The sequence below is a fragment of the Giraffa tippelskirchi genome, chromosome 11, assembly GCF_054371585.1.
Source record: "Giraffa tippelskirchi isolate mGirTip1 chromosome 11, T2T-mGirTip1v1.2.pri, whole genome shotgun sequence".
Lineage (NCBI taxonomy): Eukaryota > Metazoa > Chordata > Mammalia > Artiodactyla > Giraffidae > Giraffa > Giraffa tippelskirchi.
Window position 1 is genome coordinate 142,905,937 of NC_137285.1, and position 72,089 is coordinate 142,978,025.

The window sequence follows — 72,089 nt, forward strand, 5'->3', positions numbered from 1 at the left end:
CAGAACTACATCTTTCAGTCTGTGGTTTTCCACCTTGTTATGTTCAAGTCTTTTTCCACCCCTTAGCAATAACTTTTGCAGATTCTATATTTTCTTATTATTTCAAATCATTAAAATATAGTTCAACCAATTTAAAACTTCATTCAAAACTTCCCTTTCCCCTTCCCCAACAAAGCTACAGGGACCCTGGCTTCCCAGAATGGAGAAAGATCATGAGAATGAATGGCTGCACCCACCTCCCTCCTCTAGGCAGACACTGATGCTGGCTCAGGGAGGAAGGGTAGAGTATGGGGACTCCTTCAACTGCTGTCCATCTCTCTGTCACCGGTGAGGATTAAGTCCCTGGTCTCACTCTGGTTCAGTCAAAGTTGCCTAACGTTCATTGCCTCCTTTTCTGTGTTGGCCTTCACATCAGCACATGGTTTTCTGGCTCCTCTTCTCTCTGGCTCTCTGACCTATTCAACGGAGCAACTATTTCTTGCATAAACCTTGCCAGCTATATAAGGCCTCCCTGCCTTCTTCAGGTCGGCTGTCTGTTTCCCAGGCCTAGTGGACACCTAGGAAGCCCTCAGCTGCTGGTTCTTCTCTAGCATTTGAACTCACCTATGTGGAGCCCATAGAACTGTTAGGTTGGAAGCCACTGAGGGCAAAAATGAATGGGACATGGTAGAGTCACCTCATTCTTCTCAAACACATTTCATCACAGGCCTTTTGAGCCTGTGGATCTGTGTCACACCAATGGTCTCCCAACTCCTGATCCCCACAGCAAAATCAGATGAGTCTTTATGTTTATCAACATGCATGCCCCCCACCCAAGAACTGGCCCTGTGTGTTTTGGAGGCCACACCAGGGTGAGCCACCTGAACTTTTAGCTCAGCAAGTATTTCACCAAGGCATTGACGGTTCTTCTTTCAGGCATTCCTGATTCTTATGGGCTATTCTCTTGCTGCTTCACTTGGCTCCACTACACTCCAAGAGAACCATAAGGCCAGTCACTTGATGGTTCCAATCCTTACTTGAGTTCCATTCTCATTTAAATTCAAGGGGGTTAGGGGGAAGCAGTGAAAGAGGAACCATGTCTTCCAACTCTCAAAAACCTTCAGGGAGACCCAATGATAGGCAATTCCCTGTGGCTCCCCTTAGAAGCGGGGACCTGAAGACTTATGTCCTCAGCTTTTGCCTTAGTCCAATTCTGGTACAACAGCAAAAAAAAAAAAAAAAAAAACCTGATTCAAGATCCCATTAGCTTGAGGCTTCAATACTAAGTCACATGCAGCCTTTTTGAAGTCAGATTTCCAAGACAAGAAAAACATTTATCTCAAACACTTTACCATAATGATATGTTTTTAATTTGGGAGTTTTTTCTTGTCTCATGTGTATTCCTCTAAACTGAACTATGAGTTACTTAAAGGTAGAGGCCATATAGTCCCCAGAAATGAGTAAATGCTCAACACTCAGAAGCTACTCAATAAACCTTGAATAATGGAATTAATGAGTTTCCTGATTTGTTTACCTCTGCTTTAGCCCACGTCATCTAGAAAAGCAGAACCTGAGGCCAGGACTACGGAGCTTATACTTTGTTGAAAAGGTACAAGATCAGAGTGGTACAGGAAAGGACACCAAGGGGAAGTGAGATGAAGAAAGATGGGCAGTAAGAGAGAGCGTGCTACCACACCAGCCTCCCCTTCACAGCCAGCCATGCAGAGATGCTGCATTCTCTCAGCAGGTAGGACTTCTCCAGATGGTTGACAAGGAGAAAATGTACCTTGGAGCAGTCCATCTAAGAGGAGGAAAGATGGGTAATTTATCATCCCAGTTTCCATTTCCACCGGTGAAAATTTACTCCATGAGAGCTGGCTTTTCCACACATCTGAATTCTGTTATCTGACCCTTTGACAGTTGCCCGGGAAGGCTGGTTCTGTTCCTCAGGGTGTGACATTTTATCTAAGTTCCGAGTTGAGGGAGTTACTCAGTGTGGATTCACCTTGAAGGGTCAGGGCTTCGGGTCACACTCCTACCTCCGTGGGGTGCTTGGCAAGGATGCTATTGGAAGGGGCACCTGCAGCACAGCCCGGGAGGCAGTTGGCAGCTTTGGAAAGGATGTCAGAGAAAAGGGCACATGGTTTACATGTACTTACTACACTTCTCTTTGCACTCACTCAGAAGGAAACTAAGTGAACTTTGAGATTTGGAGATATTCAGACACTACGTGTGTGAGCGTGCTAAGTCGCTTCAGTCATATCCGACTTTGCGCAACCCTGAGGACTGTAGCCCGCCAGGTTCCTCTGTCCATGGGATCTTCCAGGCAAGAATACTAGAGTGGGTTCCATGTCCTCCTCTAGGCGATTCTTCCTGACCCAGGGATCGAACCTACATCTCCTGTGGCTCCTGCATTGCAGGCGGATTCTTTACCACTGAGCCACCAAGGAAGTGCTCAAAGAAAATACGTCTCTGCAATTTGAAGATAGAGAACATTGAATATGAGTAAGTGCTACATACCTGTGCACCATTTCACATTGCCTCTAACAGAAGGATAACATTTTGCCTTCTCCTGGCAGGAAATGAAGCTTTGCTAAATTTGTCCGTTCTGATTCTTCGAAGAAGTTCTCTCCACTCCGTGCTCAGAAATGGGAATGGAATCCTTTTGATGAACGAGAGCAGCAGTGAACCTCTACCCATTGCTGGGCAAGCCAGGGCACACTCTGTCACTCTTTGATTGCTGCAGAGACACCCAATCTTCCGAAGCCTTTGAGAAGATCCTCTTTTCCATGTTTCACGTATCATTCCAGGGGTGGGTGAGGCCAGGGGCCTTCTGCCCCCAGAGTTCACCCGGGAGGCAGCAAAGTACATAAACCAAAGCTGGTCAGGACAATAGAGAGAGGGTAATATCGAAAACCTGTAGAGCCTGGGTGATTTTCTCATTCAACTTTGACCAATGGAGGAAGGTCTGCTGCTCAGTGAAGGATGGGCCCCCAGTAATGAAGCTGTCTGCAGCGCTGAGAGCTGCTTGGCCGTGGCACATAGCTCAGAATTACTGCAACTGCCTGAGTGTCAGAAGCCATCAATTGTCCCAGACTCACCTGCTGGGCTCAGAGCCACAGACCGTGGGGGCTTAGACATCATCATTCTTTCAGATGAGACCCCCCACTTACCTCTTCATCATCGGGATCCCTCCCCTTCCCCCAAACACTCCCATTGATCAGGTCCCATTATTTCTCCCGATACAGAGTCACGGAACATAGAGTAGTGTCATCATTCTTCCTCACAGTTCATATCCACCGAGGAATTATTTCCTTCCCTCTCCCATGAGTTACTGTCAGACAGCCTAGTTCTTTGCCTTCTATGTGGCCTGCATACAGAGTGAGGGGTGAAAGAGGTCCAGGAACTTCTGTTCTGTGCTAAGCAGCTCTCACCATCATTTCCGCCATTTTGTCAAAAAGTCCTTCCGGTCCATTCACATCCACAGAGCACTCTCCAACTAAGCCACGGAGCATATGTGGAAAGACAGCCTTTTCCTTGAATTTGAGACCATCTTAAAACTCATCTGAACCCAATCACCTATGCATTTCAAGGATCCTACATTCTGATGGCCATCGTTTTCTCAGTTTAAACCCTTCCAGTGAGGTAAAGACTGTCCCAAAGATGTCACTTCATCGATGGAAATGCCTAATTGTATAGGATTGGCCTAGTCCCCATTCCTTCTCAATTCTCATAAAAGTGTAGTTTCCACAAGTATTTTCTCCTTAATTCTCCAGCATTATCCTTTTAAAATATTATATGTGAAACTTTACCCAATATTTCAGGCATGATTTCATCAGTGAGGCATACAGTAGGACTCTAGCCTTAGTACATCTCTACCTTTTATTTCTATAAATAATGCTCCAAATTCCATTAAATATATAATATACTCCATTAAAAGCGGGGCCTCCCCTGTGGCACAGAAGTAAAAAATCCTGCAGGAGCTGCAAGAGACAGGGGTTCAATCCTTGGGTTGGGAAGATCCCCTGGAGAAGGAAATGGCAACCCAATCCAATATTCTTACCTGGAGAATCCCATGGACAGAGAAGCCTGGAGGGCTATGGTCCATAGGGTCGCAAGAGTCAGACACGACTGAAGCGACTGAGCACACACACACAGTAAAAGCTGCATCATACTTTGATCTATATAAACTTATCAACTAACACTCTGGCAAGATCTTTAATAAATACTTTATTTTAAGGTATATATCCTCTTAGTTTGTAACTCAGTGTTTGTTTTTTAAACCTAACTGTAGTATTTTATATTTACTCCCAATTAAATTATATTTGGTTCACTGTTTCAATGATTCCTCTCTCTTTGGATTCTGACTTTCATCCAGTACATTATTAATAACTTTCCCTTCCAGCTTCCTATCACTCCAAAATGTAATCAGTGAGTTATAATCTAGTTCTTCTGATTAATAGGCAACTAGAGCTCTGAATCTAGAAACACTTCACAGAGAGTTAGTTCAAAGCCCACAATAATATATTAGCCAACATTCTTTGAAGTATATAATATTTTAGTACTTATGAACCTAGGTAATTCCACACATTTAATCATCTTCAATTCAACAGATTAAATGCTTGCTTAGTCTCTACTGTGTACCAGTAAGTACAAATATAGTAAAATCTATTCCCTGCCCTCGACAAGCTCACAATCAAATGAGGAAATGATCATGCAATCAATGCCCTATGATGGGTCATATGCTACAAGTGGAATTGAATTCCAAGAGGAGCTCAAGAAAGATCACTGGACTCTACCTGGGGTTGTAGTGGTTGTTCAGTTGCTAAGTCGTGTCCAACTCTTTGAGACCACATGGACTGCAGCATGCCAAGCTTCCCTGTCCTCCACTACCTCACAGAGTTTGCTCAAATTCATGTCCATTGAGTCAGTGATGCCATCTAATCATCTCATCATCTGCTACCCCCTTCCCCTTTAGCCCTCAATCTTTCCCAACATCAGGGTCTTTTCCAATGAGTCAGCTCTTTATCAAGTGGCCAAAGTAATAGAACTTCAGCATCAGTCCTTCCAATAAAAACTCAGGGTTGATTTCCTTTCAGTTCAGTTCAGTTGCTCAGTTGTGTCTGACTTTTTGCAACCCCATGGACTGCAGCACGTCAGGCTTCCCTGTCCATCACCAACTCCCAGAGCTTGCTCAGACTCATGTCCATCAAGTCAATGATGCCATCCAACCATCTCATCCTCTGTCGTCCCCTTCTTCTCCTGCCTTCAGTCTTTCCCAGCATCAGGGTCTTCTTCAATGAGTCAGTTCTTTGCATCAGGTGGCCAAAGTATTGGAGTTTCAGCTTCAGCATCAGTCCTTCCAATGAATACTCAGGACTGATTTCCTTTAAGATTTATTCATTTGATCTCCTTACAGTCCAAGAGTCTTGAACACCAAAATTCAAAAGCATCAATTCTTCAGTGCTCAGCCTTCTTTATCATCCTGCTCTCACATTCATACATGACTACTGGGAAAACTGTAGCTTTGACTACATGCATCTTTGTTGGCAAAGTGATGTCTCTGCTTTTTAATATACTGTGGAGTTGTTGAGGAAACCTCAAAAAAAGAATGTAAGGGTATCCATTCCCCTCAGTCCTCATTTTTTTTTGAGTTATGTCTCTAGAATATGAAAAGGTAAAGACTTTTACTGTAGTCTAACAGCAAGGATGGCAAAGGAAGGAAAAGACAGATTCTGCTAGGTCTACCCAAGGACAGGTCCATCCCACATAATTACCTCCCTTCTAGGCTACACTCTCCATCCTCCAGCTCTAGGCTTACAACTGTCATGGGCATTAAAAGGGAAGTTGTCCACAGAGGGTGAGACATACACGGAGCAGACAGCCATCATTCATGCCAGGCTATCAGTGGATAACATTCCTGTCAGAAAGGGAGGTGATAAAAGACAATGAGGAGGTCAAGCGGCAATGCCACGTGCCAGGTGCTCATTAGATCTAGCCCTCTCATCTCAGGTCTCCACTTTTCATTATCTAGTCTCCACCAGGAAAGGCTTTATTTTTATACATCAAAGTATTCTTCCACATCCTTTTTCTAGCCCAGAGTTTTTTTCTGTTTCCCTGAAGACTTAGATTTTTTAAATCCAAAGCCAACAACAGACTATTTTTTCCACAGTTTTTTTTGATGTGTCTTCACTTAACCAGTGAATGTTTTCAGACAACCTAATTGACTCAAGGAGGGCCAAGGTTGGAAGGGACTTTTTTAAATGTTGCTTAATATTCCAAACATATTATCCTGCCTCATACAAGTAGGCAATTATCAGCAGATAATGAGAGGATGAGCTTCCAAACAGAGAGTACAGCAGGTGTAAAATGCATGAGAAAGCACAATTTATGGGCAAATTTTCCAATATTTTACTAAAATATGGTTATTTTCCATCAAGTACATCCCTATAATAAAAAAATTCAGTGAATAAAACAAACAAGGGAAATAAGATAAGTGTAGGCAGACTTCAGCATTTGGAACTCATTATTCCCAATAATCTCATCTTCCTTTCCAAACCACTCACAATCCATCTCTAAATATTTTGGTCCTGAATTGACCAGGAATTGATGTCTGATTCACTGATATGTTCTTTTCAGATTTCATCTTATTTCCTTTTGTGAAAACTGGTAATTTTCCCATTTCAGTCATCCAGTACCTTTTTTAATTTCTGACAATTCTATTTTTTTAAAAAGGGAAATTTTAACACATGTGTTAAGTACTTATTATGCTGCAGGCACTGTCTTAGGTGTTTACAACTATTCAAATTCAAGTTGGGCCACACCTTCCTGCCCTTTCCAACGTGAAGGTCATTTCTTTCAGGGAGATGATGGAAGCAAAATAGACATAGAATCATCGTCCCTCCTTTCATCAGCTAACTATATACCATCTGCCCAACCAGTAAGCCCATCGCCTCCCAGTTCTTCTTTAAATATGGATAAACGAAACTCTGCATTTTTTGTAGTACACGTTCACTGAGCTGCACTGATACTTCATAGCTTTGTCAGTATTATCCTTGAAAGTTTATTCCACTCTTTTGTATCCATTCCACAAACACAAAGGGCCAACTGCTTATTTATTGAAAAAGATTCACATATAAGTGGACTTGTACAGTTCAAACCTGTATTGTTCAAGGGTCAGTTGTTCAAGGGTCAGTTGTTCATACTCTTTTTGTAACAAATTAAATTCAAGTTCAGAGATAGCCATAAAGTCACAACACCACTACTTTCTTTTTCAAAGGAATATGTGACCTCAATGCCAGGCACTTCTATTTTCTAAACTCTCTGGTTGCTCTTAATCATCTTTTATGTCAACTATTTGAAATATATCCCTCCTAGAGTCTAAGGTAAATACCTGACTATGATCAACATTTGCTTTCATCACTATGATGAATACTATTGCTAAACTATTTCTAAGATGTCCTTCACTACTACTTCAGTTCTTCCAGCCAGAAATGAGTCTAGAATTAGAAATCTTCCTTCATTGTTTTCTTTACCTTCCTAGAGTTGAGATCCTCAACAAGTCGAGAGTTCATTGGAAATTGGGGGAGATATTCTAATATCAAATATATTTTAAAAAACCACAAGGAGATCTATGGAAAATGTTAAATTCCTTATGATCTTAAAGAACGCTTCCAAAATCACAAGTAAGGCTCAAATGTGGAAAAAATTATCATCAAAAATACTAGTATATTCTACTAGTAAATTCTCTATAGAGCATTTTCTTTAATGATTGTGTGACCTAAAATAACTAACCTCTCTGGAACTCATATGCTTCATCTGAGAAATAGAGATTTTCATTATTTCTGAAACTTCAGAGTACTATTATAAAAATCTTATAACATCATATGAAAACACTTTGGAAAATAAATGCCATACTAATATAAGACATTGTCACCTACTGTATAGCACAGGGAACTCTACTCATTACTCTGTAATGACCTACATGGAAATAGAATCTATAAACGAGTGCATACATGTACATGTATAATGCATTCACTTTGCTGTACAGTAGAAACTAACACACCATTGTAAATAACTATATTCCAATAAAAATTAACGTAAAATATACATTATCATATTGTCTCTCTACTTCATCTCTTATCCTCCTTGATATCAAGATCCTGAGTCTTTGTCTCCCTTCTTTTTAAGCCAATAAACATGCTAATAAGTATTAATACATTCTTCTGAGTCTTTATTGTTTTCCCCCAAAGAGATCATCATTATTATATAAAATCACAATCTAGAAGAACAAGTCCTATTCTTCAGTATGAGCTATGTCACCAAGAGTCATGGACAGAATGTTTGTGTTCCTCTGAAACATATATGGTGAAACCCTACTTCCCAACGTGGTGATATTGGGAGGTGGGGCCATGGGAGTTAATAAGCACTAGATGAAGTCCTGAGAACAGAGTCCTCATGAATAGGATTCAGTTCAGTTCAGTCACTCAGTCGTGTCCGACTCTTTGTGACCCCATGAACTGCAGCACGCCAGGCCTCCCTGTCCATCACCAACTCCCTGAGTCCACCCAAACCCATGTCCATCAAGTCAGTGATGCCATCCAGCCATCTCATACTCTGTCGTCCCCTTCTCCTCTTGCCTCCAATCCTTCCCAGCATCAGGGTCTTTTCCAATGAGTCAACTCTTCGCATCAGGTGGCCAAAGTATTGGAGTTTCAGCTTCAACATCAGTCCTTCCAATGAACACCCAGGACTGATCTTCTTTAGGATGGACTGGTTGGATCTCCTTGCAGTCCAAGGGACTCTCAAGAGTCTTCTCCAACACCACAGTTCAAAAGCATCAATTCTGCAGCGCTCAGCTTTCTTTATTGTCCAACTCTCACATCCATACATGACCACTGGAAAAACCATAGCCTTGACTAGACGGACCTTTGTTGGCAAAGTAATGTCTCTGCTATTTAATATGCTGTCTAGGCTGGTCATAACTTTCCTTCCAAGGAGTAAGCGTCTTTCAATTTCATTGCTGCAATCATCATCTGCAGTGATTTTGGAGCCCAGAAAAATAAAGTCAGCCACTGTTTCCACTGTTTCCCCATCTATCTGTCATGAAGTGATAGGACTGGATGCCAGACACTGAATAGGATTAATGTCCTTAAAAGAGTCACAGGAAAAATGGTTTCATCTCTCTGATTTCCACCATGGGAGAATACAGCAAGAAGTTGGCCATCTACATCCTGGAATAGGGTCTTCATTGGAACCTACCATTCTGGCACCCTGATACCAGACTTTTATCCCCCAGAACTGTGAGAAATAAAAACTGCATGTATTTTGTCATAAAAGCACAAATGAACTAAGACCAGTATCCTTCCTTCTCTCCTCAAATTGTAACTTTCTACTAGAAGAGCTGAATCCAGCCAAGGTCTTTAGTTTTCTGTACAGATCTAACCCTTGAACAACATAGGGGTTAGGAGTACCGACCCCCATGCAGTTGAGAATCTGCATATAACTTCACAGTCAGATCTGTGGATCCACGGTTCCACCACTGGCAGATTCAACCAACTGCAGACCATGCAGTTCTACGGTACGTATTTGTCCAAAAAAAATCCATACATAAGTGGACCCACACGGTTCAAAACCTGTGTTGTTTAAGGATCAGCTGTATGGCTACACCAGTGTCTTCTGTCACTAGAAGTGACAGAGGTGTCACTAGTGACAGTATACCTTCCACCCCATGGATCAGAACCAAAAGGCTGTGAGCTTGATGTGCTTGACTATTCTTTGCAGGGTCTCCTCCGAATTCAATAGTTATATCCAGCCTATTTCTCTTTTTCTTTCTGTCTCTTCCTCCCTCCTTGCATAACATAATCCTTGACTAGACTTCTATACTATAATGTATAACCCATAATACATAGTACTTGGTATGTGATAAACCCATCTGAGTGAAAGTACTAACTCCTCAATCTGCTCATCAACCCATAAGATATGAACAGACTGAGTTAAAAAAGAGATAACTTAATATAGAAACAGCATCCCCTTCAAAAACTGGTCCAGCTTCCTTATCTAGGGTCAGCTCTTCCTGCTACTCCACATTATAGACACTATGGAAATGCCCTGAAGTGCCACGGTCTCTCACACCTCTGGGCCTTTACCCAGCCTGTTTCCTCCCTGGATACCTTCATCTACATTTTTATCCGGAAAAATCTAACTCACCTTTTAAGGTCAGGATAAACTGCTATTTCCTCTATAACTAAAAACTCTCTTCTCTGTTTCCACTGGTCTTTATAAATACATTTCTTGTAGGATTTATCATATAATGTTACTCAGACTTGATTATTCATTTCAGGCCTCTGGAGTCAATATCTATATTCATATTGGCAAACAGACAAAATCAAGGACAGTTCTGTCTGAATACTTCCCTTAAAAATCTTATAGACAAAGGCGTTGAAAAAGTGGCCAAATCTTTACACAAGATGTCTGGGAATTTAGCATCATTCATAGAAACTCTGAACCCCTCTCCCATGAAGAGAAAAAGAGAAGAGAGACTTTTTTAGCTACTGGACATGCTCAAGTATGAAGACAGGGTCTTATTCATTTTGCACACTCAGCACTGGGCCCGGGGCTTTGCATACACAAGGTGTTCAACAAATATGGGTTGAATGAACTTTTGGAGATGAAGTTAAGGGTCATGGTGTTCCTATGAGCTGTGCTTTCACTGTCTTCCCAAAAAACAAACATGGAAAAGATCAACTGCTGACGTGCCTTGTTTAATAACAAAATACTTTGCTGAAGTTTTATGGGACAGAGTATCATTTAGAAACCACATGTCATTTCCCATAGACCAGTTAGACTCGCTGGGAAGCGAACTTTCTAGACTCACTTTGGTAGAGGTAAGACTCCAGAGCTCTCAAAAGAAATACAGTCATTGTTCTCATAACTTTTTGAATAGAATTTGACCTATGAAAGCTGAACCAAAACAGTTGGCTTTGGAGTGAGTGGATATGTGTAATTCCCAGCAATGTCATTATGTTGTCCCTTGAAGTAGATGACCAAGACAGAGTCTGAGTTATTATGCAGGCAGCAGGAAACAGTGAAATTGACAGGTTTCTTTATATTCAGTGATAATAATAATGATGATCATGTCCTGCATTTCATCTCACAAAATGGCAAATGTATTTCTAGGGTCTTCTCTAAAGAATTAGAGGTTAAAGCAGAAAAATGAAATATGATGTTATCTGGATAATAGTCAGAGAAATATTGCTTAGGACAAAAGCATCAGTAAGGAGACCAGTTTCCGAGACTTGTTTTTTTCTTGCAGGTTGATCCTGCTTTCTGGTCTCAGGAAATCTTTTGAGTTTTATTGATGAGAATTCAAGCTTTACTATCCTCTGCCTTTAGGTTAGCCCATGACCATTCTCTTCTCCGAGGCTTCCCTGGTGGCTCAGATGGTTAAGAATCTGCCTCAATGCAGGAGACCAGCGTTTGATCCCTGGGTCTGGAAGATCCCCTGGAAAAGGGAATGGTAACCCATCCAGTATTCCTGCCTAAAGAATTATATGGACAGAGGAGCCTGGTGTGCTATAGTCCATGGGGTTGGAAAGAGCTGACACAACTGAGCAACTAACACACATTCTCTGCCTCACCTTCACTTGGGTGACAGAGCAGAAGCAAATCAGCTCTGCGCCTGGACTTGGGGAATGCCTCTGCTCAAAAGGAACCAACAGTTCAGTTGGTTACTTTACTCCCCCCTTGGAACATGTGGTTTCTATGCCCTTAACTATGACTTGAATAAAACTATATACTAAGATTTTTTTCATTGTCTTTTCAAGAAGGATACTATGGAGCTACCACTGACTGCCTTTTTTCTCCAAACATTAGTTGTCTTTTCTACAACCTACCTTTATTTAAAACTTTCTCCCAAGAGCTATGAAAAAAAGACCTGAATTAGCTCTCAGGAATCCTTAGTTCTACCCATTGCTACTAACTAGCTAGTAAACCACTTATTATTTTAATAGTACTTTCAAGTTCCATAAAGTCACCATTAATTTGTCCTTTCAATAGCCTTGAGGGTAGATATGACTGCCACCTAGAAAATGAAGAAATATCAGGTATGAGAAGTTATGTATGTGGGAAAGATTTACACTTCTGAGGATGTATGTAATTGGGGTGAGCAACAGTCACTGTTCCCCAGGCAGAGCAGAGGTCTGCACTAGCCTTGTGCCTCTTTTTTCTTTGCTCTCCAAGGTAATGTTATCACTTTAATATACTTCAGTTATTTCATATTACACTCCAATTTTTATAATGTCTGAGATAGATGGTCTAATCTAAATTTTATATTGTTATCCCTGCATTTGTTATGTAGGCCTATCTATTTATGCTAGGTGTGGTAGAGTGTTAGTCACTCAGTCATGTCTGACTCTTTGCGACCACCAGGCTCCTCTGTCCATGGAATTCTCCAGGCAAGAATACTGGAGCAGGTTGCCATTCCCTTCTCCAGGGGATCTTCCCAACCCAGGGACCGAACCTAGGTTTTCTGCATTATAGGCGGATTCTCTACCACCTGAGCCACCAAGGAAGCCCCATGTTAGGTGTGGAGGAAACGCTTTTTAAAAATATTTATTCTATTATCTGGTTGTACCTGTCCTTAGTTGCGACACTCAGGATGTTTAATCTCTGTTGCAGCATGGGGGATCTTTCAGTTGCAGCACGTGTACTCTTAGTTGTGGCATGTGGGACCTAGTTCCCCAACCAGGATCCCTTGCATTGGGAACGAGGAGTCTTAGCCACTGGAGCACTAGGAAAGTCCTGAAATCAGTTCAGCTCAGTTCAGTCACTCAGTCGTGTCCAACTCTTTGTGACCCCATGGACTGCAGCACGCCGGGCTTCCTAATCCACCACTAATACCTGGAGCTTGCTCAAACTCATATCCATTAAGTCAGTGATGCCATCCAACCATCTCATCCTCTGTCGTCCTCTTCTCCTCCTGCCTTCAGTCTTTCCCAGCATCAAGGTCTTTTCCAATGAATTAGTTCTTTGCATCAGGTGGCCAAAGTGTTGAAGTTTCAGCTTCAGCATCAGTCCTTCCAATGAATATTCAGGACTGATTTCCTTTAGGACTGATTGGCTGGATCTCCTTGCAGTCCAAGGGACTCTCAAGAGTCTTCTCCAACACCATAGTTCAAACGCATCAATTCTTCCGCACTCAGCTTTCTTTATAGTCCAATTCTCACATCCATACATGACTACTGGAAAAAAAACAGCTTTGACTAGGTGGACCTTTGTTGGCAAAGTAATGTCTCTGCTTTTTAATATGCTGTCTAGGTTGGTCATAACTTTTCTTCCAAGGAGCAAGTGTCTTTTAATTTCATGGCTGCAGTCACCATCTGTAGTGAGTTTGGAGCCCAAGAAAATAAAGTCTCTCACTGTTTTCATTGTTTCCCCATCTATTTGCCATGAAGTGATGGGACCGGAGTCCTGAAATACTTCCAATTTTAAAGCAAAGAACCCAGATGGAAGCTCTCAAATGTTCACTGACCTAAGCATATCAGCATTCATCAAATGAGAACTTCAAGAGAAATACTTCCAGAACAGGAATAAAGACTTAATTTGCCAGGCTCTCATGTTAACTGTGTGTTAAGACATGAGGAGGACCTGAGAGACTGAACTGCAAGGGATGTAGCAATACGCAAAGGGGGTCTAACCTCTATCTATACTTACATTCAAAATGCTAACAAATACCAGGAGCTTTATCAAAATTCTGGGAGTCACATTTGGCCTCTAAATTTTTTACATTGCCTCCAGAAGTCTAGGAGGGTCAGGTTACAGGGAAAAGGTGCTTATCCAAGCTAAGCTGGTACTTGAACTCTGATCCCTTGACTTCAGTTTTCCTTCTGCTCCATCAGTCTGCCTCTTAGCTTCTCTAAGTCTCTGTTTCCACATCTGCTAAATGAGAGGCTGGAGTAGACACTAAGGTCACTAACATTTCAAATTCTACGATCTCTTTGCCTTCTAGTAGCATCCTTGCCTGGCCCAGACCCCTCCCTTCTCAGGGCAAATGCTGCCATTCCTTTCTCCTATACCGTGCTCGTTCTTTTCCAACCCAAGAAAACGGCTTAAAAGGAACCCAAGCTTTCCTATTCGGGACTTGTATGCTTGCGTGCTCAGTCACTCAGTCATGTCCTACTCTTTGCAACCCCATAGACCATAGTCCTCCAGGCTCATCTGTCCATGGGATTCTCCAGGCAAGAATACTGAAGTGGGTTGCCATTTCCTTCTCCTACTCAGGACAATGACAGCTTAAAACAGAAAGTCTCAGTGAGAAATCACATGGACCAGTCTTATTGTGGACAAAGGATCATTATGTTTGTTTACTTGGGGCCAGACAAGCCTCTCTTTAAAGTTTAATTACTAAGGAATCAGACAACTTCTATATATTGAATGCCTGAGTGAACATGGCATTTGTTTTGCTGCCACTCAAATTCAATTTCTTTTCTTCCCTTCCCTTTCCTCTGCCACTCTGGTGACTTCCTCCACACTAGTGAAAAATCCATAGACTTCTCAAGCATGGTCAGAAAGCCTAGAGACTCCCGCTCACCCATGGGTCATGCATGTATTACCTCACAGAATCACTAATGGCATCTGGAAAAAGAGAGAAGAATAAGTAATAACCTGGCCATTGATTTCAGAAAAAAAAAAGAAAGTCAAACCAGAGTAATCAGGCACTAAAAGTGCATCACAAGCAGGCAGCCATTGTGAGGAACATTTTCAGCATGGAGGCTTTACTGGACTTGTAGGAGAGGCTCTCCCCACTGTGCTCCAGGACAGGTGATGGCTTCTGGGCAGAGGCGAAGGACATGTCATTACTCCTGATCCCCAACCCAGGTTGCTTTGTACTCTCCCATGGGCTCAATCCAGCTGAGACCCTAACACTCACTGGACCCTAATCCTATACCTATTTGCTTTACTCCTCAGACCTTAAGCATCCTGTGAGTGTGGCTGCAACACATCCGGGTGACCCCAGATGTTTTCCTTCCCCTCTTCTCTAGGGGTCTGTGTCTCTTTACCATCTCTGGGCCTCAGCTCCCATCACTGAACTTTCCAGCTCACTCACATCAGTCACAGTTTGCATTTGAGTTCATAGTTGGAATCTTCATCTTCCAGGATTCCAAACCACACACACACACACACACAACCAATCAATTAATAAAAGTTAATGGCCAAGAATTTTGTCTTGGTAATTAATGGCATTCCTCAAGATGGGAACAATAGGAAGAAAACTACTCCACAGTTCTTTTCTAAAGAGCTCATTAATTAATTTGGATAAGGAGCAGGGCCGTGGGGTAGCATTCTCAAGTGAAAATAACCCACAGAAGCTGGCAAGAGGGATGCTTGCCAAAGATGAGGCACAGGAGCCATGGAGATCTACCCACTTCTCAAGAGAAAAGTGTGAGGTGTGCAAAGAACTGACAGACCCCAGCACCAGGGCCTTTGAGTCAAGGACAGGTTCCATGTTCTTCCTGAGCACAGCTGTCCTAGGACCTTGAAACTTCTGCCCAGCACAGGTTTCCTCCAACAAATAATCATTCTCTGTAGCCTCCCCCTTCCCCTGGGCAAGATGAGACCTTCTCAGAATTGCACTGAGGTCTGAGGATCTTTCAGTCCAATCCACCTTTTTGCCCCTCTCCATTCACAGGGGTGAGACCAGCATCCTGGTCTAAAGACTTTTTCTTCCCACTCCTGTTCTCTCTCCTCTTCTATCTTTTGCAGGTTTGATTATTGCTAATTTTTTTACAGCTTATAACACAACTTTTATTAGAAAAGTTATACATAACATAGCATCAACTATTTTCAAGAACAATATTAAACCCAATAAGCAGCAAAAACCAGACTAACAAAATATGTAACGAGAAACTAATGACCATTCTATAATCAAACATTCAATCATCTACAATGTCTTTATACAAAGGGAGGAAAATCCATGGTTTACAGGCACATGATACTGAAATAAAGTGGCATAGCAATTTTGAGCATAGCAATTGCTATGATGCTATTCCAAAATGCATTTTGTGGTTGATTTTGTCTCTGTATCTGCTTCTTGTAGATCCCAAGTTGACATACAAGGAGATGTATGTATGTATGTTCTCTCTCAGGTGAGGAGAGATCGAGAAAGGCTGGAAGGGCATGACTCATCTACTCATCATTTATCCTCAGTACCCAGCAAAACAAATATGACTTTCATGGGCCACAGACTCCCAAGTGTAATAATGGGTGGATGCCACATTGATATCCACTGGGACACGAGTTTCCATCTAATCCCCGTGATCAAGCCACTCAGGTCACAGAGTCACCCATGCAGTGACCGCAAGGTCTCTCCAGATCCACCACTTACAACCAGGCCCTCTTTAGGGAGGTGTGAAATATTGTTGGCTCATTTCCCTCTACACCCTGGAGCCACAGAGAGGCTACTGGAGCTGTTTCAGGCCCTCCCTGCCTAGACACTGTGCCAACACCACCCACCGCCCTCTACCAATCCCCAGGTTGTTTTCTATAAGACTTGCCCCACTCGAGGCCTCATATGATTTTAAAAATCAATCAGTAAAACAAATGAAAATCCATGTATTATTCCTATCTGCTATCAGACTCTAAAACTATCTGATATTCATGTGGCTGACTCATTATCATTCAAGTTTCAGCTTAAATGGGACCTTCTCAGAAAAGGTTTTCATGGATATCTGATCTAATATTGTACCCCTCTGTCCCATTACCTTCTTTTATTTTTTCACAGAACTTATCACTATTTGAAATTTTCTTCATTATTGTTTCTTCTTTCTTATTCTAGAAAATACACTTCAGAAGAACCAAGATGTTAAGTGTCTTTTTTTTTTCCTGTGTCCACAGATTCTAAAACTCTGCCAGGCATGTACCTGAATGAATGACAGAAATGGCCCCTGTTTCCAGGGAGCATATAATCTAACTAGGTAGGCAAAAGCTGAGGAAGTAATTGCAGAATCTTTTACAATCTTATTTTGGGCCTCCAAGCTCCAACTCACAGAGCCAGACTTTTCCTATAGCCTCCTTGTTCTTCATTCACTATTCTGTTTGGCTAAGAAAAAGCCCATGTATAAACAACTATGCCACTTTCACCCTGGAGGAAATTGCTTTTGGTGCTAATCTGAGCCAGTACTCTAAAACCTTTTTTGGTCACTTATCTCTATCATTAATCAATTTTTAATAACCCTCCCAATATATGCTTGCATTAATAAGTTATTTGTAGTACCACAGTGCTAATGAATTGTGTGCATTTGAAAAACATTATCAAAAATTGAAATGCAAACAGATGAGATAAGAATAGACAGAAATATAAATTCTGTTGTTTTTTATTTCCTTTTATCCCCTTTTGATTATCTTGTATACTCCCCAGCATAGGTGTAGCATATTTTGAAGGCCACCAAACAAAGCGGTTTTTCCCTAGAGATAGGAAGGTGCCAGGAGTTAGAGGTGGGAGAGGTGCTAAGTACAAGGGCATGCTTTGGGGTACTGGAATTGTTCTATATCCTGTTTGTGGTAGTATTAGAACCTACCCAAGTGTTAAAACCCATAGAACCATACACACCAAAAACAGTGTATATGACCGCATATAAATTTTTTCAAGGTTGAAAAACCAAAAAAGGAATCCTAAGAATGTTAGACATTTAGCATTTTATTTTTCTGATGGGTAGAAAATCCTGTATAAACCCACCTTTCGCTCCATGTTCCCTCCAGAGACCAGAATCACGTCAACGCACAGGAAACAACGTACACTGAGAGCCACCTCATTGATCCCTGAACTCTACAGCCACCTGTGGCAGATGGCTGCAACAGTATCTCCCCCTCCACATGCTCTTCCGCAATGTGACCTGCCACCTTCTCAATAAGAGGTGCAGCCCCCTCCCCTTGAATCTGGCCTGGCCTTAACGACTCAGTTATGACTGATGACAGACATGAACGTACAGGCCATGTCAGAATAGGTCATACAGCTTCTGCCCAAACTTCTTAGAGCACTTTCTCCCAGAACACAGCCCCCATACTGAGAAAAGCCCAAAGCACACAGAGTGCCACAGAGACTGGCTTTAGGTCCAGTTGACCACCCCAGATGAGGCCAGTCATCCCACCCTACAAAGGCTAATGTGTCAACTGTACTGGATGACCGCATGCTCAGATATCTGGTTAACGATTATTTCTCAGTGTTTCTGGAAGAAATTCATCTTGGAACTGGTGGAGTGAGTAAAGCAGATGACCCTCCCCAGTGTGGGTGGGTATTATCCAATCCATAAGGACCTGAGTAGAATAAAAAGGGAGAGGAGGGTTGAATTCACCATCTGACTTCTGCTGAGCTGGGATACGGATCATCTCCTGCCCTCCATGTTCCTGGTTCTCAGGCCTTCAGATTCAGACTATAATCTACACCACTGGCTCCTCAGCTTTCAAGACTTCAAACTATGCCACCGGCTTTCCTGGGTCTCCAGCTTGCATATGGCAGGTTGTGGAACTTTTCAGCTTCCAAAACCACATGAGCCAGCTCCCTGTAATAAACCTTATTAGATAGATAGGTAGGTAGGTAGGTAGCAGATAGATCCTATTAGTTCTGTTTCTTTAGAGAACCATCCCAGGACACATCCCAAGCAGGAACTCCTGAAAGTTCCAGTTTCCTGCTTTTCGAGTCACCCCAGATATTTAAGTCTTCCCAGCTGAGGAAGATAGTACGGAGCCAAAGTGAGCCAGACCACTATGCCTCGTCTGAATTCCTAACCTACAGATTCCATGAGCATTATAACATAATTACTGTAGTACGCTCTAAGTTTGGGGTAGTTTGACAAGACAGATAGTACTTGTGTCCTACCTACCATCCATTCTGCTCTTCCTTCTTAACAATAGAACCTGCGTTTTGTTTTGAAAGCTCTGTTACACATACTAAATCTTCTAGCTTACCATGCAGCAAAATACGGCCAAGTAAGACAATCATGGCCAATGAGAAGTGAGCAGATATAGTTGGAGCTTCACAAAAATTAATTAATTAATTAATTAAAGCTCTTTTAGAAGACAGATGAGATGGCTAGCTTCTTCGACCTTCTCCCTTTCTTTACTTGCCCCCATCCTCCCTGTCAGGCATGCAGTTCTGATGTCTAGAAGGGCAGGAGCCATCTTGCCACCAAGAAGTTGAAAGCCACAATCTAGAAATAGTGGTGCCAAATGATACAAATACACAGATATCGTGATGATTTTGTAATGCCATTAGCCATACTGAACTGCCCCCCTTAGACTTCATTATGTCAGAGAAAGAGATTCCTTCATGAATAAGCGGTTTTAATGAGCATTCTCTGTTGTTCTGTGTGCTGTGCTTAGTCCCTCAGTCGTGTCCGACTCTTTGCGACCCCATGGACCGTACTCCGCCAGGCTCCTCCGTCCATGGGGATTCTCCAGGCAAGAATACTGGAGTGGGTAGCCATGCCCTCCTCCAGGGGATCTTCCCCACCTAAGGATGGAACCCAGGTCTCTTACATTGCTGGCAGATTCTTTATCATCTGAGCCACCAGGGAAGCCCGAGAATACTGGAGTGGGTAGCATTTCCCTTCTCTGGGGGATCTTCCCGACCCAGGAATTGAACTGGGGTCCTCCTACAATGCAGGCGGATTCTTTACCAGCTGAGCTACCAGGTTTCTGTGACAGACAGCCAAACACATTTGATACCAAAACAGATGATGCAGCAAGAAACAGAGCCTAAAATCCGGCTTTGCTGAGTTTGGTTAAGGAGCACAGGCTTCAAGGGGGCTCAGAAGTGCCAGGGGCTTGGCTGTATGTTCTGCTACCCTTGTCTTGAAACTGTTAGTAATTCTGTTTGAACTTAAGTTTTGTAAGTGAAGCCTGGTGAGACAATAAAGCATGCATAAACACAGAAGAGACAAAAATATATGTTTGTTTCTTGCCAACTATTCACATGAGCCTTCATGATGCCCCATGAGCACAAGATTCCAGTGGGGCCACAGTGCATCCAAGTTCAGGGAAAGATGTATAAGGAAAATGTGTTACAGCTAAGACTGAACAAGTAGGTTAAGAGGGAAGCACTGACAACCTCAAAAGGCTACTCTTTTTATTTGAACCAGAATTTGCTTTAAATATAGAGACAAAGAATTGGCATTCTAAGAAAAAATAAATGAGCGATGAACTCCATCATATTCTTTCTGACTCCTGTTACTTCCCAGTAACAGCTAAGGACATATGCTGAAAATGGTGACATAGAAATGCTATGAAGGGTGTCCCCTCCGCTCCTGCAAACTCATACACGGAAGCCCTAACCCCCGATGTAACTGTGTGTGGAGATAGGGTCTTTAGGAGCTATGGGTGGCACAAGAGGTAAAGAACCTGCCTGCCAATGCAGGAGACATAAGAGACACAGATTCTATCCATGGATTGGAAAGATACTCTGGAGGAGAGCATGGCAAGCCATTCCAGTATTCTTGCCTGAAGAACCCCTTGGACAGAGGATCCTGGTGGGCTAGAGTCCATAGGGTTACAAAGAGCTGAACACAGCTAGAGTGACTTAGCATGCACACATGAAACAATAATTAAATGAGGTCCTAAGGGTGACTCCAAGGTAGCCACTGGAAAAAGGAAGAAGAAGGAATTTATGGGCCTTTCTCCTTCCCCCGTCTCCTTTCTCACTGGACAAAAGCCACTCTATAGAAACTTAATCTGCTTATATTTCTGGGATACATCATATGGCCCTTTCAGCAGCACCCAAGAAGTTACATCCCACATCCTCTGGTGTAACATTTCAAGACAATATACAAGTGTCAGGAGGAGCCTGAGAAGTAGGCATGTGGCTGGTTTGTAATGGAGGCAGCTGAGGGTAACTGAGGCAGTGAAGGTGGCAGACTCGCTAAACTGAGATGTAGGATGAGATGTGGGATAGGCCATGGGCATCTGAAATGGCACATAAAAACGTGTCCAACAGAGTGACTCACACAGGGTCTTTCTTGCCACCTTCAGTGACGTTCAGAAAGAGACAGATGGAATTAGTTTGGAGTGAGTAAGACTGTAAGGAGAGAGAAATGGAAACATCAACTTTCTAAGGAGAAACTATGCCAGTAGCTTGTAATTTAAGTGGAAGTCTCATAATTTGAAACCATGCAGTTGAAAAAGCCAGGCTCTTCAACAATCCTAAAATAAAACGGATTTAAGAGGGCAGTGGTGAAGCTGCAGGCCTCCCCCAAACAGCTTCCATTAATAGTTCTCTGCAGGAAGAGGAGGCCAATCTGCCGGCACTGAGGAGATGAAGAGGTCGTCCGGCCACTGAAGCCCCTGTCTGATCGGCCTTGGAGCAGATGCCTTGAAGCTCAGAGGCAGGTGGTAGTCACAGCACAAAGAGCAAGAGGAGACCTGGAAGCATCCTTAGGCTTAAAATCATCTAAACAGGATGCCTGCTCTTATCACTCTCAAAGGCCATGAAGAGACCGCACACCTGCCAAGAATTCTGAAGGAACTTTTCACCAAAGAAACTCCAGGCCTGATCACCAATGGTCTGTGACAATTTAACCCCTAAAAGAATCCCCAGCCCTTAGCGTCCATCCGCAAGAAGTGGGCTGTAGAGGCACTGAATGACACCCTCACTGATGCCGTCCTAAATTCTAGCCTTGCAGGATAGTGGACAAATGCATCATTCCAGAGAGCAGAGTCAGAGGCTGCCAGTTGACACCCAAGGCACTCAGCCAGCTAAGTGTGCTGGGGCAAGAAGGCATCGCTCACGCCACCCAGAGGATCTCATCACCACGGTGGACTGGTGCGCCTCCAAGTCTTCTCTTTCCTGAATTGTAGCTTTATTGCTTTTTATTGTTTATTATTTTCTTCCCTCTCTGCAACTGTACATTGGTATGTGCAGGAGGCAGACACAACTTGTCATCAAGTTTATTCTTTATGGGAACTCAAGAACCTGATGAATATTTTGGGACTTTGAGTTGAAGGCTATAACTGAAACAGATTTCAGGGATGTTGACCTATGTTTGAAAAGAAGGATACTTATGGATGTTGCTGAACAAAGACAGATACCCGTCTGCATCAGTGGCAAGCACTGGTCATTACTATACAGCACCAACTGTTCATCCTTCCTTAGCAACAGAACTCTATTCCGTATAAGACCACAAGGCGCCAAATTCTATGGCATTTCCAAGTGGTCCTGTGTCATTCCCCTGGCCATTGATACACTGTTTTTTTAAAGAAAAGCAGTCATTTATATTGTTCCTATGGCTTTTTAAAAAGCTTTTTATTTTGTATTATGGTATACTGGCTCAGCAGTAAAGAATCGGCCTGCAATGCGGGACCCAACAGAGACAGGGGTTTGATCCCTGGGTCAGGGAGATTCTCTGGAGGAGAGCATGGCAACTCCCTCCAGTATTCTTGCCTGGAGAATTCCACAGACAAAGGAGCCTCGTAGGCTACAGTCCATAGGGTCGCACAGAGTCAGACATGACTGAAGCAACTTAGCGTGCACATAGCTGAGTAACCATGGTCTGGTAGTAAAGAGCAAAGGGACTTCAGGTGAATAGTGAAGGTCAGCCATACATATACATGTATCCATTCTCCCCAAATCTCCCCTCCCATCTATGACATTCCTTGTATGTGTAATCTAAAAAGATATGATACAAATGAACTTACTTACAAAACAGAGACTCACAGACTTAGAGAACAAACTATGGTTGCCTGTGCACACTGCTATATTTAAAATGAATAATAACAAGGAACGGGCTTCCCAGGTGACTCAAGGGTAAAAAAATCTGCCTGCCAAGCAGGAGACGTGGGTTCGACCCCTGGGTCAGGAAGATCCCCTGGAGAAGGAAATGGCAACCCACTTCCATACTCTTGCCTAGAGAATCCCATGGACGGAGGAGCCTGGTAGGCTACAGTCCACGGGGTCGCAAAGAGTGACTGAGCGACATCACTTTCACTTTCACTTCATGTGAGTGTGAGGCCTAGAAGATAAAGGAGCTATCGTGTGATCTTGAGAATGAAAATCACACCATGTATATGGCAGAGTGGAAAAGGAAAGGGGTCTTAGTCCTTGACGACTTCATGGAGTGAGTGACTAGATGGGCTCATGCATTTTGGTAAACAGGAGAAATATACGCCTATGTGATGAAACTACTGCTCTTTGGGGTTGTGATGACATGCAGATCCCCAGGTGGAAAAGCATAACCAATAGAACACTTTGGCCTACTGCTAAAAATCGCTCTGTGGTGAAGGAGAACACAACTGGAAATTCAGGAATAAAATTTTTTAAAGAATTCTTCAGAATAAGTTAGAAACCTCCCAGGGGTAACGAGATGGGCTGCACCCCTTGCCAAGCTGATACTTGGTGCTCTGAGTGCTAAAGTAGGCATCACGTCCACATATGTGCACAGAGACTCCTGAGCACCAAAAGCACTCGCAATACATTAACACAGCACATTTCACGCAAGCCCAGCGTCTCCACTGTAGGTGGGGGTTTGGTTTAAAAAAATTATAATACACCATGAAAGAGAAATAGATTTGAGTATTGCCAACATCATTTATGAACTATGTAATCTGGAAGAAACACAAGCTGGAATCAAGATTGCCGGGAGAAATATCAGTAACCTCAGATATGCGGATGACACCACCCTTATGGCAGAAAGTGAAGAAGAACTAAAGAGCCTCTTGATGAAAGTGAAAGAGGAGAGTGAAAAAGTTGGCTTAAAGCTCAACGTTCAGAAAACTAAGATCATGGCATCTGGTCCCATCACTCCATGGGAAATAGATGGGGAAACAGTGAAAACAGTGTCAGACTTTACTTTTTTGGGCTCCAGAATCACTGCTGATGGTGACTGCAGCCATGAAATTAAAAGATGCTTACTCCTTGGAAGGAAGGTTATGGCCAACCTAGATAGCATATTTAAAAGCAGAGACATTACTTTGCCAACAAAAGTCCGTCTAGTCAAGGCTATGGTTTTTCCAGTGGTTATGTATGGATGTGAGAGTTGGACGGTGAAGAAAGCTGAGCGCCGAAGAATTGATGCTTTTGAACTGTGGTGTTGGAGAAGACTCTTGAGAGTCCCCTGGACTGCAAGGAGATCCAATCAATCCATCCTAAAAGAGATCAATCCTGGGTGTTCATTGGAAGGTCTGATGTTGAGGCTGAAACTCCAATACTTTGGCCACCTCATGCAAAGGGTTGACTCATTGGAAAAGACCCTAATGCTGGGTAGGATTGGGGGCGGGAGGAGAAGGGGACGACAGAGGATGAGATGGTTGGATGGCATCACTGACTCGATGGACATGGGTTTGGGTAGACTCCAGGAATTGGTGATGGACAGAGAGGCCTGGCGTGCTGCAATTCATGGGGTCGCAAAGAGTCGGACACGACTGAGCGACTGAACTGAACTGAATCTCAATGACTCTTAACTTCTTTATTAAAAAGTTAGAATTAGATAAATGAACTCATGTCGATCCTTAAATGAATAATAATTTATAATATTAAAACAAACCTGGGGTATCCACAAGACACCACAGTTTCAGAGTAGCTGTCTCCCAAAAGGGACATAGTAACTACCTCTGTATTTTCTCAGTTGTAAATTAGTGTTCTTCCTTTCTTTCTTTCTTTCTCATTCATTCAATCAAACTTCACTAATCACTATTCTGTGCCAGGCACTAGGAACACATAAAAAAAGAAGGCCCGGAGCCTGTCTTTGAGGAGACAGCTCACTGTCTAATGAAACTGGAAGGAACATAGACCAAAAAGACCCATGAGATAAGACTGATGACAAAAGGAAGTCAGCCCCAGGTGAAGTGAGTACACAGGGAACCAAGGGGCAAATGTCGTGGGAGACTTCCAAATCTTAAAGCCACACGTACTCCAGGATCTCTCCCTTAACCCAAGAACAGCACAGAATTTAATCGCCAGATGACTCCAACTGAAGAGAAAAATACCATATTTGACATGCAATGAACAGTGAAATAATTTTCTGCTTCCCCACTGCTAGATTTGGACAGCAGGGAGATCAAACCAGTCAATTCTAAAGGAAATCAACTCTGAATACTCATTGGAAGGACTGACGCTGAAGCTGAAGCTCCAATACTTTGGCCACCTGATGCGAAGCGCTGACTCATTGGAAAAGACCCTATTGCTGGCTAAGATTGAAGGGGACGACAGAGGATGAGATGGTTGGATGGCATCACTGATTCAATGGACATGAGTTTGAGCAAACTCTGGGAGATGGTGATGGACAGGGAGGCCTGGCGTGCTGCAGTCCATGGGGTCATGAAGAGTCAGACATGACTGAGCGACTGAACAAGAACAACACTGCTAGACCTTTTTTCATTTCTCTCCTGAGCATTCTGTTTACCACAGACTGTCCAACAAAGGAATAGTGTGCTTGGCAGTGAGATGCAAGGAAGAAAGGATGTGGAATTTAAAACCTGGGAACGAGGAAAATATCAAATCTCCTAGCCCAAAGCAGTCAGTGATCCCAGCGGCTAGTCTGGCCAGGGGAACATCTTTTATGCAAAGTGCTCTCCCAAACTGCAGCATGAAAGCTACTTAACAACAGGAAAGAATCCAACGTTCTGAATGGCCTACATATGTCATTTTCTCTGCAACAGTATGGCCTTCCTAGGTGGCACTAGTGGTATAGAACCCACCTAACAATGCAGGAGATGTGAGAGACATGGGTTCAATCCCTGGGTGGGGAAGATACGCTGGAGGAAGGTATGGCAACCAACTCTAGTACTCTTGCCTGGAGAAGCCCATGGACAGAGGAACGAGGCTACAGCCCATAGGGTGGCAAGAAGTTGGACACGACTGAAGCGACTTAGCACACAAGCACTGGAAGAGTATATACACAAATCCTAGATGATCACAGCTACAGATTATCTACCAAACATGCCTATTTTAAAAATGGAGCATACAGTCATTCTAATCAAGCTTCTTCAGTCCTCAGCTTCTGGGAATGAGAAGAGATAATTAGAACTCAGCTGCTCTTCTCTGGACACTGACAGCAGTTTCATCACGACTTCTCTCCGCAGTTGAGTCCTTGTTGGTTGCAATGATTGAGTCTGGCTATCTTCAGGCCTCTAAGAGCAGAAACCAAGGTCCTGACACGATGTGGTCATTAATGAGCTCACGGTCCTGGTAATCACAAGAGGATTACTTCGTGACCTGGTTTCAGAAGGGTGCTGCTGTTCTGTCTCCTCAAGAGATTATTCATGTCATTTCAATGACACAATTTACTCTTGGTTTTCCATTCTAGACTAATCCAAAATGGAAGGCAATGAAAGTCAAAACACTCACCAGATGAGCAACAGTGATAAGAGTCACTAATATTGATCATGCCATTCCCTGGTGGCTCAGAGGGTAAAGCGTCTGCCTACAATGCAGGAGACCCGGGTTCGGTCCCTGGCTGGGGAAGATCCTCTGGAGAAGGAAATGGCAACCCACTCTAGTACTCTTGCTTGGAAAATCCCATGGGAGGAGCCTGGTAGGCTACAGTCCAGGGGGTCGCAAAGAGTTGGACACCACTTCACTTCACTTATAAATATTGATCATAACCTAGATGACAAAAAAACACAGACTAGACCAATTAGAAGCATTTGAAGATAAGAACGTGAGAAATGTCTGGGAATCACGTGTCAACTGTCTGAATTCCTGGATGGTGGTGCCATTTCCTGTTATGGGAAAAAGTGGATGGAGGGGGCAAGAATTGATATTCCGATTTTGGCCATATTTTGAGGATTTATTAGATATCAAGTCAAGATTTCAGGACAGTTGCAGGATCTATAAATCTGAATTCCACCACTCTCCTTTGCTTAAAAAAAAAAAAAAAAAAAAAAACTTGGGCTTTAGGGGTCATCAGTAGATGAATGGTACTTAGAGTTATCAGCCAGGGTAAAGGTGTCAATAAAAAAGAGAAGAACTTCTCCCACATTCTCTGGGTAAAGAGTGGATCAGTCAGTAAACCAGGCTGATGAGGAGTGACCAGTTTGTGAGACAGATATTTTGCATTACAATAGCCTGGAAAAGACAGGGTCAAATCAAGAAAGGAGTGGTCAAAGGCTGTTGGGATCCTATAAGATGAAGAAAGAAGTCATCCTTGGCTTGGGCAAAATGTGGGTCACAGGGGACCTGGATAAGAATCATTTCAATGGAGTGAACATAAAGTTCTTTAGAAGGAGTTAGGAAAAGAATGAAAAGTGGAAAAGAAGAGAGGGTGACTTTAACAACTAATTCAACAAGTTTTTCTATGAGAGAGAACAGATAAGTAAGATAGTACTTGTGAAATTTAGAAATGAGCATCAAGGGAACATGTTTTAGAGCCATACTAAGACATGCTTTGCAGGACAGGAATAGAGATACAGACGTAAAGAAGGGACTTGTGGACACGGGGCAGTTGGGGGAAAGACGGTAGAATCAATTGAGAGGAACACTGACATATATACTACCTGCGTAAACCAGACAGCCAGTGGGAAGCTGCTGTGTAGCACAGGGAGCTTGGCTCAGTGCTCTGTGATGACCCAAAAGGGTGGATAGAGTTGGGGGGAGCTCAAGAGGGAGGAGATAATGTGTACATACAGCTGTTTCACGTTGTTGTATAGTAGAAACAAACCAGCATCGTAAAGCAATTATACTCCAATTTTTTTAAAAAGACATGCTTGAATGCCAATGGAAATAATCCAGTAAATTGGGGAGAAAGGGAGTGTTGTTTCTGAACAAGATGGAGATGGTTGCAGGAGAAAACTCATTAAGTAAATGAGAGGAGGATAAACCAAAACATAAGTGGAAGGATTGGCCTTGGACAAGAGCAGAGACACTGCATCTCAGGAGGAAAGGCAAAATGTATGGAGATAGATGCAGGAGGTTAACAGAGTTGGTGTCAGATAGGTAAATTAATTTTTTTTTAATTGCAGTTTTTCTCGATAAAAGTCTAAAGTAAAGGTGTCAATGATGGAGGAGAGGTGCTAGAGATTTGAAGACAGAAGAAGAGTTAGGAAATATCCCTGGTGACTAGAAAAAAGAGTTTGTTAGGAAATTATATTAGGATTAACTGGTAGTGTTGAATGTCCTTTTAAGATTTGTGGTCATTGATTTAAAGTGAATAAAAAAAGCATTTTGCATAATTTTTTACAAAAACTTTCTCAGGCTGCGAAAATTGGGAATGAGAAATAGTTTTCTTTGCATACCCGGCAAGTTCTAACTTCCTCATACTTTTCTCTAAATTCTGTTTGAAAACTAAAAAGTTCTTTCTTTAGCTCATCTTGATCTTCCTTCCAACCAGTCCATCCTAAAGGAAATTAGTCCTGAATGTTCATCGGAAGGACTGATGTTGAAGCTGAAACTCCAATACTTTGGCCACCTGATGCGAAGAACTGACTCACTGGAAAAGACCCTGATGCTGGGAAAGACTGAAGGCGGGAGGAGAAGGGGACGACAGAGGATGAGATGGTTGGATGGTATCACCGACTCACTGGACATGAGGCTGAGTAAGCTCCGGGAGCTGGCGATGGACAGGGAGGCCTGGCGTGCTGCTGTCCATGAGGTCGCAAAGAGTCGGACATGACTGAGCCACTGAACTGACTGAACTGATCTTCCTTTTACTGTATGACAGGCAGCTAAAAGAAGCCAGCTGGCACTTTCCACATTCTTCTTGGATATCTTTTATCAAATCCATAAACAGATTACACGTTCTGACTTCCATGTGACCAGGGCAACAGTTTGGCTAATTGTCCTGCCGATATATATACTATCAGTCTCATATTCTCCAGCAGCAGTTTTCACCACTCATCCAGTCCCCACTTCAGTCCGGTGTTAGGGCTTTTTGGTCCCTGTCACCACCCCTTTGCAAACCCAGTGCTCCATGTCCTACACTTTTCACTATAACAGCAGACTACATTTGGGTACCATTTTTTTGTTTCAATTATTTATTGCTGTAAAACAAACTATCCCCAAACTTAGTGACTTCAAACAACTCTCATTATCTTTCACTAATCTGTGAGCCAGGAACTCAGAGAAGGCACAACAGGGCTTGCTCATCTCTGCTCCACCTGATAGATGCCAGGGTTGGAATATTCTACACGGTCTCTTGACATATCTAGCACCTCAGCTATGATGGTTCAAACATCTGAGGACTGGCTGCAACCCCTTGCCTAGGGTGATATATCTGGGTCACAGTTCTCACTATTGTTTGGTCTCCTCTGCTCTCCTCCAAGATTCTCAGACTCTCTTTGTGGTCTTTCAAGTTCATCTCTCCAGAAGGTCATCTTCTGTCACTCAAGGCCCTCAACTGTGCAAAAGTAAAGCTACATGGACTTGTTTAGGCTTGGGCTTGAACTAAAACAATATCACTTCTGCCATACTTTACTGAGTAAAGCAGGTCATGGGGTCATCCCGATTCCAAGGGAGGGATCTACATAAGTGCAAGAATGCATAGTTTATTAGCCACAGAACTCAAAGTTAACCCCACATACTGACTTATCCTCATAAAGAAAGTGGATGGAGCTTATTTCAACTTGTAGTAGAACTTGTTCCTTCAACTTGAATAATTTCATCTTCAACAGTACTTGGTCAAGTAACTCTCCTATACCACTTATCTTTCTCTACATTACCGTGTAGCTACTTGCATTCTTGTTGTATCCCATTCACTAGATTACAAGCATCTCAAGAAGAGGACAGACTCATATTTAATTCTTTAATCCTCTGCCCCTACTTTCTATATAAGTAGCAGTGGCTCTATTAGTGTCCCTAGAATTGGTCTTAAACAGAAGCATGAAATTTATGAATGGCATAAAGATCTGTTGAAGGAAGGGGCACCAGAAAACAATGATGACAGTCATTAAAGAGCTTCTGCTTTTTAACTCATGTGCCCAACCATCACCATAGCCAGTATATACTGAACACCTCTTCCCTGCAAGGCACTGTATGAAGAAGCATTATTAATCCACATCTCCATCGAAGATCACTGGGAGGTTATGTGACTTGCCACTGGCCACTACATTATTAAATTGCAGATAGTTATGATTAAAACCCAGGTTTGCCCTTGCAAGGTCCCTAGTCTGTTCACCTCTTTGCACTGACTACATCTATTACAAGTTGCTATAAAAAGCAACTGTGCTTAGGGCCAACTTCGTGGCCCAGTGACCTATACATGGACCCACTCACAGGAGGTCCTGGGCTTGGTCTAAAGCTCCACTGTCAGTGTTTGAAATTCTGAAAAATTTATAAACAGAATACTTTGTGTTTTCATTTTGCACTGGGCCTCTCACAAACTATGTCACTGGTCCTGAATGTGCTCACATGTAAAACATTTTGCAAGTTTGACTTAACCTTTTGTACAACTAGGTTTCTGTTTCACAAATATGGGGGCTGCTATATAGGCATGGTGTGGGTCCTTTGAGCTAAAAATCTACTTCATATTTTCCCCCAAAATGCTACCACAAGACATTCATTCCTTTAGATTAACAAAAGACCCCACCACCACAAACAGTTTTATACAGCCGATTATCTCACTTCACTCACCTTAATTACCCTTTTTATCTCTCTCCCCTTAGCCAAATAGTTTCTAAAAACACTCTTCTAATTCCCCTTAATACTGCTACAAGGACATTCTTTAATAAAAACTCCAAATCTCTATTTGTAAGGAGATAAATTATTGGGTGATTATTCACAACACAAAGGATTACTCACCGTGGCCTCCTTTAAATGTACACTGAAAGCTCATTCCTTGTTTATGAGCCATTAACCACTTGAACATTAGGTGCAGAGGAAACAAACTAGAGGACTGGCTGCTCCAAGGCCGAAGACAAGGAGCTGTGGGCCCTAAGGCGCTGATGCAGGGCAGTGACAGCAGGGAAAGTGGGCCAGAGTGAGGCCACAGGGAGGAGAGAAGCCACCACATCTGTACAACCTGCAGTATAATCTTAAATGTAGCCTTGGGACCAAGTTAAAGGAGAATGCTAAGGCTTACATGGGCTTCCCTGGTGGCTCAGATGGTAAAGAATCCGCCTGCAGTGCAGGAGACATGGGTTCAACCCCCGGGTTGGGAAGATCCCCTGGAGAAAGGAATGGCAACCCACTCCAGCATTCTTGCCTGGAGAATCCCATGGACAGAGGAGCCTGGTGGGCTGCAGTCCACGGGGCTGCGAAGAGTCGGACACGACTGAGTGACTAACACATAAGGCTTACATAGGTGAAGAAGTAGAAAGAAAATTTAGAATGTTTAGTGGATTATCTAGTGATTTGAACGCTTAGCTCAACTGACTAAACAATGGAAACTTCAGCCTGAGACAACTGTGATGCAAACAAACAGACCTCTATACCTCTGCACCTGAGGCTTCCCGCTCAGGTACAATTCACCGTCTCCGGTGACAGGCGCCGGAGCCCCCCGATGATGGGAGAAGCTTTGGGTTCTAGGACAACAGCCCTTGTCTTCGGTGTACTCTGGGTGCGTTTTGAGGTTGGCTCCTGATTCAAACGCATAAGAGACAAAGAGGTCCAAGGCCGCTGGTTTTGAATGCCATGAGCAACGGTAGAGTTCTAACAAGCCCACGGTCACGACACAGGGCACGTGGAGACCAGTACCTATGCCAGAGACAAGTGCGCTAGGAAAAGAATGACCTAGAGTAAGACAGCCCCCAGAACCCATGCAGAAACCAAACTAGAACCTTCCCACCTCCAAGACCTACCACACCAGAGCACGAGGGAACAGGAATATCATCTATAGACTGCAAATACCATAATGCCTGCTTTAAACCTTCCATGGGCTTCCCACTGTGCTTAGAGCAAAATCACCCTCCTCACCGTGTCTTGCCTGGCCAAGCCTCTCCGGCCTCATCTCTTCCCTCTCTGCCCTCCCCCATGCTCGTCCAGCCACAGTAATCTGACTGCGGTTTCTCCAACGCCCACCATGTGGCATTTGCACTTGCTGCTCCAGCTTCTAGATCCCCTCTCGGGCCCCAGATGTTGGCCCGACTATTTCCTGTCATTTGGAGTTCAGATCAAATTCGTCTCTTAAAGGGGGTGTTCTCTGAAAAGATGTTACTTATTTGTGCAACCATTTATTGTTTGTCTCCAGCATCTAAAATGGAAGCTCCATGGAAACAGGAAACCTGACTGCCTTGTTCACCATGTCCTAGAACAGTGCCCTGGTACAAAGGATAAAATTAATAAATATTTGTTAAATGAATAAGTACATGAATGTACTATTTAGGTGCAACCTGTAATCCAGGTGATGGAAATTGGTGGGCAAAGTGAGGCCAGTCGAAGGGAAAGGCTTATCCCCGGGAGTCTCACTGGAATGTGTCAGGACCCACCACAGAGCTCCCTGCAGCAGGTCGAGGCACTGGACTAGATGCACAGAGAGCCGCACGAACGAATGTTACAGCAAAACGCAGACTGTATTAAATAGGCAGGAACAGAGAGCATACCATATAATATCATTTATATAAATTAATAATACACAAACGGAAAGCAAGGAAACACTCTTCACAAGATCTCATACAAAACTACGTACGTTAAAAACATTTGAATGTTGGTCTATGAGGGGGAAAAGGAAATGAGAGTTTGGGGGAAAGATAAAAGTAAATTAATAATTTTTTTTTTAAAAAAATGAGAAAGCCTTTGTATGGCCAGTGATGACAATGTATGTTAGCACACTTTAGCACTGTAGTGCTGAAGAAGAGTCCCACGAAGTGAGGGCCATGCTCAATTCAACCCTCCACACTCAAAGTATAAAGAAAATAGAGGTTTCTATCTTTGACTCAAGTTCTTTTTGCAGGGTGCTAAAATTCAGACAAGGAGTTTGAACTTGTCAAAATACATAAGTGCATCTGAACCCTTCCTGATTAAGAGCTACTTTAGATTTCTTGAGTCTAAACCTAAAAATAGGCTACATATTAAAGCTACTGATTTGGAGGGCAGGAGAAATGGGACCCAAGAGGGTACTCAGTGGCTGAGAGAGTCACAGCCTATTCCCACAGAGAATGCTAATAAGCCACAGGAAAGAAAATGGGGTACTGAAAAATTGGGGGCCCCATCATAGTCAAAAGGGAATCATTTCAGCCACAAGGGAGACCATGGGGATGAGAGAAATTAACATGCATTAAAAGCCTATAATTTACCAAGTTCAGATCTGATATTAGATTCACAACATTCATTCATTCATTTGATCAATATTTATTGAATGCATCTTAAGTGCCAGGCTTTTTTCAAGTGACTGGAGATACAGAAGTGAACAAAACTGTCTACCTCATTTTCATGGCCACATAAATAATAAAACACATAATAAACAAATGAAGAAGTTAGATAAGAAAAGAGATAATTGCTGTCAAAGAATTTAAACTGGGTAAAGTGAGAGAAGGTGACCGAATGGCTTCTTAAATTTGAGTGGCTAAAGACTTAATGATTAAATACTAGCTTCCTGTATTTTAGATCCATATCCTAGTTCTGTCCTAGCTGTGTGACTTTGAACAAGTCACTGGACCTTCCAGTGCCTCTGTTTCCTCATTTGTAAAGTGAAGATAATGATTTAACCTACCTCATAAACTTGATGTGAAGATTAAATGAGTCAGGACATATACAATGCTATAGAATTGTTCTGAGCACACAGTAGGTACTTAATACATGTTAATGATGATGATGGTGGTGACAGGGCTGGTGGTGATGCTAATGACGGTAATGATGCTGGTGGAGGGGGTAAGCTGTGCTGAAACATGTTTGATGAGAACGTGGCATGCAAAAATTGGGGGCACAAGCACTCCAGGCAGAGGGAACAGCAGGTGCAAAGGCCCTGATAAACTGGAAGAAGTTTGGCATGTTGGAGGAAGGAAAAAGAGACTAGTGTTCAGATCACTGTGGGCAAGAGGAGAGGGGTAGGTCATGATGTCAGAAAGGTAGGCAGCGGCCAGATCACTGAGAAAACACTTCACCCAGGATAAAGAGTTGGAATTTTATTCTGAATTCTGAGAGAAGTTATAAGCAAGGAATATGACTCCTACAGTAACCTTGTAAGAGAAGCAACGTTGTCCCCATTTCACCAGCAAGGGAACAGAGGCTCAGTGTGGTTTAGAAAATTAACCAATGCCATAGAGCTATGGACCAGTGGAGCCAAAATGTGTATCCAGGTCTATCGGGCTGCCATCAAGCACCATACTTTATACCAGGAGGATTCCTGAGAAGTTCTCTTCCTGCTACCACTAGCTTCCCATTAACAGAAGCAACTCTGCAAACATGTGGCTAAAATCAGCATGGCTTCACTTTCTGTGCTTTGCTCTCCAGTGAGAGAGGAAAACCAGACTCAGCAGGCCAGGCGTTCACGCATATGAATAGGGTAACACGTCAAACTGGCCTTCCCTGAGGATGCCTGGCTTCACGTGACACCACGTGTGCCTTGATGCAACTTGTACTTAACAAACTGCCACCCAGCTCCTGGGTCCTGGCAGTCTCTCCTTTCTAATTGGCATGTTTGATTACTTGGGGGAGAATTTCTCCACTTCTACTTTCTTCAGCCAATGTTAAGTGGGAGGAGAGGGAGAAAAGAAAAAGAAAGAGAGAGGAGGCCAGAAAATGTTACCATAGTGATTAAGTGAGCCTGTTCTTCGTTTCCAGGCTAAACCAGACATTCAAAAGAATACATTGTTCTGATTTGATTTTGTTCTTTTTTTCCGCTTTTGCATATAACTATTAATCAGCGACTTCAAGGGGAAGGCTGAAGAGTACTAACCCTTGAAGATCTGCAATCTTTGTGTACCACAGTATTTTTCTCCTCTTCCTATTCATCAGTAAATCTGGAAATCCATTTCATCTTTCCAGCAGTAAATGACTACAATTAAATTCATAAAATAGCTAATAATAATAGCAAGCACTTTTGATGTGTCAGGCACTGTGCTGAGAGCTTGTTGTTCAGTCTCTAAGTCATGTCCGACTCTTTGCGACCACATGGACTGCAGCATTCCAGGCTTCCCTGTCCTTCACTATCTCTCAGAGTTTGCTCAAACTCATGTCCATTTAGTCAGTGATGCCATCCAACCATCCCATCCTCTGCCACCCCCTTCTCCTCTTGCCCTCAATCTTTCCCAGCATCAGGGTCTTCACAACAGGTGACCAAAGTACTGGAGTTTCAGCTTCAGCATCAGTCCTTCCAGTGAATATTTAGGATTGATTTCCTTTAGGATGGACTGGTTCGATCTCCTGGCTGTCCAAGCATCTCTCAATATTCTTCTCCAGCACCACAGATTGAAAGCATCAGTTCTTTAGTGCCCAGTCTTCTTTATGGTCCACCTCTCACACCCATGCATGACTAATGATAAAAAGAACTTAGCATGCATTATCTCATTTAACACAGAATCCTATAAAGTGCAAGGAAATGAAAACTGCAGAGCCCTGAAGTGTTTGTTGATGATAAATCCTGACCTGACTTCAAAATACATACGCTAAAACATTCAAGGCATTGAGAAACTCTACTGTCCACTTCTTTTTTAGAAATTGTAGAGTATTCATAGATGAATTTGAGTCTTTTCCTTCAGGGAATCTCAACCACAGAGTTAAAGCTAAAAGAGAACCATCTGATCTAAGGAAAAGCAGAGTTGCATTCAGTTCAGTTCAGTTCAGTCATTCAGTTGTGTCTGATTACTTGCGACCCCGTGGACTGCAGCACGCCAGGTTTCCCTGTCCATCACCAACTCCCGGAGGTTACTCAAACTCATGGCCATCGAGTCAGTGATGCCATCCAACCATCTCATCCTCTGTCATCGCCTTCTCCTCCCGCCTTCAATCTTTACCAGCATCAGGGTCTTTTCCAATGAGTCAGTTCTTCGCATCAGGCGGCCAAAGAATTGGAGTTTCAGCTTCAGCATCAGTCCTTCCAATGAATATTCAGGATTGATTTCCTTCAGGATGGACTGGTTGGATCTCCTTGCAGTCCAAGGGACTCTCAATAGTCTTCTTCACAGTTCAAAAGCATCAATTCTTTGGTGCTCAGCTTTCTTTATATTCCAACTCTCACATCCACACACAACTACTGGAAAAACCATAGTTTTGACTAGATGGGCCTTTATTGGCAAAGTAATGTCTCTGCTTTTTAATATGCTATATAGGTTGGTCATAGCTTTTCTTCCAAGGAGCAAGCGTCTTTTAATCTCATGGCTGCAGTCACCATCTGTAGTGATTCTGGAGCCTGAGAAAATAAAGTCTGCCACTGTTTCCACTATTTCCCCATCTATTTGCCACGAAGTGATGGGACCAGATGCCATGATCTTAGTTTTCTCAATGTTGAGCTTTAAGCCAACTTTTTCACTCTTCTCTTTCACTTTCATCAAGAGGCTCTTTAGTTTTTCTTCACTTTCTGCCGTAAGTGTGGTGTCATCTGTATATCTGAGGTTACTGATATTTCTCCCAGCAATCTGGATTCCAACTTGTGCTTCATTCAGCCCAGCATTTTGCATGATGTACTCTGCATATAAATTAAATAAGCAGAGTGACAATATACAGCCTTGACGTACTCCTTTCCCTATTTGGAACCAGTCTGTTGTTCCATGCCCAGTTCTAATTGTTGCTTCTTGACCTGCAAACAGATTTCTCAGGAGGCAGGTCAGGTGGTCTGGTATTCTCATCTCTTGAAAAATGTTCCACAGTTTGTTGTGATCCACACAGTCAAAGGCTTTGGCCTAGTCAAGAAAGCAGAAGTAGATGTCTTTCTGGAACTCTCTTGCTTTTTCGATGATCCAATGGATGTTGGCAATTTGACCTCTGGTTCCTCTGATTTTTCTAAATCCAGCTTGAACATCTGAAGAACTATGGATGGAGGTTCATAACATTGTATAGGAGACAGTGATCAAGATCATCCCCAAGAAAAAGAAAGGCAAAAAGGCAAAATGGTTGTCTAAGGAGGCTTTACAAATAGCTGAGAAAAGAAGAGAAACTAAAGGCAAAGGAGAAAAGGAAAGATATTCCCATTTGAATGCAGAGTTTCCTCTATAAAGCATTAGATGTTTGAGTCCATATTACAGATTGAAGTCATGACCTGATTGAGCATTATATTATAATTTATGCTAAAAGCTCTCTGTTTTAGCTACGAACCTGTATAACAGCTCCAGACATGGGCAGAATAGACTACCCTGTTTTATTGATGGTGTGGCTGGTCATGTAACTCGCTTTAGCAAATGGAATGTGAGCGGACATTATGTGAACAGCAGCTCTAAATGTCTTGTCCATTTTGCCCCACCCTAAGAGTCTCCTGTGATTTTGTCATGAGAAGAAACTGTGGAGAAGCTACCAGTACAAAGAAAATGGAGAAACAAGTAGGAATGACCTGAATCCAACTCAAAAGTTTGAACCAAGCCCAGCCAATTCCCAGCTGAGCCCAACACAGTTACAGCTGACCTGCAGACCTGGGAACAAGAAAATAAATGTTTGTTGTTGTAAGCCACTAAGATTTTAAAATTGCTTGTTGTTCAGTAAAAGCTGAACAATATGTAACCCTCATTTTCTTAGAATTCTTTATATTCCTTTCATTTCCACTTTCAGGCAGGAGCTATTGTTTTTCAACTGGGGATCATATCTCACCAAGAAGCAAAATTTCATCTCTTTATTAGAGTTATTGTGTATGAGATCACCACCTGTTTACAGCAAAGCCAGTCTAAGATGTGGATACTGGTCTGTCCACGAGGTACACTCACTGGCTAGTAATATACACATTACTGAGCCTGAATATACGAATAACTCAAATAAGAAGATTAAAATTACATGCCACAAAGTTCAAGATCAGGCAATCAACCTTCATCTTATCAATCAGTGTTTAATTAGATAAAAATAATCATTGTAGGTATTTAAAGTAAGAAGCACATTACTATAGAAAAATAGAGACTTGCATAACCATTCAAAGGTTGCAAGAATAAGTAACACATATATGGAATCTAAAAAGATGGTACTGATGAACCTACTTGCAGGGCAGCAATGGAGACAGACATAGAGACAGACCGGTGGACACAGCATGGGAGGGAGAAGGTGGGACGAATTGAGAGAGTAGCATGGAAACATACACCTCACCACACGTAAAACAGATAGCCAGGGAATTTGCCGTGTGACACGGGGAGCCCAACCCAGTGCTCTGTGACAACCTAGAGGGGTGGGATGGGGTGGGATGGGGTGGGAGATGGGAGGGAGGCCCAAGAGGGAGGGGATAAACGCATACCTGTGGCTAATTCATGTTGATGTATGGCAGAAACCAGCACAATATTTTAAAGCAATTATCTTCCAATAAAATAGAAAAAAAAAAAAAAAGATGCAGGAATAAAGGGCAAGAAGGCTGCTCTCAGAAAATCCAGAAGGGTAGGATCATATGGAAGCTACTACCTACAGTTTTGACTACCTATAGCACCAATGTAGGTGATTCTCCAGAGAACTCTCAGAAGTTATGGACAAAACATCACTCCTGCCATTTCCTAAGTCCACACACCTGTTCACAGATGGCAACAGAAGGAGAAGGGCTTCTTTTCTCTTCCACCTTCCAAGCCTCATACTAGGGCCACTCATTAAAAGTGAAGTGAAAGTCACTCAGTCGTGTCCGACTCTTTGCGACCCTGTGGACTATACAGTCCATGGAATTCTCCAGGACAGAATACTGGTGTGGGTGACCTTTTCCTTCTCCAGGGGATATTCCCAACTCAGGGATCAGAACCCAGGTCTCCCACACTGCAGGCAGATTCTTTACCAGCTGAGCCACCAGGGAAGACCAAGAATACTAGAGTGGGTAGCCTGTCCCTTCTCCCGTGGATCTTCCTGACCCAGGAATTGAACTGGGGTCTCCAGCATTGCAGGCGGATTCTTTACCAACTGAGTTATCAAGGAAGCCTGTTGGAATCTAATTAAGATCCTGGGGATAAAGGAGTCCAGTTGCTAGGCTTGCTTACTCTAGTAGAGGGGAGAACTCAGAGGGCTAGGATGACACCTAGCATCAACAAAAACATCTCTTTCATGCTTACTAAAACCCTACACTGGCTCAGGCACTGAATCAAGATCTAGGGACTCACGATTATAAAAGATAAAACCTCCGCTTTCACGGAAGACACAATCCTGGGGCAATTTTGTTCAAAAACAATTGAAATCTGGTGAATACCAAGGATAATTATAATTTGTTGTGGTAAACACAAAGCATTAAGGAACATAAAGGGCAAGTTACTCATCTACAGGGAGAGGCAGGGGAAGATCATGGAAATTTCTTTCTCAGCTGAATTCACATGGATACATACACACACACGCACACACAACACCCCTGGGAAAACACCACACATGTGACGTACAGAAATCGTCACGTAGCCTTAAGGACAAGGATAAAGACTGGGAGAAGTAAATGGGGTTCTAGAGTATTTGGGGTCTGTTGCCACAAAAGCTATCATCATTAGGGTTAGCTGCACTTAATTCAGAATTTATTCTTGGGAGCAACAGCAAGGCCTCAATTTATAATCTTTTTCAAGGTGTGGGCTTCCTGTGGTGTACTATATGCAACTGGGAATGAGCCAGCTTCTGAACCTCCAGTTTAAAGGCACCTGCTTTCTGACATGGATTAATGCAACCTGGGTGTCCCATGCTAACACACTGTGCAGGTGTTTTAAATTAAAGCAGGGTTTGTTTTTTTTTTTTATATGGAAGGTTTCCCCACATTCTCTTTCTCATGAATTACTTTTAAGTCCTAACACTTTCAAGAAGTCCTGAGGTGCTATATGTTAATAAAAGCGTTTCCTAATGGACAGTGGGTGGGAAGGCAGGGAATTAATTGGAAACCGAACAGTACTATGCTTAAAGAAAATCACTGCTGTTTTTACTTTTGTGATTTCCCTGCCAAATAGAAGTCTTATATTCTAAGTAAATGAGCAGATATTAGAAAGCCACAGGAGTCCAGTTTCATTTAACACGCTTTTTTCCAAACAAACCCCCAGAAGCACTCCAGCCACCCTTGTTGAAATGGAAGACACCAGCTTGCGTTTGGCAGGGAATTTGCATACGGATGTGGTTAAAAAGATCCATGCTTACTACAAATCAATTTACTTGAAGCCTCACACGAATATAGAGCAGCAACCTTAACATTTTCTACGACAAAACTCAACTCAGATTGGCTTAAGCAAAACAAGAGGTGTACAGTCTGCTGTTACAAAGAAGCCCAGAGATTTCCTGCTTCAGGCAATGCCTAAATCTAGGACTCACACAGTGCCAGCAGAAATCTATCTTTCAGCTCTGCTTCCTCCTGAGTTGGTTTATTATAAAGTAGGATCTTCTTAAGCAAGGGCAAACCCACAGCTCCAGGCTTTCACTCTACCAGATTAGCAATGCCAGGCAAACAGAGGGCTTCCTTCCTTCCCAGTAGCTCCAGTTAAAATCTCAGAGCTGGTGCTCATTAGACTAACTTGGGTCCCAGACCCAACACTGTGTCTAAAGGAATGAAGTACTCTGATTGGCCAGGCCTAGGTCAACTTGTGCCCCATCTGGGTCAGCCTTATGAGAACTACACATATGGAGGGACAAGCATACATGTGCCACAAAAGATATCTGCTACAATCCTTAAAAAATGATAGCAGCTAACTTCTATTAATATTTCACAGTTAATTATATCCCAGGCACTAGGTGCCTGGGATATAATTGTGCTAAATGCTGGGCAAGCATCTTATTTAGTCCTCACATCATGCTATGAAGTAGATTCTATCGTTATCTCCATTTTAAAGATGAAGACACAAAGTCCTTGGCCCCTTCGCCAAGATCTCCCCTCTCTCAAGTTGTCATTGCTCTCTTCACATCTAAATCATATCTGTTTCCAACAAAGGAACAGTCACACTTCAGTAAGAACTCAATGTGATGAACTGGCTCTCTCAGGATAATGTGCATTTCAACTCCCCTCTAGCTGGACAATGCAATACGTTGCCCTCTGTTAAAGGAATTCCAGGCATCAACAGACACAGCATTTGGAAAATGGGAATGATGACAGGTGGATCCTGAGACCATACGGTGTTGTGATTTTGCCTTCCTGAAAGGCAAGGCCTGTGTTTTATCATCAGAACCTTCTTTCTCCTGATGTTTTTTTTTTTCCTTCTTAAAATCAATTAGATACTTGAAATGGGTAGAAGAGAGAAAGAAAAAGTGAAACACAGAAGAGTCAATGATTTAAATGCTGCCTGAAACAGAACACATTCAAATCAACTTGGCAAATATTTATTAAAAGTGCGGGGACCTGAAGCCAGACCCAACTAAAAAGAATCCAACCACAGTACACACAGATATGGATTCATGCAAAAGAAATTAGGAGCAGGGGTGCTCACTTTATAAAACATCTTCACATGATAGAAAATTAACCACCTGCATTCTTTGTACATCATTTTAAAATTTACTTGACTGGCTTGAAGTATATGAACTTATCTGCTCAGAAGTCTGCCTACTGTGCAAAGGGAGTTATGTACAATCTGCAGTAACAGTAAGGGAACAGCTACATGAAATAATTTAGTGAATGACATGTGGAAATTAGGTAGTGTCTTCAGGTGGATTAAAGATCTAAATGTAAAAAACACATCCATAGTCATAACAGAAATGATGGGTGAATAAATTATTTCCTTGATTTTGAAAAGCTTTCTTATAGACAGAAAAGTCTTTTAGAAAAAAGAAAAGATTATCTGACTAGATTGAAACTTAAAACTTCTGCATTATGAAACACAAAATATATTAATAGTTTAAAGGTATAAAATAAACAGGAGAAAACATTTAGAGTATACATAATAAATTAATGTCTAGGCAACAGAAAGGATGCTTGGAAATCAACAACACAAACAATACAGTAGAAAAGTGGGCAGAAATACAACAGACAAACCAGAGAAGAGAAATTATGAATGGCTAACAAAAATATAAAGAGATACTTAATCTTACTAGTGAACATGGAAATGCAAATGGAAACTATCATGAAATACATCTTTTACTTATTATATTGGCAAAAAGTATTAAAGTGTGATAATATTAAGCCTTAGAGGCTGTGAGGAAATGGGTGCCATCAGACAAAACGTGGACAGCCACCTTGAAGAGTGATTTAGGAGCGCTGATTAAAATTTCAAATGTGCCTGTCCACTTGAAAAGAAGATACATGTAACAGCCTTTATTGTAGCATTGCAGTAATACAAAATATTAGAGACTATCTAATTATCTGTAAGTAGGAAAATGGTTAATTAAGTAAGCTATGCCAAATTATAGAATTGCACACAGTGGTTTTAAAAAATAAAGAATATCCATATGGAGTGACTTAGAACCAACACCACAACACACTGTGAATGAAAAGTGAAAGCTGTAGAATATGCACCCTCTAATACCATTCATCATACCCACACCCATGCATTCACAATAAAGGTATATACTTAGTAAGAATGTACAGATTATTATTGTTTGCAACAATACTGAGATAGATAGAGATGCTGTTTGCATCTAGATGGGTCTAGAATGACATACAGCAAACCAGAAGGAATTTAGGGCAGTGGACAAAGATAATTCTTACCTTATCTGCTAAGGTACTCATTTCTATAAGGATGTTTTATTCAACTCTTACTTATGAAATTACAACTAACATTGAAGTTTTTTATATGGTTGAAAATCATATATATAATATTTAACTCTGCAAATATTTATTATGTCTTAAAAATACACAATACGTGTGTGCTCAGTTGCTTCAGTCATGTCTAGCTCTTTGTGACCCCATGACTGTAGCCCGCAAGGCTCCTCTGTCCATGGGATTCTCCAGGTAAGAACACTGGAGTGGGTTGCCATGCCTTCTTCCAGACGATCTTCCTGACCTAGGGAACGAACCCAGGTCCCCTGTACTGCAAAGGATTCTTTACCATCTGAGCCACCAGGGAACCCCAACCACCAATAAAAAACAAAGTCTCTGGCTCAGTCTTGCTCATTCATTTATTCATTTTTAAAAAATTCATCTGGTAAAAATATTAGTGACACCTATTATGAGCCAGGCACTGTCTCAGCAGTGATGACACAAGGAAGAGGGTAGGGAGCCCCACTCTCGTGAAGCTTACATTCTAGTAGGGGCAAAGATGATAAATAATTCCATGATGTGACTGGTGGTAACAAATAATAAGAAAAAGAAAGGTTGAGGAGTTAGAGTCTGCTCCTTGTACCCAACAGAAGTATTTCTCCACTCAGGTGTTGGGGACAGCACTCCACAGTTCCACGAGCCTCTCTTCCTAAAGAGAAACTTAGAAGGAGGAGGTCAGTGGGCCACAGTTGATTGTGGGGCCAAGACTAGTATTCAACTTGTGCCTCCTCTACTCTCCATCCAATCCCCTCACCCTCAGCTACCACCTCAGCAGGTCCCGGTACCTTCCTAAAGGTGGAATTTCTATGTCAAAGGATAGATATTTGTATGGTTTGCTAACTACTGCTGAATCCCCCACCACAGTGCTTGTATCACACTCAATTTCCAACAGCAATGAATGAAAGAGCCTATTTCCCCACAGTTTTCCCAAAAACGTTTGGAGTCAATGACGGTATCTCGCTGGATAGTTTTAGTCTGTTTCTATTGTTATGCGTGAGATGGAGCATTTTTTATATGGTTAAAAACCATATGCATTTCTTTTCCTTATCCTTATTTCATTTTTTCTTAAGACAACTGACACGTTTCTTCTCTATTTTGTGATACATTTTATAATAGAGATATTAATCCTTTATGATAAAAGTTATGAATACTTTTTTAAAAATTCACATTTTAGCAGAGATGAAGAAACGGAGTGAATGAGGCAGGCAGCTATGTGAACTGAGTGAACACAACTATGTGGGAGGAGTGTCTGTGTATCTGATAAGAGGTGTATGGGGCTATGGCAGAGTCCTCACTGGAAAACATAGGTTATGGATCATGTACGACATTGTGGGCAGCTAAGTACTGAGTTTGAAATTCAAGAAAGAAGTTGAAACTAGAGATACAAATTTGAAAACTGTCACCCTAGAGATGGTGTTTAAAGCCATGGAGCTGCAATTACATAGAGAGTGAGTGGAGAGAGATGGCATATAATTCTGTAATAGCAAGTTCATACCTGTACACATACCTCACAGGATGCGTGACACCTGCACTGTATCTGTGATCAAAAGCATAGAGTTTGCTTCTGCCAACAACCCATTACTGAGCAACGAACACCTATGCCGTGATCCTGTCTTGTATGTCTAGCACTTGAGTGAAAGATTCACTGGGTTTTATCACAATTACTCCTTTTGAGAGAAAAGATAAAAAAAAAAAAAAGGGGTAAGTTACCAAAGGAGGATGCTATATACAGCAAAGTGCCAAAATATTCCAATTTCTTCAACACTTGACAAAGGAGAGTCATACAGACCCTTCCCAGGAACCAGAGAAAAAGGGGAAAATCTGCGAAGCATCATGTGGCCTAGGAACCCCTGCACATTTGGGCGCCAGTCTTCTCTTTATCGCTATGTGTCTGGAGCATCTGTTCTCACTGCTTGAGATGTGAGGTGTCCAGTGTGCAAGTCTGCTTGCAGGGCGGAAGATATCACTAGCTGAGAGAAAGAGCCAGGATGCTGGAGTCCTGGAACCGGCTTCTCCTGACATCTGGAGTTGGTAATTAAACCTCTCCCAAGTGGACAGTTGTTTACATCAGTCTAATGATCAGAAGTCTATCTCTGGGCAAAACACTGTGCATTTCCAATAAGCATTATAAATATTATATGGCATATTTGAACGCATCGTTTCAGGGCAATGGCACTGACTCTCATTCTACCAGAAAAAAGATCATGGGTGGGAAGGTCAGGGCAGTGAGGAGTAAAAATAAACTGCACTGGAGAACTCAAGCATCAATCTGCCATGACTTGGCATGGACATGGGCAAGTTACATGGAACATCTTTATAGCTGAAATGTACTGAATATTAAGAGGGAGGAAGAGATAGTTACAAGCTATCTAGTCCCACTTCTCGATTTATTGATATACAAAGCAAGGCTCAGCCCACTCTGGGTTCTCTTGGAGTGATCAAGCCTCTTGCCAAGAACATGTATTCTAGTCTGTTCTCTGCCATGAAATATAACAAGAACAAAATGTTCCTGCACAAGTGCCTGCAATGCACTGGGTGGATAAAGCTGTTGAATCCTGAAGTGTGACAATAGCAAACTCTTGTACCTTCAGGTCTAAAAGTGTGTGCCATAGCACAGTCTATCAGGGACAAAGGCAATCATTTGTCTGAGCCACTTGGATCCACACTCAGAGACAAAAGAAAGCAGTGATATTAACACATTCTCCCCAAAGCCAACCAACAATATTCAGGCATAATAAACCAAACATTCTTTTCAAAATGCAAACATTTCACTTAGAAAATCTGATATTAACATATTAATATCCACATACTTATTAGTGCTAATGAGTCTCAGAGTAGATAGCCGCCCCCTGGAGAAAAATTATGTCCCTAGAGAAAAAGAGCACAAGCCAGGTTAAGTTTAATGGATAGATGACAAAGATCTGGAACAAGAAACCTAAAGGCAGACTTGGGATATCACCCACACTGAGGAACCTGGGAAGCTAGAGAAAACACATCTTCAAAATCACAGCCAACTTAACATTTTGTCTCAAAAGATTTCCTCCTCCAGGAAGTCATACAATCATATTTATAAACTGGGTGCTCCCTGATTTGCCATGCACCAGCTACATCAACGCTGGTGCATTTTTTCACCTTCCTGAGTTTGGATTTCTTCACCTATAGTTTGGCATTCCTACCATGTATTTGCTTCCCACTGGTGCCAGGCAGAGCAGTAACAGAAATACTAATAACTTTGTATTGCTTAAAATTTGCTATGTTGCTTAAGGGTCTCCTCCTACTTACTATATGAACAAGCGTATCACATGAACTAAATAATTTAAACTCCACAAGAACTCTACCAGGTAGTGTTGTAACTGCTTTCCACAGATAAGGGAACTGAGGCACAGAGAAGTCAAGTAACTTGCTCAAAGTCACACAGCTAATAGCAAAGGGAGACAGGATTTAGGCCCAACCATTCTGATTTGAGAACCTCTTCTTAACTACTCCATGGTGTTTCTCTTCTCTCACTACATTTTAAAGAGGACAAAGTCCAATGCGGGCACATTCAGAGAAGAGAGAGAAGTGTACTATGTTGTTGTTGTTCAGCCGCTCAATCGTGTCCAACTCTTTGTGACTCCATGGACTGCAGCATGCTGGCTTCCCTGTCCTTCACCAACTCCTGGAGCTTGCTCACACTCATGTCCAGTGAGTCAGTGATGCCATCCAACCATCTCATCCTCTGTCATCCCCTTCTCCTCTTGGTCTCAATCTTTCCCAGTATCAGGGTCTTTGCTAATGGGTCAGCTCTTAGTATCAGGTGGCCAAAGTATTGGAACTTCAGCATCAGTTCTTCCAGTGAATATTCAGGGGTGATTTCCTTTAGGATTGACTGGTTTTGATCTCCTTGCTGTCCAAGGGACTGTCCAAGGGAAGTATTAAAGTATACTTCTTAACTACTAAGCTAGGTCATCAATTCGAGGCCAGGTGGACTCCAGAGCAAGGCATTTAACTCCAAGACTGCACTGAGTACATACTGTTCACCTTCATAGATTTACTCGGAGAACTTTAAAAATGTTCAGTGTCTCATAGTCAACAGTTATTAATCCATGTACACATAGCAAAGAATTTGTAACAGGCAAGTAAGGCATAAACTCTCTAGAAAGGAAGGAAAAATGAGTAAGAACTTGTTTACACTGATAAAGGTAGTGTGTTCATTTCCTGTGGCTGCTGTAACAAATGCCAGGTCATCCTTCTGAACAGACTGAGGCTTTGAGGCCTGAGCTGCCACCATGTATGCCAGACTCCCAGGAAGGCTTAAGGCTTCTGAGCACAAGGCCAATTTTCAGCTTCTTAAATGTGCTGCCAATCTCTGGTTGCCTTTGATCAAGAGAAATAGCAGCATTTTGTCAATGCCCCAAAGTCAGTCTACTCCAACCTTTCTTATAATCAAGTCTGCTGTGGACTTCATAAAAAGAAAGCGTGTGCAGCGTAGGACTCTGACAAAATGCAGAAAGCAAATTCCAAGGCTGGTGGAAGCCAGTCTGGGCAGACATCAGAAGCAATACACCAGCCCAGAGGCACCCACCAGACAGCAGTTAAGCCCTTGGACAAGCGCGATTCCAAACAGAAATTGGAAGAGGGATGTGGAAATGGCATCTTCTCTTGAGGGGGAAAGGAACTAAGTACAGTAGCAGATGGAACATGGCCTTACACTAATCCAGGCTCCATAATTAAATTCCGGAAGCTTGCCAGCAAAGGAAGACAGTATTCGAAAATAGCAGGTGTCTCCTAGAGATTTTTGCCAGAGAGGCTTTTGTACACCATCAGGTTTATTGTCTAGGGGTGAAGACACTGGTGAAGCTAAGTATCTAGCTAGCTCTACAGACGAGACCAAAATGATCTGGAGCAGTTTTTATACCCCCTGGGGAAATACTGACTCCTATGCAGATTTAACTGCCTCTGGGGTCCTATACATGGACTTTGTTGATGAAGGGGCAGGCACAGACATGCAGTGGTCCTGGCAGCAAAAATAACTGCCCACCTGCCTGCATTAATATAGCTCCCAGCTATTGTGTATCTCAAAGCTGCACCAGAGAGATATTTCAAAGACAATGCCCATTAATGTGATCCAGCCAATTCTTTGGTACTGTATAGAGTGGCAGCATGATGTACTGATTTTAAAACTGGACTCTGGAGTCAGACGGCCCTAGATGGTGTTGAGCTCTGCGACTTACTAACATGTGAACTTACGGAAGTTACTAAGCCTCTAACGAGCCATAGGTGCTTTTCATCTGTGAATAGAGATTATAATATTTCTTACATCAGAGCACAATTGTGAAGAATAAGAGAAATGGTAACAGGGCAATTAGCTCCTAGCATGGCACATGGTCAAAGTGTTCAATAAACATTAGTCACTTTTAAGATAACGGGGCTTAAATGGATCAAAGAGCAAACACTAAAGGCGATCATGCATGGAAAGTCACAAAAAGGGAAGCAGGATCAGCAGCCCTCGGAGTTGTCAGTTTTGTGGCTTTTATTCCTTTGCCTCAAGCCTGAGGGATGCTTGCTCCTTTCATCTGGTCTTGGCAAGCAAGGAGGGTAGACAAAGACCGTGCAACTGTCACACTGTGTAGGCTGGAGCTCTCAGGCAGGTACTCAGCCGCAGGATGGTACTTATGGTCCCACATTCCCCAAGTATCCCACAGATATGCCAAGGTCAGGCACAGCTGGACACATCACCAGCTGAACTCCAGGAAACAGACCCCTTTGCTGCTGCTGTCCTCTCTACAGGGTTTCAAGGAAGCAGGCTTCCGAGTTTGGAAAACCAGTATGACTGGGGTGCCAGCTGCTTCAGGGAGTTGCAGAACAGTCTAGAAGCCCCAGCTGTTAGCACCTGAAATGCCTGTGTGAAGTAGAGGTGCAGCTGCTTCCTCTGATGAAAAAGGGACCACCCCTCCCAGCCACCTCATTTCCAGGCAACCTTGTGAGGCTCATCCAGTGGACAATCCTTCCTGGATCCCATAGTATTTCTTCAGTCGGTTAAACAGGGATTTATCAAACACCCAGCCTGGTGGGCATAGAGATACAGCCCATCATCATGGTTGGAAGTTGAGCTTTGGAATTCAGTAGTCATAGATTCAAATGGCAGTTTCACCATAAATCAGTTATGTGACCTTGGACAAGTCAGATAGTCTTTCTATGCCTCAGTTTCCATAACTGTAGAAGGAGGATAAAAACTGTACCTACCGTCATAGTATCATTTTAATCATTCTGAGGAATTAGTGAGATAATGTTCGTGAGGCACTCAACATAGAGGGTCAAGCATTTGGTAGCACAAATACAGTAACCAGAACAAGCTGGGCTCTGTGCTGAATATAAAAAGTGCTAGGCCAGGTCTCTTCCATTCAACTTGATACCTAGGGTACTACAACATATCTGTGTGAATAAATATCTTCTTATCAGTTCCTTCCAAACCACAAAATATTTACAGTTGAAACTGAAGATAAAAGATTCACCTCAACTTTTCCCCTCCACTTCAAAACCTTGGAAAGTTTATAACTGCTGTTACAGAGATTTCCCAGTATGTCTTTACTGTAATTTCTGTGGTTCCTAGTCCCTTATCCTATGGAATTCCATCCTATATTCCCTTACCCTAGTTCTGGTCTTCATAATTTCTCAGTACCTCTCACCTAAGCTGTTTTTGGAGGTATCTTTTATTTAATCATTCATTATTTTAACAAATATGAGCCCAACCAACTCTTATGAACCCACATCATTCCAAGCCTTGAGGTACAATAATGAATAAGATAAACAGGGTCTCTGCCCCTTAGAAAGTCTACAATCTATGAAGGAAGTTGGTAGATGGGTAACAGAGTTGTAATAGTAACAGTAGCTCAAAGCAGATGCAAATAAACTGGTCTCAAGAGTGAGTGGATAAGGTTAGTTGAGGAAATCTTCCAAGAAACATTTAAGCAAGGCCAAAAGAATGATTGGGAATGACTCAAAGAAGAAGAGAGGAAAGAAAAGAGGAAGGAGAAGAGAGGAAAAAGTTTTTCAGGGAAAGACAATCCAACTATCATTCTTAACCACTACTTCGGGCCCAGCTCGAGTTACAACAGCCTAGTAGGAATTCTTGACTACTGTCATTAATCCTCTCTACCCACTAGGAAAACTTTACAATGTTAGTGCTGACATCTTGTTGAAATTTCTGCACCTTTCAAGCACTAAAGCCTCTCCAGCTCAACCTCAATTCGTTCCAAGGAAGAGAGAGAAAGAAAAATGGGTTGCATTCAGAAAAAGCTCGAAGGCTCTCCATCTGTGAACCTCTGAGGAGGATCCCTGTGGATCAGATTGCCAGAGAAAGCAAACAGAAATGCTGAGTCACATTCCTTTCTCCCTTTCAAGATGGGAGCCCAAAACTGCCTTCAAAGCCAAACTGAGAAGTGACCCACTTGACAAGGTCATGCTATTTCTTTGCCTGTCAAAGAAATGGACTTCCTCAGTTTCCACTGTGGATGAAAATGTAATATTTCTGTTTGCAATTTCAATTTCACAGCTGACTGGCATCTACAGAGACAGAGAATTCTAATAAAACTGCAGAAGCATTTAATACAGTGACCGGCAGATGGGGAAAGGTTTGTAGCAACTCCATTTTTCTGACTGTTAACAAAACATGGCCTGTGCTTTTCTAAGGCACGGACCCTGTTTCATTTACAATTTAAATGTGATGACTAAAAACAGTGATTAGGACTTTTGAGGGGCAATGCTGTTTACCACCTGAATGGTTTAATAATATATAGATCCTTTTCTCCCCCCTTTCCAATCAGACAAATTAGCATTCTGGATTCTGCACCTAATAAAGTTACACAGGGCAATTTCAAAAAATTGTCTGAGTGCAACATTGCGTCAATAAATTATTTATGCACACTTGATTTGGAAATTAAGCAACAATGGAGTATTCTTTAACCATAATAGAAAGCCCTTTAAATAAAAAGTAGGCCCAGTGGGGCATTATAAAACTAAAAGCCACTACTGATAGAACAGGATGAGGCTTGTGAGTGCCAATGGCAGGCAAAGCTGCTAGTCAACTGGCTAAGAAAAAACAGGTTGGCCCCTTTTCACTTGAAACACAGTCAACCTGTCAACACTTCCTAAGTGGTCACTGTGAAGGAAAGGCTAAAGATAATCATAAAGCCAGTGATGGAGGCAATCTGCTCACAACCTTGCTCTGTGACTAGCCGAGTTTCCTGGGCCTAAGTTTCAGGGTCTTCCCTAGTGGCTGAGATGGTAAAGAATCTGCTTGCAATGTGGGAGACCCAGGTTAGATCCTTGGGTCGGGAAGACCCCCTGGAGAAGAGAATGGCTACCCACTACAGTATTCTTACCTGGAGAATTCCACGGACAGGGGAGACAAGCAGACTACAGTCCATGAGAAGCTTTCGCAAAAAAGTTTCAACATTCACAAACTAAACTGTGTTGACTGGTTCCCAAGTGCCGGTCCTTGGACTAGAGTCTGAATGCCTGTAGCACTGATATCACAGGCAGAGTTTTGTTGCTGCCATTCCTTCTAATACAAATTCCTGGGTTTCCTGGACTCCAACCACCAAGAGTCTGATTCAGTGGGGCTGAGGGAGGGCCCAGGAACCTACTTCTTAAAGTGCCCAAAGTATCAGGCAAGCCAGGGGCCTAGATTCCCTCCAGGTCTAAGAAGTGATCATCCAACCATATAAGAGGAAATTCAAGGTACAGACTTGCATTTAAATAAAAATGGCAAACACGTAATATTTTTAACTAACTGGCTTTGTAGCTATATCCAGAGATTCTGAGACAAGATGTAGTTTCGGGCATTTGTTAAGGTCACTTAAGCTGAGTCTGGTGATCCTGTCTTGTCTTCAGACCCAGGTGTGCAGCTACATGGAGCCTATGTCAGTCATTGGCAGGCTAAGCTGAGCAGAGAGGAGAAAACAAAGTAAAAGTCAAGAGCCATTGGAGCAAGACAGCAAGGACAGACAGCAGTTCACGTGGGGCAAAGGCTGCTTTTCTCGGGGCCACGACAGAAACTGAAGCCACAGTTGGCTCTGAGGGCAAACAAAACGTACTTAGAGGAAAATGGTTCTTTCTCCTGCACCAACACATAGGCTTTTCCTAAGGATGTTGAGACAATGCACACCAAAGTGCTAGTTGTGCAGTCGTGTCTGACTCTTTGTGACCCCATGGACTATACCTCTGTCCATGGAATTCTCCAGGCAAGAATACTGGCATGGGTAGCCATTCGCTTCTCCAGGGGATCTTCCTGAACCAGGGGTCAAACCCAGGTCTCCTGCCTTGCAGACAGATTCTTTACCGTCTGAGCCACCATAGAAGCCCAACTCATACCAAGAGGTCCTCACATAGTGCTCCGCCAGTTACATATTTTTAGTCTTCAAAAAACTGTAAAATACAAATTCTCTCCAAGGCAGTAAATAACATCTTAAGCTATATTGCCATCTAAACTCCTCACGCTGATAATCAGGTAAAAGAAGGACTCCAAAAGAGAGAGAGAGAGAGAGGCATGCAACCATGGAGGGCTGAACAGTGAAAGTCAACAAGTTCCACCTCATAATATTTCCTGAGAACAACCCTGCCAATCCATAAGATATGAAAAATGTCATGCTGCACCTCCCACTTCTCTGAAGGCCTCCAAGGTTACGGCTGACGTTGTCATAAGGCGCCCAAGTTCTATGGAGAAATTAGCTGTGTAGATCCACTCTGGTCACCCCTCACCTAGGGCAGTTTGATTGCCAAGTTGAGCTGATGATTGGCAGGAGAGCACTTAAAGAATGCCATTTCCATCATTTTGCTATCTGACCTGCTGCCAATTGAGTCTTCCCAGACTGTTTCTGGTCCCATTAGTTGCCATGGATGCATTTCCTTATCTAAATGACAGTTCAGTCAACATCTGCCCTGTCATCAACCCCTGAAGAGGGATGTGAGCTCTCTCCAAAAGGAACTCTGGGAACATCTCTATTTCTTTATCATCATCATCACCACCATCATCATTTCACTATGTAGTTTTCAGCTCATATGAAGTCTTTCTCTCCTGTTGAAGTTTTATACAGTAAGATTAATGAGTAAATTAAATTGAACCTAGGGAAAATTTCCAACTAGACACCCCAACTTATGCACATATTTATATACAAGTATGAAGCCAACCCTTCAGAATGATGGATATTCCACATGTCTCACTAGTTCAGCAGGCAAACATGAGCTGAGTACTTACTCATGCCCAGCACTGTGCTAGACTCATTATGCCACTACATTTAAGCCCCTGGCCCTGTGGGATTGTCGATTATCCTATACATAAGTGAAGAAATTGGGGCTCAGAGTGTTAGGTATGATGGAAAATACCACATACTGAAGCCTTTAATGTGGGCCTGGCCTGTTCTAGGAGATCCGCATGTATCAAGTCATTTAAAGTGAAAGTGAAGTCATGTTCTACTCTTTGCCACTCCATGGACTGTATACCAGGCTCTTCCATCCATGGGATTTTCCAGGCAAGAGTACTGGAGTGGGTGGCCATTTACTTCTCCAGGGGATCTTCCCAAACCAGGGATCGAACCCAGGTCTCCTGCACTGCAGGCTTTACCATCTGAGCCACCAGGAAAGCCCTTAAGTCATTTAACCCTCACAACAACTTGTGAGATGGGCTTAATTATTCTCATGTTAGGATGAGCACACGGAGGCACAAAGGAGTTGGTCAGCTTTGCAGTTTCACACAACGAGGCAATACCAGAGCCAAGAAGTAGATCCAGGCAATTTGACTCCAGAGTCTGTGTGGTTAACCACTACTCTGTCTCACTCACCAATGGCCTAAGGTCATGAAGATAGCAGTTAACGAAGATGGATTCTAACTCAACAGGAATCCAAGTAGGGTACTGACTCTATATATGCTTCCACATATTTCACTTGAAGGCACATGCTTTCAATTCAGATCAGAATTTAAATTCTTTCACAGCATAGACCTGGACCCTAGGAATCATCGAAGCTAAGCACTTAAATCTTGGATGCTTATTAATCAATGACAACTGACTCAAAGCTTCATACTGAGTCCTTTCTAAGCTGTATATTTAAGAAGACACATGCATTTAAACCTAAGTCCCATATACCTGGAGGTTTCCAGACAGAGGTCCTTACGACTTAAATGATGAACCAGAGTTAGCTGCTGCTGCTGCTGCTGCTAAGTCGCTTCAGTCGTGTCCGACTCTGTGCAACCCCATAGACGGCAGCCCACCAGGCTCCCCCATCCCTGGGATTCTCCAGGCAAGAATACTGGAGTGGGTTGCCATTTCCTTCTCCAGTGCATGAAAGGGAAAAGTGAAAGAGAAGTCGCTCAGTCGTGTCCGACTCTTAGCGACCCCATGGACTGTAGCCTACCAGGCTCCTCCATCCATGGGATTTTCCAGGCAAGAGTACTGGAGTGGGGTGCCATTGCCTTCTCCGCCAGAGTTAGCTAGCAGGAGGGTACTACAGGGTAGGGAAGTGGAAGAGAAGGAAATGGAAAGAACAGAGAGGACATAACAAAAAAGAAAGACATCTGCTGAGTACCTACCACATTCCAGGAATTCTTCTAGATAGTCTGAATACATTAATGTGCTTTACCCTCATAACAACCTATGAAGGATGTAATAATATGCCCAAGAACATCTTGCTAGCATGCAGAACAAATCAAGTTTCAGCAAGTGTCAGGACATCCCTGGTGGTCAAATGGCTAGGACTCTGCACTCCCAATGCAGGGACTCTGGATTCGATCTCCCATCAGGGAAGTAGATCCTACATGCCCCCAATTATCAGTACTGTTGATGGAGACATTGTAGAGCAGTAATTCTCACACCATAATGTGCACACGAATCCCTTGGGAATCTTGTTAAAATGCCAATTCTGATTCAGTAAATCTGGGCAGGGACCTGAGAGTGTCCATTTCCAGCAAACTCCCAGGTTAAGCCCTGGCTCAGAGACCACACTGTGAGTAGCCAAGATGTAAAGAGCTGCTTTCCCATTTCCTACTCTCTAGATTTCCCCTCTCGAGTGCCTGAGATAATGAAAACAAGCCAGGGAAAATAAATCATCTTCAACTGCCAAATGTCAAATAAATTAAAGTCTCAAGCCCTGAGACTATAACAGCTATTGAAAGCAGCTTCCCAGGGGCTCCTGAGACGGGAAATCCTTCCTGCAAGTACTCCCGGCCGCCAGCTTATCACCAAGAGGAGCAAATGCCTCTGCTTTCCTCTCCATCCTCCTGAATCAAAAGGAGTCAGGATAAATCTGTTGTGTGGCTCCAGGTCCGATTTGTAGGCTAAGTCCTGCTGCAACTATTTAAACTCCCAAATTTATCCAAAGAAGAGGGAGGCCTAGTTTACTTTGTTCAGAGTATTGGTACTCTTTCTCCTCTCATGGCATTTCTTCTAATTGACTCCCCCTACCTGATTTTTCCCCCCAGCAACATTCCAATGTAATCTGCCCTATTACGGAGACAGATGCTACCAAGTTCATCTGTTATTAAGTGACTACAGTGAGTGGCAGGGAGTCTGATAAGTAAGTTAAATTTTATCAGGCAACAGCCAACTGGACCCTGTTCACTCATGCCCCTCAGGATCCTACAGTCAACATCAATTAAGACAAAGAAAGTTGAGTCGGAAGAAATATTCTTTCTTCGAAGAGATATTATTGCCCCATGGTGTGACAGGACACGGGAGTCAAGAAATGTTTCAAGTCAGACTCTGAGACAAGCTTACAGAAATATTTTATGAGCTCTAAAATTACAATAACTCACCAAGTGGTTCTTTCTAGTTCTGCCTCTTCCAAGAATGAAACCAAGACCTCCCACGTCCAAGTAAGAGGGAACTGGGTGAAATGAGGATGTGCAAGGAGTATGTTCCTTTCACTTTGGACCTAGGCAGTCACAGATCCCATCTTTCCCTAGTATTGTTAGGATTTTATGATCCTCATCAGTGAAGAAGCCAGGCTTCACTAGAACTAAGTGCTGGCTTTTGCCCATTGTTCACATCTAACCCCTTTTGCAGGGTGTGTTTTAAATGCTCTCAAAGCACAGGGGAAGGTGTGTTGGTTAAGAACGTAACATCAGCAATCAGCTCTGACACTAACTATCAGTGTGGCCTTGGAGAAACCAAAGTTTCTGTTGGCTTTATTTATTCATGAACTGTGACAAGTAAAAGCACTAACCTATAAGGTTACTATGATAGTGAAATAAGATAATATATACAAGGTGCTTAGCACAATGCCTGGCATGTGTAAAAACTATTACTGTCTTGCCATGCAGAGCTCCCTAGTTGTAAATGAAAAAGGAAGCAAAATTTTCAAGTTTTTGTGTGTTTTAAGATTAAGTTATTGGGTGATTAATAATATAATTCAACACCAAAAGATGACAGTTTCTTCACTTTCTGAGCCTTAGCATCCTTATCAGTAAAATGAGGTGACTGTATTACATTGCTCATGAAAGCCTACTCAGTTCCAACAGGAACTGTCTAGATTTTGTTGGGCAATGCTTCACAGATGCAAGCAAATCCCCTCTTGAAAGCTGAGGTGGGGACTGAGCCCCTGCTGAAAGTATTAATCACTCAGTCGTGTCCAACACTTAGCAACCCCATAGACTGTTGCCCACCAGGCTCCTCTATCCATGGGATTTTCCAGGCAAGAATACTGGAGTGGGTTGCCATTTCCTTCTCCAGGGATTGCCATTTCCTTTTCCATGGGATCAACCCAGGGATTGAACCTGGGTCTCCTGCATTGCAAGCAGACTCTCTACCATCTGAGCCACCGGGAAGGGAGGCACACGTAGGAACTCCATCACACTGTTTCACTTGGTACTGTCTGTGTATACTGTCATCCCTGCATCTAGCAGGAAGGTTATTAACAGGGGCTGGACACTAACTGAAGTGCCAGGATATTTAGATAAGTGAGACGTGGCCCCTAGAGCCAAAAGACTCATAGATCAATAACAGAATCAAGTCAGGTCACTAATGACTACAGAGACTGAAGGTGTCAGGCAGTGTAGATATTTTTTTGTCACCTGCACCACAGAAAATGTTTGCAGTATTCTTCAGGATATTTCCCAAAGACCCCAAGACTTAAGTAGAGAATAGCAACCACCACAACTCCTACAACTCTGAATATTCATTGGAAGGACTGATGCTGAAGTTGAAGCTCCAATACTTTGCCCATCTGATGAGAAGAGTCAGCACATTGGAAAAGACACTGATGCTGGGGAAGACTGAGGGCAGGAGGAGAAGGGGGCAACAGAGGATGAGATGGTTGGATGGCATCACTGACCAATGCACAGAGTTTGAGCTAATTCCGGAAGACAGTGAAGGACAAGGAAACCTGGTGTGCTCCAGTCCAAAAGAGTCAGACAGGACTTAGCGACTGAACAACAGCTACTACTATTATCTATCAGTGCTTAAATGATTACTCTGTACCTGGCCTATACTAGCTACACTGAACCCTCTACAACAGTCCCCTGAATTAGGTATTGCTATCCTCAGTGGGCTACAAACATCACCTTCCTACTATGGCTCCTTCCAAGAGCAACTACCTCACTCCTAGCTTTCTTAGCCTATAAGACTACACTTAGTTTATATGAACTCCTCCTGATGACCTCTATTAGACCATAGACAAGAACATAATCTAGATCAATCAACTCGTGCATTGGCTGAAAAAAGTCAACATGGCCAATTAAATTCTCTAGGCTTTCTCTGGCCAGGCTACACATTAGAATTACCTGGCGACCTTTTTAAACATTCAGGTACCAGGGTTCACTACCAACCAATTAAATCAGGCTGGGGGTTTGGGGAACTGAATATACACATTTTGCAAAGTGCTCTTATTGACTCTGATATGAAGTCAAGGGTGAGTGTCATGGCCTTAGAGCAGAGGTTCTTAATGTGAGGTCACCAAAACAGATGCATCAGAGGTTTTCAGGTTTGCAACCCACACAGCTATCACAGCCACTCAACTCTGTGGTTACAGTGTGACAGCGACCACAGAGCTTTCATATGGAAACAAGTGAGCATGGTTCTGTTCCAATAAAACTTTATTGACAAAAACAGGAGGCAGGTCAGACTGAGGCCTCAAGTGGCAATCTGCCAAACCCTGCTGTAAATTTTTAAAAGTAGGTTCCTTAAGAGGCCTGAGACTTAAAAGAGAGATGGAGGATTTAAAAGAGAACTTTCACTTTTACCCCACATATTTCTGTCCTGTTTGAATATTTTGTCCACTACTGAATCCTCAGTCCTTGGCATAGTGCCTGGCACATGGTACTCACATATAAAGACATATTTGATAAATCAAGTGGATGAGTTTAGTTTTTTAAGAATAAAATTTTAACATAAAACAGGCATTAAGTGTAATACATAGAGTGATAAAGGAGGTATAGGACCCTCTGAGGGCACATAAAAGGGATGCCAATCCCAGACTGAGACTGTCCAAAATTTATTCTCAAGAAACTAAGATTCAAGTTCACTAAGATCTGCCACTGCATTCAGTGATATCCAGGTGAAGAACTGTCATGTCTCACAAATGCCTAAGCAGCACAGAAACAGCCAGACCACTTAACCAGTATGTGAGCAGGTAGTCAGTCAATTCAAGTGGGAAGCTCCGAGGTGTCAGGGATCAAGCTGTGTCCTGAGCTCTGCAAACCCTCCTCCGTGACCCCAAGCCAGTCAACACTGGAACAAAGGCCGGAGGAAGAGTGTGATCCCCGACAGAGGGTCATGCCGTCCAGACTTAAAAATGGAGAGACCCTCCGCCTTCCCGCTGAAAGGGGGTTTTGAGAACGGTGAGAAATTACAGGTTTGAGCTCTTCCCTACACACCTATGTCTGTGGACCATCACTCGTGCACCAACAGAGTGCCAGTCACTTATCTTAAGAGAGCAGCCTGTGAACAAAGAAAAGACAAAACTGCGACTGCTTCCTAGAAGCCCCCACTACACACCACTCCTGAATAGCTGTCATTCAAACAACGCCCCCAAGGAAGGAGATTAAATCCTACCTCTGCAACTTCCAGCTGCCTTCAAAAGAAATCAGAAATGAAATCCAGCTTTGCCACTGAAGTGTTTTTTTTAAAGATCAAAATAGGTTCGTTTATTAAATAACAACAGACCATAACATTTCAGGTAGAGCATATTCATTGTATTAAACAGATACAGAGTTAACCAAAACCTGCATGATCCCATGCAAAAATCCTCTTTGACCCTTTGTTACTTCTCATTATCTGTCCCAGCTTGAGAAAGAGAAAAATGTCATTTTCCTTCAAGGATTTGTATGTGGATCTTTGGCTCCACTGGCGGGCAGTAATTAAAATATGAATGAAAATAAAGTTGTAGGGGTGGTAGGGGATGTGGCTAAGGATAAAGAAGCACGGAGAAGTGTTCTATCCTAGAATTAAAGACGTCTCTTTAGGAAGATTGAATCCATGTGCTTAGGAGAAACTGTGTGCACTGAATGTTTATAGATCTCCAGTTCTAATCCCTAGTGAGTTCTATGAAGAGCCTAACACCCTCCAGTGTTGGGAGGAAGAATTCCTTCCCACCAGCAGAATATCCCCAGTCAGTCTCTCTATGACCCCAGCCTCTCTTGGTGTTCTCTCCTAGCTGTTACTGTCAAGGTTTAGGGCCTTTCACGTCATCAAACCACCTCTAGGTCTTTGTGCTATCCATTAGCTTATTTGGGCTTTCCTGTAGCATACAGACTGTAAAGAATCTGCCTGCAATGCAGGAGACCTGGTTCGATCCCCAGGTTGGGAAGATCCCCTGGAGAAGGGAATGGCAACCCACTTCAGTATTCTTGCCTGGAGAATCTCATGGACCGAGGAGCCTGGTGGGCTACAGTCCATGGGGTCTCAAAGAGTCAGACACAACTGAGCCACTAGCATTACCACTATTACCATTGGTTTATTTATCCCTTGGCATCACATCCAGAGAACAGCTCCTGGTAGTCAGGGTCTATTCTGACCCTTCTAGCTAAACTGATCAGAGAAGGCAATGGCACCCCACTCCAGTACTCTCGCCTGGGAAACCCCGTGGACAGAGGAGCCAGGTAGGCTGCAGCCCATGGGGTCACGAAGAGTCGGACACGACGAGCGACTTCACTTTCGCTTTTCACTTTCATGCACTGGAGGAGGAAATGGCAACCCACTCCAGTATTCTTGCCTGGAGAATCCCAGGGACAGAGGAGCCTGGTGGGCTGCCGTCTGTGGGGTCGCACAGAGTCGGACACGACTGATGCGACTTAGCAGAAGCAGCAGCAAAACTGATCCACAGCCAATCCCCTTCAGGATTTGGGAGGACCCTTTAGAGCTGCTTCTGAGGAGAAAGACTGTGGAACATTTGTCTCAAACTCAGTTCCTTGGGGAAGGGAGGGCCAGAGCAAGGACAGAGCTAAAGAGGAAGTGAAAACAGACACAGCTCTCATCTTCCAGAGAGCACACTCCCAGGAAAGAACAGAACCAACACACTCTCAGTTCAATGTGGGTCTTGGTCTAGGTCTTATATTGTTCCTCAGAACTGCCTCCAGAGGCAAGGGTAACTAATACAAATCAAGTCCCTGAAATTATTTTATTTATTCATTCCCCTGCTAATTTTTTCTGCATGAAACAAGGGGCTTCCCTGGTGGCTCAGATGGTAAAGAATCTGCCTGCAATGCTGGAGACCCAGGTTCAATCCCTGTGTTAGGAAGATCCCCTGGAGACGTGAATGGCTACTCACTCCAATATTCTTGCCTAGGAAATCTCATGAACAGAGAAGCCTAGCAGGATGGGATTATTGTCACACAGGGTGGAGAGAGCTACAACCTCACAATAATGAATTTTCTCCTTTGAGGTTGCTGTGGTTTAACACATGCTTGCCTTAAAGACAGAAACAAGGACATTGATCTCCCTATTTTCTCAGCTGTAACCACAGGACCCAAGATATAAGTACTCTTTGATGGATGAGTTACTGAGTATGTAAGTCATATTTGCAGTAATTCAAAATTAGACCACTCTGGAGTAATTTTAAACCCAATCCATCTCTTGATGGCCCCTTTCATACCTTTTTTTATTTCCCTCTCAGTATAATTGTGGAGCATGTATATCACTTACAACTATGTATTATGACATTTTGGGGGCTTCCCTGGTGGCTGAGTGGTGAAGAAACTGCCTGCTATAGCAGGAGACGTGGATTCGATCCCTGGGTCAGGAAGATCCCCTGGAGAAGGGCATGGCAACTCACTCCAGCATTCTTGCCTGGGGAATCCCATGGATAGAGGAGCCTGGTGGGCTATAGTCCATGGGGTTGCAAAGGAGTTGGACACGACTTAGCCACTAAAACAACAATCATGACATTTCAGGCTTGTTATTGACTTCTCGTAGAAGATCCACACCCTTCGTTGGGATCATTCTCACAGGGTTGCCACACTGCATCTCACCTTAGCCTACCACCCACCCTCTGGCAGACATCCAGGGTACGGCCCACACGTCATATATGTACACCCATTTCTGTCACGTACCCTAGAGCTCTGAGCAGGAGATAAACTCCAGCCAGAGGTGCGCTTGCCCACACAGAAATCCACAGACTGCTCTCCCTGAGCTCACTCTGCCCATCACTAGGGCTTCCTAGCGTCCTCCTCCTCTCTATCCCTTGTCTGTTCACTTGAACTTTGAGAAACTTCAAAACTTTCTTATAACTCTGGACCTGCCGTTATGGGTTGAATTGTGTTTCCTCACCAAATTCCTATGCTGGAGTCCAAACCTCCAGTTCTTCAGAATGTGACTTTGGACACTGGGCTTTGGCAGAGGTAGTAATAAGATAAAAATGAGGTAAGCCCTACTCCAGTATGACTGGTGTCCTAGTGAAAAGAAGGAATGTGGAGACAGACACGAATATAGAAAGAACACCACGTGAACATGCAGACAGACGTCTAAACGCTAAGGAAAGGGGTCAGGCACAGGTCCTTCCCTCACAGCCCTCAGCAGGCACCAACTCTGCCAACATCTTGACTTCAGACATTTTGCCTCCAAAACTAAGACAATAAATTTCTCTTGTTAAAGCCCCCCGGTTTGTGGTGCTTCATTATGGCAGTCTAAGGAAATTAACACATGTCCCCATTTTCCCCTCTTCAGGGCATGTCTACAGGCTTCATAAGCACAGTGACACTTCTTGACCAGGAGGTAATGTGACGGCTGAGGACAGGGTCAAGACGTAAATCGCCAGGGCTCAAAGCTTGCCTCTACCACTTGCTAGATGCATGAGTTTGGTTACATTACTTACTCTTCCTGTACCCCAGTTTTTGCATCTCTAAAAAGAGACTATACCAGAGCAACACCTCAAAGTCTAGTTCTGCAGATTAAATGAGATAATCCAGTGGAGCTTGGGCACACAGTAAAAACTCACCAATGTTGGTTGTTGGCTTTGGAGGTAATGGAAAGTTAAAGCATATAACTATCATTACCATTACGGTAATAGTAACTGTTGTACAGGCACTGAATACTGGACACTGTGCTGTTGCTCAGTTGTGTCCAACTTTTTGTGACTCCATGAACTGCAGTCCACCAGGCTCCTCTTTTCAGGGAGATTCTCCAGGCAAGAATGCTGGAGTGGGTTGCCATGTCCTCCTCTAGGGGGTCTTCCCAACCCAAGAATTGAATCTAGGTCTCCCACATTGCAGGCAGATTCTTTACCATCTGAGCCACCAGGGAAGCCCTTACAGGCATTGTGATAGATATAAAGAGGTAAAGGGACTTTCAAGTCAATACAAACAGACCTGGATTCAAAGTCCAGTTCCATTACTAAGCAGCTTTGTGACTTTGGACAATTTACTTTACCTCTCTGAACATCAACAAATTGGAGACAATCTAAAAATCAGCTCGCCAGGCTCCTCTGCCCATAGAATTCTCCAGGAAAGAATACTGGAGTGGGTTGCCAGTCCCTTCTTCAGGGTATCTTCCCAACCCAGGGACTGAAGCCAGGGCTCCTGCATTGCTGGCATATTCTCTACTGTCTGAGTCACCAGGGAAGCCCATAAAAATTGAAGATAATCATGTAACTGTCACAGAAGTACTGCAAAGATTAAATTAGAAAATTAATATAAAGCATTCAGCACTGTCTCAACTCAACTCCCTCATAATGGCCACTTTTAAGTACAGATGATCTGATTCCTCACCTCACTCCCACTTCATTTTTTAATTTAAACTATAGCCTTTCCCCAAGACTCAAAGATATATAATTTTGCAAGACAAAAAGACTGAAGACAGCTAAGCAACGGCTGTTCTTCTTTATCTACTAACCCTAACGTAAGCAATACCATTAAAATGCATTAGTACCTCCATACTAGAAGGCAGGCTCAACCCAGGCGGGCAGTTCATTTCCAAGCCCACGTGTTCTCCAACCAAAATGAGCCACACATCCCTCACAGTCACTATGAACAGCATTTCAAGGTCACTTTGTGAGATAGGAAATTGTCCCTCAGCGGTTACATAACTGACATCTCCTCTCTTTTACCTTCAAGGCCCCTTAAGTCTGCTGAGCGAAATTTTTTGCCTTCAAAGCTTGTGCTGCAGGTAGCTGCTTCTGACTGGTGAGTGCCCGGGGCTTAGGAAAGCGCTGTCCCTATTCCAAATGATTCATACAACATCCTGCTTTTGTAAACAGGCACATAAAGGACCTAAGGAATAATTTAAAAAATCACTTTCCACCTCTTAACCTGTTTGACAAACTTCTTCTCAAACATTTTTATTGATGATTTTGAGCATTTGCCATTACTCTCCTGATAAATGCAAACCTAGGGGGAAAGTACAGAGAAGGACAGTTAACTGTTATTTTCATAATCCTTGTAATCCTTATATCCTGAAATCATTTTTCTAGCAGTAACTAAGTATTCCTATAAGTTACCCTTAAAAGCTACTACAATATTAATAAACATTCTCCCCCAACTTTAGGAAGGGTGATTCTTTTTTCACCTGATGGAAGAGGAAACCATAGTGTCTATTTTACAGTTTATATGATGCTCTCCAAGTACTACTCCACCGCCATTCAATTCTTCTCCCCACCATCTCCTAAGCATTTGATTGTCACCAGGGAGACTTTGCTCAGTTTTTATGGATTCAATTTACAGGGAGTACTTGGAGAGCTACTCCAGCAGCAAAATACCCTCCTCAGGAAGCTATACCTGAAAAGATGTGTGGGGAAAGATAATTATTTCTTAATATCAATATGAAGGCAACTAGGCATGAGGTTGAGTGGCAAGCTCTAGCAAGAATCAGGCTCTGAGAACACAAATGCCGCCCAGAGCACGTCAGCAAGCTCCATGAGGATAAAGTTCATCTCTGACCCGTCCAGTGTTGTACCCCAGGTGCCTGGCACAGTGTTCACCCAGATGCCTGTGAGTATGTGTAAACTCCTGACATACACGGAGCCTCTTTGATATGACAAACTCCTTTATTTCATTTTGTAACCCACACATATCTACCATGGTCGGGTTTTTTTTGTTCACCTGTCTGGTCCCAAGTACTATCAAGTATTTATATTCCATGATCTGAGTTAGACACTAGGATATGGCTTCCCTAATAGCTCAGTTGGTAAAGAATCCACCTGCAATGCAGGAGACCCAGGTTCGATTCCTGGGTCAGGAAGATCCACTGGAGAAGGGATAGGCTACCCACTCCAGTATTGTTGGGCTTCCCTGGTGGCTCAGCTGGTAAAGAATCCACCTGCAATGTGGGAGACCTGGCTTCGATCCCCGGGTTGGGAAGATCCCCTGGAGAGGGGAAAGGCTACCCACTCCAGTATTCTGGTCTGGAGAATTCCATTGACTGTATACTACATGGGGTCACAAAGAGTTCGACACAACTGGGCGACTTGCACTTTTACCTGTTTGGTTACCAGTACTATCAAGTATTTATAGTCCATGATCTGAGTTAGACACTAGAACATGCATTATCTCATGTAATAGTCATGATAATCTTATTGGGCAAAGTACAATACCCAATTTACAAAGAAAAAACAGAAGTTAAGTAAGTTGTTCTAGGTCACACAGCAGTGAGTAGCAGAAATTAAATCAGAATCCACGTCTGACTCAGACATCCATAATTTTCCCTCTACCATATATTTCCCCAAGAGTTTTAGTAGCATTCACACACATACACACACACACACATATACCCACTCACATATACACTACACAGTTAAATGAGTTCAAGAATCTTAAGTTCTCTTTACTGCAGATCTTCTCAGAGGTTTTTCCATGCTAATGTAAAATGAAAATCTCCAAGAATACACCGAGATTGAGTGGCATTCCCCAAACTAATTTTACAGAATCCTTTGTTCATGGAGCATCTCATGGGACCATTATTCCACAAAGCAGGCTTTAATAAGCAGTGGGCTCCATCACCCCATATCTTAATACACACCTGGTCTTAGATCTTGGACAGGAACACCAGTTCAATGACAGAGGGCACCGCCTGGGAGACGTCTACCTCGCTATCATGTTAAGAAGCCCCCAAGTCCCTTAACTCTTCATAGAAACTGAATAAGAGGAATTCCATTCTGTGGAAGCTACCTAATGAAATTCAAAAGTTACTGTCATAAAAAAGTGAACCTCCAACTTCCCTGGGCATTAGTGTTCTCAGTAGCCACTAAATCTTAAAGCTCCAGAAATGCACTGGGGTACAAAGACGGACTGTTTCAATAAATGGATATTTCCTAATTTTTTTTTCCTTCTCCTATTCCAAACATATCTTCTTTGGGGATCTTTTGAGGTTCCATATTCTTTCTTTCTCTCTTGGTCAAGAATCTGATATTTAATCAGATCTCCAAGGTAGCTGAATAGGGACAAGGGCCATTATATTTAACAGAAGTGAGAGACTGAGGGAAGCCTAAGTTGAGAGTCTCCTAAAGTTGACTTTCCAGATTTCTAGTCCTTTCATGCATTGGAGAAGGAAATGGCACCCCACTCCAGTGTTGTGGCCTGGAGAATCCCAGGGACGGGGGAGCCTGGTGGGCTGCCGTCTATGGGGTCGCACAGAGTCGGACACAACTGAAGCGACTTAGCAGCAGCAGCAGCAGCCCTAGAAGTTACCTCAACTACATTAACATGGATCTTTCACTTTTTTTTTTGAAGTGGTAAGATAATTTATTTGCAATTTATGTAAACAATCTAAAATATCTTCTCAACAGCTATTGCATATATTTTCATAAGATTTTGTATTTTCTTTTTTCCATGAAACATTTTATGTTTTCATCCCTTTTTAAAGTTTTTATTTTGTGTTGGAGTATAATTGATTTACAATATTGGGTTACTCTCAGATGTCCAGTGATTCAGTTACACATATATCTATCCTTTTTCAGATTCTTTCCCCATTTAGTTTATGACAGAATATTGAGCAGAGTTCCTTGTGCTACAGTATGTCCCTGTTAGTTATCTATCTCATTTTTAATGTTTCTTATTTCTGTTTCTGTAACTTGTGTGACTTAAGATGAGCCTTAAACAAAATTTGTATATTACTCTGAACATCTGCCCACCAAAGTGAGAGTTTCTATGTCAGAGGTGATGCCTAAGGATCTACCACGTCTGTAACACAACACTCACTCATTCATACATTCATTCATTCTTCCAGTTCCTGGTACAAAAGGGAGCAGTGAGAATGCAAAACAAGAGGGATACTGTGCCTGCCATCATTTATAGCTTAGCCGGATGTTATACTCCAAAGCAGAGGCTGCACTGGAAGTAAAATAGGATGATACGTTATCAGCCTAAAGGGACCCGGAAGTATTCCCAGAATGAGAATATGAAGATCTCAGAGCAGACTTGCTCACTCATTCTACATATCTTTACTGAGTAACCACCTTGTGCTGAGCACCATTCAAGACTTTTTGAAAGGGACCATGTTTCTTTTTTCACGGTCTAGATTCTAACAGAAGAACAGAGGTAAAAAACAAACAAACAAAAATGTCAGGTAATGATAAATGGTAATAAATGCTTGCTTGGGTGAAATGACAGAAAGCAGCTGGTGATATATTTCAGACTGAGTGATGGAGAAAATCCTCTTTGAGAAGGTGACATTAAACTGTGACTTTAAAAGCAAGGGAGAGGTAAGCATGTAATGATCCAGGGCAGTGGTTTCAGGAAGAAAGCTAGGGCAGTGCTCCACAGTGAGGACACGCTTGGCCTGTCCTGAGACAGAAAGAAGTCCCTTGTAGCTGGCCCTTAAGGAACGAAAAAAGACAGAAGATAGGTTGGTAACACATCATGGCTAGCACTTAGGGAAGTCAAAGGAAAGAGTTTGGTTTTTTCGTTTTTTTTTTTAAATATCTGAGGGGTTATCAGATGCTTTTCAGTTGGTGAGTGACAACAATGAAAAGTGAAAGGGTTACTTGCTCAGCCATGTTCAACTCTTAGCAACCCCATGGACTGTAGTCCAGCAGGCTCCTCTGTCCATGGAATTCTCCAGGCAAGAATAATGGAGTGGGTAGCCGTTCCCTTCCCAGGGGATCTTTCTGACCCAGGGATTGAACCCAGGTCTCCTTTATTGCCAGGAGATTCTTTACCACCTGAGCCACCAGACAGTAAAGAAGGTAAGAGCTTACCCTGACCTCCAGTGGCTCATAGGAGTTTTCTACACACACATTCAAAACCCTTTCATTACCAACCCATGCTATACTTCTGAGGACAGAGGAAGCCTTTTTCTCTCTAATTTCCCTATGCAGCTTTTGCACGTAACCCAGACCGAGTCAGTGACTTTATCCAATTCTACCAGGAATCTTTTTCATACACGGGACCCAGGACGGAGGGTTTATAAAAGTTCCCTTGAAACATGTTCTCAATATCTTTTATCCATTTCTCTAGAAGTCCCTCCCTTCACCCTCTCATCACTGAAAGTCTCTAGCCCTCCAGGAAAGTACCAAAGCATCTGAAACATGACTACATTGTAATGAGCCACAGACAGACTGGTGATAACTTTCTCTTCATATCTGATATGTAGGGAAAGGGTTACATAGCTTATTCTGCCTCTTGCTTCCCCCTCCCTTCCATCCAAGCCTTAAGAATTACAGATATTGGTCTTCACAAGATGGCAGAGGAGTAGGTGGACGTGGAGTGCCACGGACACATCATGAATACACCTTCAGACACAGAAGTGCATGCAGAACACCAGCTGAGAGTGGACAGGAGCACCTGACCAACAGAAAAGAATATACAGAACCACGTAAAACTCGGTAGGATGAAGGACCTAGGGGAAAAAACAGGAGTGTTAGTAGGACTGGATCTGCCCTCTGTGGATGGGGGAACTGAAGCAGGGGTCCTATCCCCACACTGGGGCAACTGTCTGAGTCAGAGGAGAAACAGTTAAGGCTGAGAGTGAAACAGCTGATCTGTGGCAGCCTAAATGGGATGAGAATCAGACAGTCCTTGCCGCAGCCTTACATACCCCAGACAGGGATGCAGGTCCCCTGGAAGGCGCAGCAGCTGGCAGCTGAAGTTTAGGGATTGTGGCGCAATCCCAGGGTGATGGCTGCTATTTACTGGAGAGAGATGGATTGAGGGGATGTGAGGGAGGAGATTGTGGTGGGAAATGCCTGTGGAGGAAAGGTGAGCAGCCATGGAAGCAAGGCGATACTGCTGAGTCACACATAGTGGGTGGAGCCATCCCCATAGCCTCTCTGTCCCCACACACCTCAGCTGAACAATTGAGAGGCTGGCCCATCATCACCTGATGCGCTGAACTACTGAGCAGGACCCCACCCAGGGTGCTCCTTTAAGTGACTGCTGTGCCTAACTACAGAGCAGGACCCCACTCGAGGGGCCCCTTTAAGTGCCTGCACACGATCTACAGAGTAGGACCCCAGCCAGGGGGGCCCCTCTACGTGCCTGAATGGGCGGAGCTACGGAGAAAGAATAGCCAAAGAGGCCTTCTGACTGCCAGCTACAAAAGGCTTGAAAAAAGACTCTGATAGGGCCATAATTCCTGCAGTGGAGGCGTCCATGTCCCTGCACACTTGGCGCTGCCAGGGTCCCCACAAGCCAAGCAGCTGCACCACCTTCAAGCTCATCCCTCACTGGGGCAGAGCTGCCACAGGCAAAAAGCATCTTGTTGTATATCCACGCAGGGTCGCTTCAGTTGTGTCCAACTCTTTGCCACCCTGTGGATTGTGGCCTGCCAGGCTTCTCTGTCAGGGGACTGGAAATAAAACCACAATTGAAACCCAGGGGCAGTGTGGCAAAGGAAGATGACCCAAAACCTTCCCACCAGCTGTACAAGCTGCAGATTAAATCCACACAATCAACTAAGCAGACTCTGTGTCTATGGAATATATAAAAGGGCATTGGAGAGCTCCCACAAAAGACAATGCACTAGTTCTGATAGCTGTGGACATTGGAGGCAAGAACACACAGGAGTACGACCAGATTAGAATCTGAGCTGCCCCCACAGCACGTCCAGAGACCAGTACAGTGTTGGGAGGGCATCCTAGGGAGGTGAGGGGGACTGTGACTCCCAGTGAGGGAAAGGATCCTGACAGCAGTGACTTAAGAAAAACATTTATTATTCTTATGTTTTGAGTTGTTCTGTAGATTCTTTTGGATTTTTTTTTTCCTTTTTCATCCCCCTCTGTTGTAGTTGTTACTTTTATTGGCACTATGAAATCTAATTAAGCTTTTGAGCTTTTTTTTTTCTTCTCAGTCACATTTTTTTATTGTTCTTATAAACCTCTGCCTCTACATTGGGCTTTTGCAGTTCTGTGGAGCTTTCCTTTTTTTCTTTTCTTTCTTCTTCCTTTTTTCTTTTCCCTTTTTTCTTAATTTTAATTTCTAATTTTTTAAACCTATTATATTTTTTCTACATTTATTTCTTTGTTTGCTTTTCCTACTGTTCTTTTCCCCTTCCAGTTAATCTTTAATGTACACAAATCTTCTTTACCTACCTCTATTTAACTTTGCATATCTATTCTTTCTTTCTTTCCTTTTTCTCCTTTCCTCTCAACATATTCATTAGTTTTGTTTTCATTACTTTATACCCCACTTGGCACCTTGCTTTAGTTCTGTTTTCCAGTTTGTGCTTTAGTCAGTTTTGTTCTTAACTGGTATATACAGTTTTTGGTTCCCTTGTTCACCAGGTTAATCTATTGTACTTTATTTTTGTTAGACGGTTTTGATTTTGCTTATAGGTATACATGTATATGTGTATATTCAGTCACACTTTTTATTGTTGTTATAAACCTCTGCCTCTACGTTGGGTTTTGCAGTTCTGTGGAGTTTTCCTTTTTTTTCTTCATCTTCTTCATTTCCTTTTCTCTTTTTTCTTAATTTCAATTTCTAATTTTTTTAAACCTATTATATTTTTTTCTACATTTATTCCTTTGCTTGCTTTTCCTAGTGTTCTTTTACCTTTCCAGTGCATCTTTAATGTATATAACTCTTTTTTATCTACCTCTATTAAACTCTGCATATCTATTCTTTCTTCCTTTTGTTTCCTCTCAAAATATTTGTTACTTTTGTTTTCCTTGCCTTATTCCCCCCTTGGCACCATGATTTAGTTCTGTTTTCCAGTTTGTGCTTTAGTTAGTTTTGTTCTTAACTGGTAGATATAATTTTTGGTTCCCTTTAATCACCAGGTCAATCTACTGTACTCTATTTTTGTTGGGCTGTTTTGATTTTGCGCATGGGTGTTTATGTACATGTGTATATTCCATTAGTTTAATTATTGTTTGCCTGATTTTGTAAAACTGCCATTTGTCTTGGATTCATCTTCGGTTTCTCATTTTGGGCTATCTGTTTTAATCTCACTTAATGCCATAACAAACCACTTGTGGAATCTCGTTCCCGACCAGAGATCAAGCCCTGAAGCCTTTAGAATGGGAGCACTGCCTCCCAGACCGTGGGCCACCAGAGAACCAACCCTAGGGAGTATCGGATAGTGAGAACTCACACAAATGAAGCCACTTGAATACGAGACCCAGCATCACCCAATCACCAGTAGCACCCTGTGCAGGATGCCTCATCTAAACAACAAACAAAACAAAAACACAAACCCAATCATCAGCAGACAGGATGATCACCTCACAGCCTTGCCCATGAGAGGAAAAGCAAACAAAGAAAACTCAGCACAAATCTCACCCTATAGGAAGCTTACACAAACCACTGCACCAACCTCAGGAGGGCAGAAACCGAGAGGAAGAAAGAATTCAACCTCAAAATCTGGGTAAAGGAGACCTCAAACACAGTAAGTTAAAGAGAAATAAATAATGAGAAGACAGAGAAATACTACACAAATGAAGGAACAAACTAGAAACACAGAAGTCCAAATAAATGAACAGGAAATAGGCGAACTACCGGAAAAAGAATTCAGAATAATGATAGTAAAGATGATCAAAAACCTTGAAAACAAAATGGAGAAAATGCAAGAATCAATTAACAAACACATTGAAGAATTAAAGAATAAACATAAAGAGACAAACAACACAACAACAAATTAAGAATACTCTAGAAGGAATCAACAGCAGAATATCTGAAGCAGAAGAACGAAAATCAGTGAGCTGGAAGATACAGTGGTGGAAACAACTTCTGAAGAGCAACATAAAGTAAAAAGAATGAAAAGAACTGAAGATAGTCTCAGAGACCTCTGGGACAATATCAAATGCACCAACGTTCAAATTATAGGAGTCCCAGAAGAAGAAGAGAAAAAGAAAGGCTATAAGAAAATTTTTGAAGAGATTACAGTTGAAAATTTCCCCAGTATGGAAAAGGAAATAGTCAATCAAGTTCAATAGGCACAGAGTCCCATACTAATCACATACTAATCAAACTAAGACACATACTCATCAAACTAACAAAGAATAAACACAAAGAAAGAATATTAAAAGCAGCAAGGGAAAAGCAACAAATAACATAAAGGGGAAATCCCATGTTTAACAGCTGATCTTTCAGCAGAAAGTCTCAGGCCAGAAGGGAATGACAGGATATATTTAAAGTACTGAAAGGGAAAAATCTACAACCAAGATTACTGCACCTGGCAAGGATCTCATTCAAAATTGATGGAGAAATAAAAAGCTTTACAGACAGGCAAAAGTTAAGAGAATCCACTACCACCAAACCAGCTTTACAACAAATGTTAAAGGGACTTGTATAGTCAAGAAATACAAGAGAAGAAAAAGACCTACAAAATCAACCCCAAACAATTAAGAAAATGGCAATAGGAATATGCATATCAATAAGTACTTTAAATGTAAAGGGATTAAATGCTCCAACCAAAACACACAGACTGGCTGAATGGACACAAAAACAAGACCCATATAGATGCTGTCTATAAGAAACCCACTTCAGACCTCAAGACACATATAGACTGAAAGTGAGAGGGTGGAAAAATATATTCCATGCAAACGGGAAGCAAAAGAAAGGTGGAGTAGCAATCCTCATAATAGACAAACAGACCTTAAAATAAAGATTACAAGAGATAAGGAAGGACACTACATAATAATCAAGGAATCAGTCCAAGAGGAGGACATAACAATTTTAAC